Here is a 65,543-nt window from a genome sequence, read left to right as displayed (position 1 = left end):
TTCAGCAGGGAAATGGTCAGTGTTTGGAGTGATTCTGAACTTGTGAACTCAGCAGGCTCACTGGTTAGTTCTATTTAATCCCAATATAGGAGCTGTTAGAGAAGATGGGTCAGCCACAACAAGTGGTGCTGATGCTCTGCCAAGGCTGCTGACTGGTGACACTCCAAGAAATGTTAGAAACAGTTCAACAGAAGAGTCTGCCAAGGAAGCAGCCAGAGCACAGGGGCTGTGAGTAGCACCAGAGAGGTGTCATGAGATATCACCACCAAAATACAGGCCAGAGAGAATCAATTCACTGGAGTTCTAAACAAAACACAATATTGGGATGGGTTCAAGTGACAGAAAGTCAGATGAAGATCATGAGCTGGACCATAGACAGCAGCAGAATTTGGATGGGGGCTTCAGAGTTTCCTGGTACCAGGCTTCAGAGCCTTGGGAAATAGAGTATTGAGAGGAATCTGCCCTGGCAGGTAGAGACCTTTTCAGGACCAATAGCAAAGGAAATCCAAACCATGAATAGACAAGTTTAGGCCAATACAAAAATGACTTCATGGAATAGAGTGGCTTTAGAGTTGCTCTTGGCCAAAACACAAGGGGGGTGTGGGCTCCCTAAATTGGATGGGGAACATATTTTTAACCAGACTCATCTTTAGGCTCTAACATTTCAGCACCAGGAGCTGGGGGATGCTGTTGGGGCAGAACTGGATTTGGAACATTGCTGCATCCATATCCCAAACACAACTGATCATTTGCTAAAGCTCTTGGATGGGATGAGTAGCAGCAGAGAGCAAAGCCACCAGGAACAGAGCTGGCAATGATTGGTTCAATCACATTCTTCACCAAGAGAGAGGATGGTGAGGAAAGGGGTGGTGAGCCATGGTGCTCAAAGGGTTAATCCTCCTGGTTGTTGCTCTTATCCTGATTATAATCACAAACATGGGATGTATCCAGAGAGAAATCAAAGTGAGTCAATGGAAGAGCTGGAATGAATGAAGCAACAACTTCCAAAGGGGGGAAAAGACCCCAGAGCCCAGAGATGCCTCATTCACAGACCCCTCCTCAGATTCCTCTGAGTTCCAGCCCCTCCTCATTCATACACCCCCAACCTCTCTCCTCATTGACTCCTTCATGCAATGGTTTGGACTTGGAGTGAGGAGGGAGGAGACAATTGCCAGCAAGGGGTTAAAAGCATTTAACAGTGCCAGTGCAGCTTAAACAGCCCAGAGCACCAAAACAGTTGTGTTTGAGCTGTAAATCACCTGACTGAGCAGCCAAAACAACTTGCTGCCAGTTTGAGGGGGCTCAAAGTGAGGCCGTTGCTCCATTTCTCTGTCAGGTGCATCCGGAGCGTTGGGTCACTTGTCGGCTGCACGTGAGGAGCAGCGATTTTACAAGGGTCTCAAAGGTGTTTATCAAGAGGATGGGGAGACACTTTTGTTTCTGTAGTGTCCAGTGCCATGGCCATCAGCTGGAACACAAAAAGTTCCACTTAACACAAGGAGGAGCAACTCCTTTGGTGCTGAGGTGAGGGACCCCTGGCACAGGCTGCCAGGGAGGGTGTGGAGGCTCCTTCTCGGGAGGTTCTGAAACCTGCCTGGACACGTTCCTGTGTGGCATAATCAAGGGGAACCTGCTGTGGATCCACCTCTGGGAGCCCTTCCAAGCCCCATCATTCTGTGATTCTGGGAATTGGCTTTGGGCGACTGTGTGGTAACGAGTTGTGAGTGGGAGGGGTCCTTGTTCCCAGGATGAGGTGTTCCAGCAGGGTCTCAGTGTCAAGGGATGCAGCCCTGCCATCTAGGGGACAGGGAAAGGGGTCTGCATGCACCAAGTGGAGAGAGGAGAAGCAGGAGGGGAGCAGGAAGGAAGGAATGGGGCTGGGGGAGTGAGGGGATGGGAATTGGGGAGCAGGAAGGAAGGAATGGGGCTGGGGGAGTGAGGGGATGGAAACGAAGGATAGAAACCACCAACCTGAGCAGTTCTGCTGGAATTGGGGAGCAGGAAGGAAGGAATGGGGCTGGGGGAGTGAGGGGATGGGAATTGGGGAGTAGGAAGGAAGGAATGGGGCTGGGGGAGTGAGGGGATGGGAACTGGGGAGCAGGAAGGAAGGAATGGGGCTGGGGGAGTGAGGGGATGGAAACGAAGGATAGAAACCACCAACCTGAGCAGTTCTGCTGGAATTGGGGAGCAGGAAGGAAGGAATGGGGCTGGGGGAGTGAGGGGGTGGGAATTGGGGAGTAGGAAGGAAGGAATGGGGCTGGGGGAGTGAGGGGATGGGAACTGGGGAGTAGGAAGGAAGGAATGGGGCTGGGGGAGTGAGGGGATGGGAACTGGGGAGCAGGAAGGAAGGAATGGGGCTGGGGGAGTGAGGGGATGGGAATTGGGGAGCAGGAAGGAAGGAATGGGGCTGGGGGAGTGAGGGGATGAGAATTGGGGAGCAGGAAGGAAGGAATGGGGCTGGGAGAGTGAGGGGATGGGAATTGGGGAGCAGGAAGGAAGGAATGGGGCTGGGGGAGTGAGGGGATGGAAACAAAGGATAGAAACCACCAACCTGAGCAGTTCTGCTGGAATTGGGGAGCAGGAAGGAAGGAATAGGGCTGGGGGAGTGAGGGGATGGGAATTGGGGAGCAGGAAGGAAGGAATGGGGCTGGGGGAGTGAGGGGATGGGAACTGGGGAGCAGGAAGGAAGGAATGGGGCTGGGGGAGTGAGGGGATGAAGGAATGGGGCTGGGGGAGTGAGGGGATGGGAATTGGGGAGCAGGAAGGAAGGAATGGGGCTGGGGGAGTGAGGGGATGGGAATTGGGGAGCAGGAAGGAAGGAATGGGGCTGGGGGAGTGAGGGGATGGGAACTGGGGAGCAGGAAGGAAGGAATGGGGCTGGGGGAGTGAGGGGATGGGAATTGGGGAGCAGGAAGGAAGGAATGGGGCTGGGAGAGTGAGGGGATGGGAATTGGGGAGCAGGAAGGAAGGAATGGGGCTGGGGGAGTGAGGGGATGGAAACAAAGGATAGAAACCACCAACCTGAGCAGTTCTGCTGGAATTGGGGAGCAGGAAGGAAGGAATGGGGCTGGGGGAGTGAGGGGATGGGAACTGGGGAGCAGGAAGGAAGGAATGGGGCTGGGGGAGTGAGGGGATGAAGGAATGGGGCTGGGGGAGTGAGGGGATGGGAATTGGGGAGCAGGAAGGAAGGAATGGGGCTGGGGGAGTGAGGGGATGGGAACTGGGGAGCAGGAAGGAAGGAATGGGGCTGGGGGAGTGAGGGGATGGGAATTGGGGAGCAGGAAGGAAGGAATGGGGCTGGGGGAGTGAGGGGATGAGAATTGGGGAGCAGGAAGGAAGGAATGGGGCTGGGGGAGTGAGGGGATGCAAACCAAGGAGGTGTTGGACATGATCGAAGGCTGAAGGGGTTCAGGCTGAGAATGAGCACTGGGACCAGTTCAAGGTGGATACTGGGGACCATTTCAGGCCAGGATGAATAATGAGACCAGTCGGGCTCGGCCGGACCCCCCGGTTCCCTGTGGCCGCCCCCCACTGTCCCCCCGCGCTGCCGCCGGCGCCTTCGCCTCGGAGCTGCGGAGCCGCGATCTGCCCAGCGCCCGGTGACGTCACGCGCGGATCGGGCTGCCATTGGCGGGCGGGTGGCCAATGGCGGGGCCGGAGCGGAGCAGCGCGATGGGGCCGCTCCGGGCGCTGGGTCCGGGGCTGCTGCTGGGGGTCGGCGGGGATGGGCGGGCGGGGAGCTTGGGGGCACCTTTCCCGCTCTGCAGCCGACACCCTGCTGGACCCTGTCATCCCTGAAACCCGGCCCCTCTCCTCTGATCACACCTCGTTCCCCCACAGCCCCCCCAAATCCGACCCCCACTGTTACTGAAATCACCGATGCACAAAGTGAGGGGGTTGGAAGAGCCCTCCACAGCTCATCCAGAGCAGCTTCCCCTCCATCCTGTCACACAGCAACGTGTGCAGGCAGGTTTGGAAACTTCCTGAGAAGGAGCCTCCAGACCCTCCCTGGGCAGCCTGTGCCAGGGCTCCCTCACCTCAGCACCAAAGGAGATTCTCCTCCTGTGCCAGTGGAACATTCTGTGTTCCAGCTTTTGTCCATCACCCTTTGTCCTGTCACTGGGCACTACAGAAAAAAATGTTGCCCCATCCTCTTGCCAAACACCTTTTAGATACTTGTGTTCATGAGACTCTGCCTCAGTCTCCTCTTTTCCACACTAAACAGCCCCAGTTCCTGCAGCCTTTCCTCAGAAGGAAGATGCTCCAGTCCCCTGATCGTCTTGGTGGCCCTGCACTGGCCTCTGTCCAACAGTTCCCTGTCCCTCTGGAGCTGGGAAGCCCAGAATTGGGTTAGTAAACAGCAACCATGTGTTTGTCTTGACAAGAAGGCAATAGCTCAAAGTCAGGCCTATGAATCAGTAAGCAAAGCATTCACCACGCTGAGCCAAAAGATGAAGATCACTGGCACCTTTCCGAGCCTCCCAGCAAAACTGAACATGTATCGCTAGGGATGGGCTGAAGCCCTGGGCAGAGATGGGGATTCTCAGCGTGATCCCCCGCACCCCTCGCTGTGCACAAACGGCCTGAGGGAGCGGGGAGGGCCCGGGGCTGCTGGTGCTGCAGGCGGCTGCTGGCTCGGAGCGAGCGGGGTGAGAACCAGGGGAAATGGCATCAGCGTCGGCGGCTGGAACTGAAGAATTAAACACGTCTCTTGGGAAGGACACTCCTAGACCGAGCAATGTGTGTGTGATAATATCGTGGGAGGCTCGCAACCAACAAGCCCAAGCCGGTTCGGGCACAGCGAGGGCGGGAGGCGGCTGCGCTGAGCTATAAATGCGGGAGGTACCTGTCGGCCCTCGGGCTGTGGGGGCTTTGTGGAGCGCTGCGGTGAGTCGCTGAGGCTGGGGGTGCAGGGAGGGTCCTGGGTGGGGGGAGCAGGAGGGCGCGAGGCTGCACCCCAGAGCCGGGGAGAGGGTTGAGGCAGGCGGCGGGTGCTGTCCAGGCTTTTCTGTCCTTCTCCCTCCTTCATCTTCCCTGCCCGGGAGGTGCTGAGTGCCCACACCCCGTGGGAAGCAATTCCTTCATCGTTCATCCTTCCCCGTTCAGGGCTTCCCGGGCAGCCGCTGTGGGCAAAGCCATCGGGGATACTCGGGGAGTTGTATCCTTGGCTGTGACCTGGTATTTGACGACTGAGCTCCCCAGGTGCTGGGAACGGGATGCAGCATCTCAGGGAGAGCAGGGACGGAGCAGAACTGAGCTGCCATCGCCTTCCCCAGCCCAGGGCTCATCGCACAGCCCGGTCAGCTCCAGAATTCACCCTCCCCATCCACTGTGTGGGCATCATCAGCTCTCCAGCTCTCCAGCACAACGACAGCAGCTGTGGAGTAAAACTTGAATCTGAGCGTGTTTTTCTAAACAACTCGCAAGAGACATCGATGCTTTCTTGTACTTCTTCCAGCCAAAAAGACTCTGATTGTCTGGGTGAGTACGGAGCCGCCGCTGTGACCCGAGGGACGGCAGCAGCGTGTCTGTGGCGTGTGGCCCGTGGGAAGGATGCTCAGGGTGGTGCCCAGCTGGGTGTGGAAGAGTCTCCCATCATAAAGCTACAGGAGCCCTTTGTTGCCAGGTTCAGCCTCTTTGGCTGAGTTTCGGCTTTTAAACCCAACATCACTTGTTTGGGTCCCTCCCGAGTTCCCCGGGCAGCGCGTGGTGGGGGTGTGGGGGCTGTGCCTGCTCCAGAACAACCCCGTCCTCACTGTCGGGGCGTTTTACTCCTCCAGGCAAGTTGAACAAACACCATGCAGTGTGTGCCCTGGTGCTGGCTGTGCTCCTGGCTCTGGTCGTGGCTCTGTCGGTGGCTCTGGCTGTACAATCGGGTAAGGGAGCAGCAACGGCTTCGGGTCAGCCCCGTGGGAGGAGCCCGGGGCTGCGTCGTTCCCGGCCGCAGGGAGCTGCTGCCCCGCTCCGTGCCGAGGGGAATCCTCTGAGCTCCCTCCCTGCCCTCCTGTCCCTGTGCAGCAGGGAGCCGTGCAGCGGGGGCAGCTCTGCCTGGGGCCCCGGTGCCATCCTGTGCCTCTGACTGGGTCGGGTACCGGAACATGTGCTACTACGTCTCGGCGCGGGAGGGCAACTGGACCTGGAGCCAAGCACAGTGCTCAGGGCACGGGGCGTCGCTGGCCATGCTGCAGGAGGAGTGGGAAATGGTGAGGAGGGGCTGTGGGGGGGTGCTGGTGTAACTGCAGCCCTCTAGCAGAGCTCCAGTTGTGGGCTGGAAGGGAGGGATGCACAGGGGATGATGTGGAGCCCAGGGCACATCTGTGGTTGCTGAGCTGCTGCAGAAGCTCTGAAGCTCCTTGGAGCTGCTGCTGGGTGTCAGGTGCTGGGCTGGTGGCTGGTGTGCTGCTGGCAGCAGCTCCTGACTGTTTTCTCTTCTCTGTCCTCCCCAGGAGTTTCTGCAGCTCATCAAAGGTGATTTGGATTGCTGGGTAGGTGTGAGGAGACAGGGTGAGCACCTGGAGAGAGTGGATGGCAGCAACTTCACCTTCAGGTGAGTCCCATCATGGGCTGAGGCTGGGCACAGCCCCTGACCCAGCAGTACCAGCAGGATCCTTCTCATTGCAGCTCTCTGGTCCATGGCAAAGCAGACTGTGTCTATTTGATTGACAACTCTGTTGCAAGCTCAGGCTGCTCCTTGCACCGGCCCTACATCTGCAGCAAGCCCCAAGCTGTGTGACAGCAGCAATGGAAAATGAATCATAGAATCATATGAGATGATTATCTCACCCTGAATGTCATCACTAATCATCCAAAAGATGGTTATCAGGAGGAGTCAACATGGATTCACCAATGGGAAGTCCTGGGTTGGGCAGAGTTTCACATCAACCTGAGTAACCTGATGCCTCCTATGAGTACATAACCAGCTGGCTGGATGAGGGGAGAGCAGCAGATGGCATCTACCTTGGCTTCAGCAAGGCTTCTGACACTGTCTCCCACAACATCCTCATCAGAAAGCTCAGGCAGTGTGGCTGGGATGAGTGGACAGTGAGGTGGATGGAGAGCTGCTGAGTGACAGAGCCCAGAGGGGGGTGATCAGTGGCACAGAATTGAACTGGGGGCCTGTAGCCAGTGGAGTTCCACAGGGATGGGTTCTGGGGCCAGTCTGGTTCAACATCTTCATCAGTGACCTGGCTGAGGGGACAAAGGGACCCTCAGCAAGTTCCCTGCTGGCACCAAACTGGGAGCACTAGCTGATTCCCCAGAGGCTGTGCTGCCAGTCAGTGAGATCTCGACCAGCTGGAGAGTTGGGCAGAGAGGAACCTGCTGAGGTTCAACAAGGACAAGGGCAGAGTCCTGCAGCTGGGGAGGAACAACCCCCTGCACCAGCACAGGCTGGGGGTGACCTGCTGGAGAGCAGCTCTGCAGAGACAGACCTGGCAGTGCTGGCTGATAACAAACTGAACATGAGCCAGCAACGTGCCCTCGTGGGCAAGAAGCCAATGGCAGCCAGGGGGCATCAAGAAGAATGTGGGGAGCAGGTAAAGGAAGGTTCTGCTGCCCCTTTGCTATGCCCTGATGAGGCCTCATCTGGAGTCCTCTGTCCACTTCTGGGCTCCCTACCTCCAGAGGGACAGGGAACTGCTGGAGAGAGGCCAGTGCAGGGCCACCAAGATGATCAGGGCACTGGAGCATCTTCCTTCTGAGGAAAGGCTGCGGAAACTGGGGCTGTTCAGTCTGGAGGAGCCTGAGGGGGGAGCTCATTCATAGTTACTGTTATAAATGAGCACAATGGGCCATTTAAGCCAATTAAAACCAATTTATTAACACAGAAAAGAAAAAGCAAAGCACAGCGCTGGGCGACAGGGGGAGTCACCGCTCCACCAACTGCGCAACGAGAGTCGTTCTGTTCCTCCTTTTATACTCTCCTCCACGTCACCCCTCTAGCGTCCTTCCGCGCATGTCCACCCAGTTGCTAGGGGTCGTTTTCTGCCTCCGGCTGATCGTTGATGAAGGCCCCAGTAGTCTTCCTTGGTGTCCTCTGCTTAAGTCTGAAACTCGGAACAACTTGTAGTTGATTAGTTCAGTAATGTTTATCTTTTGCGGTTTCTCAACTTCGTAAACTATCACAAGGTTGCTAGCCCTTGGTTAACTATTTACAATATATTCTTTCCTGTTTCTAGTGAACAAAAAGTCATGTTCCCATCACAATCCCCCCTTTTTCTATTTCACTCTTTTTGTTCACTGAACCTGGTGAGCTCCTTTCTGCTGAGCTCCAAGTAGTCCTCTGCGTTTTCACTGTTTAGTGGTTCATATCTTGCTCTAACTAGCATAAGGTGAGCAGCCTCCAATCTTCCCTTCACTATGTTTATCAATTTGTTCAATATACAAGGCCCAAAGATTAATATCAAGATAAATAATATTAGAGGTCCTGCTATAGTGGACAAAAGCGTTGTGAGCCAAGGAGAGTGGTTGAACCATGATTCATACCAACCCTGTTGTGCTTCCCTTTCCTTTTTACGTTTTTCCAATTGCTTCCTGAGCTCAGCCATGGTATCTATCACTATTCCAGTGTGATCTGCATATGTGCAACATTCCTCTCGTAAGGCTACACACAACCCTCCTTGTTGTAAAAACAATAAATCTAAACCCCTCCTATTCTGGAGCACTACTTCTGATAAGGACCTTACTGATTTGACTAGCCCATCTATCGCCTTTTCGATTCTACTCGAATCTTCATCTACTGAGGCTCTTAAGTTTATCATACCTTTTTGTTGGTTTATTAAGGCAGCTGCTCCTGTTCCTATTCCCAATATTCACAAAAAAAATTCCCCAGGGTAGTTGCAATATGCCTTCCCTGGATTTGATGCTGGGCACATATAGAACCCTACCTTATTCTTACAGGGCTGAGTCTGGATAATGTCACACAGCTGACATCTAAAAGAGGGGGCCCCCGAAGTTGTAGTTTTTGCAATGACCCGTTGATCTTCCCATCTGATAAGTGACCATTTAAAGGGTTCATGGCTTGGTACATTGTCTCCTAGTGCTGTCCTGATCAATGACCATATCATCCACATCCACATTAAAGTTAAGTAAAATCCACTGCCAGTGTGGGTATGGTTAATTAGTCTGCCCAATTTTCCCATCCTTCTAACCCGAATCCTCTCGCCCCTTTGGTCATTGCCTGTAAGCTCCATGGGGTTCCGTCCTTTCACCAAGTATCCCTCTGCCTCGCTCGTCAACTAGTTTGCTGCTAGTTACGAGGGTTATTATCTTCTTGGCAGCAAGGATCCTTTTGGGGATGGAACTTACATTCCTCTCGCTCTTTGAGAGAGTTCACAGGGAGTTGCACCTGCAGCTGTTGGTTCGCCCACGGCTTGACCCTCGCGGGGGCCGAGAGGCTGGTTAGAACAGTATTGCCAAATTCAAATAAGAGGCCCCAATCCCGGCTTTGAGGCCTCGGATTGAGGTTATGCCCAAACTATCCCTCCCAGTACGGTTGGTAAGTATGGGCCCTCCCTTTTTCTGACAGTGGATTTATCACAACTTCTTACAAGTTTTAACTTGTACCAATTTTATAACAAAAGTTCAGCAAGCTAAATAATTAACAAAAATGCAAAAGTTAGCTGTTAAAAATTCAAGCTCGGTAAATAGGGACACAAAGTCAATAATAGCTTTCGCTGGATTCTTTCCTGGTTTGCTGGTGACAGTCTTTCCCACTACTTAAGGGGCAGGGATTTATAATCGTACCGTCTTTCCTTCCTCCAAGTCTATGAGCTTTGTCCGGACGTCCCTGGTGTAACCTTAGTTAATACCAGCTTTAGGTCGTCTGTTGGTGTCTTTACTTTCCACTGAGGAGCCGGACACTCTGGGAAGTTGGAAGGGTCTACTGGCCCCTTTATTCGGCTTGCATGAGTCCACCCTTTCTCGGCTGTTCTTATGGCGGTGTCTGTGGTGAGCAGTGTTAAATAGGGCCCTTCCCACTTCGGTACTAGTGGGTTTTCCTTCCAACTTCTGACTAACACCCAATCTCCGGGCTGCACCTGATGTAATACAAGATCCAAAGGAGGTCTTTGGGTCCACATTCCTTTTTCCCATAAACTTCTCCTATACTTTGCCAAAATAATTAAATAACGATTCAAATTTTCGTCATTAATATTGGGGTTTGTTTGTACCTTTTCTAAATTATAAGGCATTCCATATAACATCTCAAAGGGAGATAACCCCGTATCTGCTCGTGGTTGTGTTCTAATGTTCAATAGGGCCAGTGGTATACATTTTACCCATGATAATTTAGTTTCTAACATCAGTTTAGTTAATTGTTTCTTTATTTCTCCATTCATCCTTTCTACCCGCCCTGAGCTCTGAGGATGATATGGGGTATGTCTTTCCCACTTTATTCCCAACGCATTAGCTAAATCCTGAGTTATTTTCGAGGTAAAGTGCGGGCCTTGATCTGAGTCTATGGTTTCGGGTACCCCATATCTCGGTATTACTTCTTCAAGCAAAATTTTTACTACAGTTTGGGCAGTCTCTCTCGTAGTTGGGAATGCTTCCACATAGTGTGTGAGATGATCCACCATCACCAAAAGGTATCTTATTCGCCCCACTTTAGGTAGTTCTGTAAAGTCAATTTGTAGGCTTGAAAATGGTCTTTTAGCTAAGGGTCGACCTCCGGGAGGTAATTTCCTCAAGTTACTCCGATTAACTCGTAAACAGGTAGGACAACTTTTGGTGATGTGTTTGGCAATGTCGTGCAACCCAATAGTCATATATTTGGTTGCAAAATGATCTGCTAGTCCTTGAGCTCCCCAGTGTGTACCTTGGTGTAGTTTATACATAATTCTTTGGGCTACTGCTTTGGGCAATATTTCCCGCCCATCCTGGGTTATCCATTTTCCATTGTCCTTAGACAATTCCAATTTCTTTAACTTGTCCTCTTCTTCGGAGGTGAAGACTAATTCCGTGTCCTCCGTTAATCTATCCTGCCTCTTCGGGTTTTCCCTTAAAAGCATTTCTCTAGCTGCTGCTCGCTTAGCTTCCCGATCTGCTGCATTATTCCCCCTAGTTTTGAGGTCCGTTCCTGTTTGATGGCCTTTTAGGTGTACTACTGCTATTCTTTTGGGTCCCCTCAGGGCTTGCAATACTTCAATTATCAATTGCTGGTGAACTAACCCCTTCCCTTGTGAGTTAATTAATCCTCGTTCTTCCCATAATTTTCCAAAGGTGTGTACTACCCCAAACCCATATTTGGAATCAGTATATATCGTTCCCTCCTTCCCCTTCAAAAGTTTTAAAGCTCGAAGGATGGCATACAGTTCACAGGCTTGTGCTGACCAGGACTTATCCAAAGCCCCTGATTCCACTACTTGTAAGTTTGTGCCCCTTATGATAGCGTAACCTGATTGACGTTTTCCTTCTACCACCCGGGAGGATCCATCTACAAATAACTTTTCTCCTTCATCTAATTCTTCTTCTTCTAAGTCAGGCCTAATTTTAGTTTGTTCTTCAATAGTTATCAAACAATTATGTGTCAAAGGTGTTTCTTCTACATTCCCAAACAAAAAGGTAGCTGGATTTTGAATAGCAGTTGTTTCTAAGGTAAAATTTGGTGCTTCTAATAAAATTCCCTCATATTTTAGGAGCCTAGTGTCTGATATCCATTTGTCTGCCTTTTGCTGCATAACGCTCCTGATATTATGGGGAGAATAAACCTTGAGATTGCTATTAAAGGTAATTTTCCTAGCCTCTTCGACTAATAACGCGCACCCAGCTAACATTTGCAGACACGCAGGCCATCCTCTGCTTACGGGGTCCAAAAGTTTCGATAGATACGCTACAGGTTTCCTCTTATCTGCCCATTCTTGGGCTAGTACTCCAAAAACTATTCCTTCCTCTATATTAACAAATAAGTAAAAAGGTCTTTTTAAATCAGGGAGGCTTAAAACTGGGGCATGCATCAGACTCTCCGTTAGTTCCCTCAGTTTTTCTGTGTCCTCCTGAGTCCATTTCATCCACCCATCCTGAGTCAGCTTTTGGTATAAGAACCTGGCCTTACTACTATAATTCTCAATCCATTGTCTACAATATCCTGTTAAACCCAAAATTTGTCTAATTTGTCTCTTGTTTTTAGGTATTGGCAATGATAGAATAGCCTGCACTCTTTCTGGGTCTATTCTTTTCTCACCTCGTTTTAAATAGTGCCCTAAATATTTTACTTCTTCTTCCACAAACTGTAGTTTGGCTCTTGAAACCTTTAATCCTTTAAGTCCCAAAAAATTTAAAAGTTTTATACTTTCTTTTCTTACTGCTTCTTCATCTTTTCCTGCTATTAATAAGTCATCTACATATTGTATCAAGGTTATCCCAGGTTCAGTTTGGTAATCCTCCAATATTTGTTCCAAAGCCTGCCCAAATAAATTAGGGGATTCTGTAAAACCTTGGGGTAACACCGTCCATCTAAGTTGTTGTTTCCTCCCTGTCTCTGGGTCTTCCCATTCAAAGGCAAAGTAATCTCTACTCACTTCATCTAAAGGACAAGCCCAAAAGGCATCCTTTAAGTCGATTACACTGTACCAGTGATTGTCCGGGCTCAGTTTACTCAATAACGTATAGGGATTAGCCACTACTGGGAACCTGGCTATTGTTCTCTTGTTTATTTCTCTTAAGTCATGTACTAAACGATAAGACCCGTTTGGTTTCTTTACCGGTAAAATTGGAGTATTATAAGGGGACATACAGGGTTCCAGTAGTCCCTGTTTGATTAGCCGGTCGATTTCTGGTTTCAGCCCTTTTCTCCCTTCCAAAGACATTGGGTATTGTTTTATTCTTACTGGCATCTCTGGATTTCTAATAGTGACCTTGAAGGGAGTAATTTCTAATCTTCCAGCGTTGTCAGGATTATACCATACTTCAGGGTTGATCCTTTCCTCATCTTCCAATCTCAAGGGGCACAACTTAATTTGGATTTCCTGTTCCACCACTGTGATTTGAATACCTAATTCTACAATCATATCCCTTCCTAATAGGTTATAATCTGATTCGGGTACTAATAAAAAGTCCCCAGTGCCCATTTTGGAGTCTGATTCTACCATTACCTCTTTTATTATCTTAACTTCAAAAGGTTCTCCTTTTGCTCCCACTACTGTGGCAGTTTCTCTAGATAATTTACACCCTTTAGGTAATGACTGGAGTGTAGACCTTTCAGCTCCAGTGTCAACCAGGAAAGTAATATCCTGGCCCTGGGGACCCACCTTCAATTTTATCAAGGGCTCTCTTCGATGTTTCTGGGTCCCCAAAAGGTAGAGCCCCTGACCCCCCTAATCCTCCTTAAACTCCTTCTCATCCCTGATCCGCATCCGACATTCCTTCTTAAAGTGTCCCTTTTTCCCGCAATAAAAACACACCTTCAAGTTTTGTTTATCTTGTCCATTCCACCTGGATTCCCTTTTGTCTTGCTTGGGTTTCCTATCCATCTCCCGGCTTTCACGCATTGCAGCCACCATTATTCGGGCTTGTTTCTTATCTCGCTCTTCCTCCCTTCTCACATATACCTTTTGGGCCTCTCTTAGCAATTCATCTAGCTCCCTATCTTGCCAATCCTCTAATTTTTGTATTTTCTTTCTAATGTCTTCCCAGGATTTGGAAACAAAGTGTACTTTCAGTACTGCCTGTCCCATTTGTCCATCCGGATCCATTCCTGAATACAACTGAAAGTTCTTTCTTAGTCTCTCCAGCCATTCAGTGGGGGTCTCATCTTTTTTTTTGTCTTTCGTTAAAAGCTTTGTTAATATTCTGTCCCCTTGGAACAGACTCCCTGATCCCTTGCACAATTATTGTTCTGAGATCTTGCATATGCACTCTATGGGCCGGATTCTGATGGTCCCAATTAGGGTTTTGTAACGGCCATTTTGTATCTGCTGCCGGCCCTTGCGCGTGCTGCGTATCCCAGATGCGCATTCCTTCCCTTCTGATCATATTTTTCTCTTCTGCTGTAAATAAGATGTTCAATATAGATTGCAGTTCTTCCCAAGTGTACATGCTGGGTCCCAAAAATTGATCTACCCGCTCGGCTACTCCAAGTGGATCTTCCAAAAGGGATCCCATTTCTTTCTTAAAATCCCTAACATCCCCCGAACTTAGAGGCACCGATATAAACCCTATGCCAGGTTGGGGTCCCCCCATAGGCATCTCTCTTAAGGGATATAAACCCTTCCTGGTCCGGCTTCGGGTTACCGGTCCTGTATATTCGGGTTCGTCTGAATCTGAATCTGTCCCTGCTGGTGCGCTCGGAGGAGCCACTGCTGCCTGTACTTGGGGTGGGGGTACATAGGGTGGAGGTGGCACTAAAGCGTCATCTGGTTTACTTCCCTTTTTCTTACTCTTATTCCCTTTTGGTATTTCGGAGAGCTTAAACAGAAATACCTCCGGTCTCTCCACCCACACCCTAGCGTAATGACTCTCTTCTTGGGTACAGGGGGGTATTTTGCTATTCACCCAAATATTTAAGGCTTGTCTTACCCAAAGTTCTGAGGAACCGAATATAGGCCAAAACACCCTTTTAGAAATTTCCTTCCCTCCCCATACTTCAACGCAATATTGAATCATTTTGGCCTTATCCTTGTCCTGCGTGCCTGGAAAATGTCGCCAGTTTTCTAACACAAACCCTAAAGGGCTTTCCCTAGGTACTGGAGGGAGTTTTACCTCGGCAGGGGGCTTACTCTTCCCCTGTCCCATTCTTCCGGAGTGCTTTCTTTCCGCGCTCCGGGATCCCACAGGGGCTTGCCCTTCCCCTGTCTTATTCTTCCGGAGTGCCTTCTTTCCGCGCTCCGGGATCCCACAGGGGCTTGCCCTTCCCCTGTCTTATTCTTCCGGAGTGCCTTCTTTCACACAATTCCTTTCGCTTCCCCTGGTTCGTGGCCCAAGCCCTCGCGGGTCTGTGGGAACCGCACTACTGAGGGTCCGCACTCACTTGGAGAGTCTGGCTGCCAGCTCTCCTCTCATGCACATCACACAGTCGCACTCCGGGATCCCAACCCCCGCCCGGACGGATCCCGTATTACTCACGCGCCCTGGACCGTAGTCCCGCGTCTTCGTCCGGACTTTGTGCACAAAACTTTTAAGGGGGTTCCCCGGGCCCTTAATTCTTCCGGAGTGCCTTAATTGCACTCCGGGATCCCCTTTGCTTTCTCTTTTCTTTTTTTTTTGGGGGTTCGTCGGTCGGGGTCGAGGGTGGATTTCAAGCACCGGGGCCACCAAATTGGTGGGGCGCCCCCCCTAGTGACTGAGAATCCTCCCCTACGGCCTCCGATCCGAGTCACAGCACCAAGCTGTTATAAATGAGCACAATGGGCCATTTAAGCCAATTAAAACCAATTTATTAACACAGAAAAGAAAAAGCAAAGCACAGCGCTGGGCGACAGGGGGAGTCACCGCTCCACCAACTGCGCAACGAGAGTCGTTCTGTTCCTCCTTTTATACTCTCCTCCACGTCACCCCTCTAGCGTCCTTCCGCGCATGTCCACCCAGTTGCTAGGGGTCGTTTTCTGCCTCCGGCTGATCGTTGATGAAGGCCCCAGTAGTCTTCCTTGGTGTCCTCTGCTTAAGTCTGAAACTCGGAACAACTTGTAGTTGATTAGTTCAGTAATGTTTATCTTTTGCGGTTTCTCAACTTCGTAAACTATCACAAGGTTGCTAGCCCTTGGTTAACTATTTACAATATATTCTTTCCTGTTTCTAGTGAACAAAAAGTCATGTTCCCATCACAGTTACCAATATCCAAATGGTGTGTGTCAGGAGGTTGGGGAGCCTGTTGTATCCAGTGACAGGACAAGGGGTGATGGGGAGAAGCTGGAACACAAAATGTTCCATTGAAACATCAAGAATAACAACTTTCTTGTGAGGTGAGGCAGCCCTGGCCCAGGCTGCCCAGGGAGGCTGTGGAGGCTCCTTCTCAAGGGGTTTCCAAACCCACCTGGACACATCCCTGTTGGACCTGATCTAGGTGGAACTGCTTTGGCAGGGGATTGGGCTGGATGATGTCTAAAGGTCCCTTCCAACCCTACCATGCTGTGATTCTGTGATTTTATGATTCTAATACCTGATTCTTAACAAATCCTTTTTATGTTTTCTGGGTTATGGAACAATTTTGCCCATTTCTTACCCAGCATTTTGTTCTTGGCACTTGTGTTTTACTTTCCAGGGTGGATCTAGTGACACAGATGGGTCTCAGTTCCATCCCCCAGCCTGTGCCAAGAGCAGGATGCTGCTGATGCTTCTCCTTTTTGCTGGGAGGCTTGGAAAGGTGCCAGTGATCTTCATCTTTTGGCTCAGCGTGGTGAATGGTTTGATCTGGAGGCTATGATTTCTGATTCATAGGCCTGACTTTTAGCTATTGCAGGAGCCTTGGGCCAGGGTTCAATCAGATTCCTCAAAAGTGAGAGAGGATGGTGAGGAAAGGGGTGGTGAGCCATGGTGCTCAAAGGGTTAATCCTCCTGGTTGTTGCTCTTATCCTGATTATAATCACAAACATGGGATGTATCCAGAGAGAAATCGAAAAGAGTCAGTAGAAGTGGCTGGAATGAATGAAGCAACAACTTCCAAAGGGGAGAAATGACCCCAGAGCCCAGAGATGCCTCATTCACAGACCCCTCCTCAGATTCCTCTGAGTTCCAGCCCCTCCTCATTCATACACCCCCAACCTCTCTCCTCATTGACTCTTTCATACAATGGTTTGGACTTGGAGTGAGGAGGGAGGAGACAATTGCCAGCAAGGGGTTAAAGCATTTAACAGTGGAGCTTAAACATCCCAGAGCACCAAAACAGTTGTGTTTGAGACATAAATCACCTGACTGAGCAGACAAAACAACTTGCTGCCAGTTTGAGGGGGCTCAAAGTGAGGCCGTTGCTCCATTTCTCTGTCAGGTGCATCCGGAGCGTTGGGTCACTTGTCGGCTGCACGTGAGGAGCAGCGATTTTACAAGGGTCTCAGAGGTGTTTATCAAGAGGATGGGAGACAATTTTTCTCCTTTGGTGCTGAGGTGAGGGAGCCCTGGCACAGGCTGCCCAGGGAGGGTGTGGAGGCTCCTCCTTGGGAGGTTCCCACAACCTCCTGGACACGTTCCTGTGTGACTTGAGCTAGGGGAAGCTGCTCTGGATGAAGGGAGGAGCTCTAAGAGGCCCTTCCAACCCCCACCATTCTGGAGTCAATGATTTGGCTTTGAGGGGGACTGTGAGGGAACGAGGTGTCAGCAGGAGCAGATCCTGGTCCTGGGATCTCAAGTGGGTCTTGAGACCCACTGGGTCTGGTCTCAAGTGTCAAGGGATGCAGGTCTGGTGCCAGGGGTGCTGCAAAGTGGGTGCAAGGGAAGGGTGTGCAGGGATCCTACAGAGGCATTTCGGGCTGTTTGGAAAGGGAGATGTGTGATGTGCCCATGCCCAGGCCATGGGGCATCGCTGCCTGGCAAAGGGGCTCCCGGCTGCCCCCGTGCTCTGGCCTGAGCAAGTGTTTGCCCCACACAAGGGACACCCAGGGGAACTTCACAGGCCTTTATTAAAAGGGCAAAAAAGGAAAATTGTAAACAAGTGTAACAGAAAAGGGACAAGGCTCCATCCACAGTGCAGCAGCCAACAGTCAGAGGCTTCTCACGGTGTCAGGAGCTGCATCAGTGCAAAAACAGTGAAATCAGCATCCTGGGCTCATGGGGAAGAATCCTCCTCCAGGCCTGAGCTCCCATTCAGGCACTTGTCAGCTTCCACATCAGCTCCCCTTCCCACCAGCTCATCTCCCCCAGACCTGGCAGTGGGAGGTGGCCAAGAGCAAGAGTAGTGGGTAAGACATCTCTACACTGCTCTGAGCTGGGCAAGGGCTGAAGCTCTGGGTGCCCAGCCTGGAGGTCTTCTCTTCTGTTCAGTGGTTCCTCTCATAGCTTGGGGTTTGCTGCAAATGTACTGGTATTTCTGTAAGCAACTGGAACCCCTGAGGTGCCCATTGATCAGAATCAGACAGTGTTCTTCTCCCTGAACTGAGACCCTGCAGGGAGAAGGAAGGAGCTGGCTCAGGGGCTGTCCCCAGCCCCCGCCCATCCCACCACAGGACAGGCTCTGTGCAGCCTCAGCCCATGATGGGACTCACCTGAAGGTGAAGTTGCTGCCATCCACTCTCTCCAGGTGCTTATCCCATCTCCTCACACCCACCCAGCAATCCAAATCACCTTTGAGGCGCTGCAGAAACTCCTGGGGCGGAGAGAGAGGAGCCAACAGTCAGGAGCTGCTGCCAGCACCACACCAGCCACCAGCCCAGCACCTGACACCCAGCAGCAGCTCCAACGAGCTTCAGAGCTGCAGCAGCTCAGTAACCAGAGATGTGCCCTGGGCTCCACACCACCCCCTGTGCATCCCTCCCTTCCAGGACACAACATGCCTCTACAAGCACCTCAGGGGCTGCACTCACCCCCACAGCCCCCTCCTCACCATTTCCCACTCCTCCTGCAGCATGGCCAGCCAGGCCCTGCGCTTCCAGCACTGTAGCTGACTCCACTCCCAGTTGCCCTTCTCCACCGAGACGTAGTAGCACATGTTCCGGTACCCGACCCAGTCATAGGCACAGCCCAGCCCCGGGGCCGCAGGCAGAGCTGCCCCCGCTGCACGGCTCCCTGCTGCACAGGGACAGGAGGGCAGGGAGGGAGCTCAGAGGATTCCCCTCGGCACGGAGCGGGGCAGCAGCTCCCTGCGGCCGGGAACGACGCAGCCCCGGGCTCCTCCCACGGGGCTGACCCGAAGCCGTTGCTGCTCCCTTACCCGATTGTACAGCCAGAGCCACCGACAGAGCCAGGATCAGAGCCAGGAGCACAGCCAGCACCAGGGCACACACTGCATGGAGCTCCCAGAACTTATCTGGAGGAGGAAAACGCCCTAGCAGAGATGCCGGTGTTATTCTGGAGCAGACACAGCCCTCACATCCAGTCACCCCCACCACGCGCTGCCCGGGGAACTCGGGAGGGACACGGAGGGACCTGTAGCCAGAGCAACAGCGGCTCCTGCGGGTTTATGAAGGAAGATTCTTCCACACCCAGCTAAACATTGCCCTGAGCATCCTGCCCACGGGCCACATGGCCACAGACACGCTGCTCCCGGCCCCGCGGGCCACAGCGGCCGCTCCGTACTCACCCAGGGAGGTGGAATCTCCGGGTGCATCCTGGGGACACAGGGCTTGTTCACAGTCTTCTTGTAGGGAAGGAGGACAAGAAGGCAACGCTGTGCCTTGCGAGTTGTTGAAAAAAAACGGCTCAGATTCAGCTTTTCCATCACAGCTACTGTCGTTGTGCTGAAGAGATCGAGAGAGACTGATGGCCATACAGTGGATGGGGAGGGTGAATTCTGCAGCTGAGCGGGCTGTGCGATGAGCCCCGGGCTGGGGAAGGCGATGGCAGCTCAGTCCTGCCCCATCCCTGCTCTCCCTGCAACGCTGCAGCCCGTTCCCAGCACCTGGGGAGACAAATACCAGTTCAGGGAGCTCAGCAACCAGGCTCCTACTTACAGCTCGGCCCGGGAAGCGTCTGACTGAGACCTGGAGAGAGTTTCCTGCCTGGAACCGGCTCCGCCCCCCCCCGCCTGGCACCCGGAGCCCCCACCGGGCCTCTCCGCACGCCCTCGACCAAGCCACCCGGCCCCCGACTTCAGCGCCCCGACCGGCCCCAGGATATCGGCGCCCCGACCGGCCCCCGGCCCACCGACCAAGACTCCCCCGCCCCGACCGGGCCACCCCGCGCGCCCCCAGGACCTGGGCTGCCCCCCCGAGCCGAGGCTCCGCGACCAGTCCCCGGCGCCCCTCGTGGACCTCCCGCACCCCCGACCCTGCAACCCCGCGTGCGCCCGACCGATCCCCGGACCCGACTCCCCGACCGCACCCCAATCTCCCGCGCCCTGAACAAGTCTCCTGACCCGCCCCCCCCGCCCGAGCCTCGGCGCCCCGACCAAGCTCCCGCACCCCGCCCGGGCCACCCCGTGCACCCACACCCGGCCCCGGGATCTCGGCTCCCCGACCGACCCCCGAACCCCCGAACCCCCGATCGGGCCGCCATGCGCGTCCCCGACTGCCGCCCGGCCCTCGGCTCCCCGATGGACCCCGGGGTCTGCACCGAGCGCCCGCGAACGGCCCCGCGCTCCGCCGCCGCACCTACCGGCTCCACACGCCCCTCATCCAAACACAAAGAGCGGCCGCGGATCCGCGGGCTGAGCGGGCTGTGCGATGAGCCCCGGGCTGGGGAAGGCGATGGCAGCTCAGTCCTGTCCCGTCCCTGCTCTCCCTGAGACGCTGCAGCCCGTTCCCAGCACCTGGGGAGACAAATATCGGCTCCGGGAGCTCAGTGACCGAATGTCAGGACCCCCCTCCTCCCGAGATACAACACCCCCGAGTATCCCCGATGGCTTTGCCCACAGCGGCTGCCGGGGAAGCCCTGAACAGGGAAGGATCCGGATGATGAAGGAATTGCTTCCCATGGGATGTGAGCACTCAGCAGCTCCCGGGCAGGGAAGATGAAGGAGGGAGAAGGACAGAAAAGCCTGGACAGCATCCGCCGCCCGCCTCAACCCTCTCCCCGGCTCTGGGGCGCAGCCTCGCGCCCTCCAGCTCCCCCTACCCAGGACCCTCCCTGCACCCCCAGCCTCAGCGACTCACCCCAGCGCTCCACAAAGCCCCCACAGCCCGAGGGCCGACCGGTACCTCCCGCATTTATAGCTCAGCGCAGCCGCCTCCCGCCCTCCCTGTGCCAGAACCGGCTTGGTCGGTTCGAGCCTCCCACGATATCATCACACACGCGTTGCTCGGTCTAGGAGTGTCCTTGCCCGGAGGCCTTTTTAACCCTTCAGTTCCAGCCGCCGACGCTGATGCCATTTCCCCTGGTTCTCACCCCGCTCGCTCCGAGCCAGCAGCCGCCTGCAGCACCAGCAGCCCCGGGCCCTCCCCGCTCCCTCAGGCCGTTTGTGCACCGCGAGGGGTGCGGGGGATCACGCTGAGAATCCCCATCTCTGCCCAGGGCTTCAGCCCATCCTTAGCGATACATGTTCAGTAACCTCATTAAGGTGCGTTATTTGACACCATGTGCTGCAGGGAGGGGAGTTTTCCTGCAGATTGGGGTAGGAAACAAAGCAAATGAAAGAGCAGCTGGGTGCTGGGCAGAAGGACTTTGCTCCTCAGGAGTCTGATGCTGCCCATAGAGGATAAAGGATTCCCCTGGGCAGCACTGAGGCTGCCAACACCGGCAGCTTCCCAGCTCAGTTATAATCACACTCACACGATGGAGATTGGTATTAACAGAAAAGAACGAAAACCAGCTCTACTGTGCAATTGCTTTGTCAGATTTCATAGTGGGCCTAAACCACTACAGTTTCATAGAACCATAAAGTCATTATGGTGGGTAAAGACCTTTCAGATCGAGTCCAACCCCTCACCTCACACGGCTGACGATCCGCAATCCGAAAAACTTCTCTACACAGGAATGCAGATCAGCGGGCACTTCTTTATTATGCAGCACTGGAAAACACGGGGGGCAGCTCCTCCAAACGTGCTGCGTTGTTAGTTACGTTTTTCAAGGTTTTCATATGGCTCAAACAAGAGAATCACATTTGCCAACACAAGCATGCATAAAATGTCCATCTATCAATTTAGTCCTTCACCTTGATTGGCTCCCAACAAACACAACATTTCCAAAATCACAGGGATTGGTCAAAAAAGATATCAGTCCCTTTGTTTTAGTAACAACTAAGGTAACAGCTAAGGTAACCTAACAAATACATTTACCAGGGTCTTGTAGCTAAGGTAACAGGTCCCCATCACGTGTGGTATGTAACTCTTACAGTTTGATCCTTATGTGATTCATATGAACACTTAATTAATCCATAGGTGCTTGATTGTGCTTCCAAGTGCTTATCTATTTGATTGAAGCATTAGTAGGTGGTTAACAAGTGCTTGACTACGTATTGTGATGCTAAGTTGCTAACTAAAATAATTGTGTATCTGCAACAACACTACCAAGCCCCTCACTAACCCAACCCATTTATACATAATGATGTGTTATCGTTAGCATTGGTGCTCATCATAACTCACACTGTGGTGGCCGAAGGGTTGGAGGCTACAAAAATGCTCTTAACCCACATTCTGGTCCCCAATTTCACTGGGATGGTCTCATGGAGCCATAGAATCATAGAATGGTAGGGGTTGGAAGGGACGTTTAGAGATCATCCAGTCCAACCCCCCTGCAGAAGCAGGGTCACCTAGATCAGGTCGCATAGGAACATGTCCAGGAGGGTCATGAAGACCTCTAAGAAAGGAGACTCCACAACCCCTCTGGGCAGCCTGTGCCAGGGCTCCCTCACCTGAACAGTGACATAGTTTGTTCTTATGTTTAAGTGGAACTTTGTGTGTTCCAACTTCATCCTGTAATGGAAGAGGTCACGTTCGTTAATCAAATCATGAAAGAACAGTTGTGCAAGGAACCGTTCAAAGTCATTGTAAAAGTCTTGTAAAACTTGAACCGTAAAGTTTCTACAATGTGCACAGCTGCAGTTGGCTGAGATACTTATAGCAGGTACAATAGGTTGTACATGAGCTGATAAGAGCCAAGAGAAGAGTTCACGAGCGGACCACTAGAGGAAGACTCTTCATCCCAGCGACCACCCTACGACCACCAGGAGGCAGAAGAAGACCCGCTAGTAACAAGACGGGCACATGCGCACAGTGCACCAGGGAGCGATGCACCCGACCGATAAGGACTGTATCAAAGGACTCTGATTCGGGGGGCGGGGGGTTGCGAGTCGTTGGTGGAGCAGAGTCTCATGGCCGCCCAGCGCTGTTTTGCTTATTTGCCGCTTGCTTAATAAATTTGACCTATTAGACACAGCAGTCTATAACAATCTTTCTCAAACTTCTGCAGAATCAGTGTTTCCCACGCCTACAGCAGCTGGCAGCAATGCAAGAACTGGCTCAGGAGTTCCACGTTCCTCCGGAAGGTCTGTTAATAACAGCTGAGCCGATGAGTGTTTGCAATGCACATCGCTTTGCTTTTAACATTGTCCATGGTGGTATCACCCGGCAAAGAAGAGTTACAAGGAGTTATGCCTTCATCAAGAGGATCTGCTGCCCCGGTACCAGAGAGACGGGGGCAGGGAGGAGATCGCTGAGGCAGCGGCAGCAGCTGCAGAGCGATCACTTCTAAGCTGCGCTATCGAGTCTTTTACAAGCCGCCAAGTAGTTCACGACTCTGTAGCGATTTTGTCTCCTTGAAGCGTGTTCAAAAAGCAGTTTGCCCAACTCTTCCCAAGTATTAACCTGAAATGCTGTGGTAGCTTCAGCAAGAACCCCCTGTTTCAGTGCTTTAGCATCAGACTGAACCCCTCGTTTTCTAACCTAGACATTGTTATCTTTAGGATAGATTGCTTTTCTGAAGACATTTGCGTGCCCATTTTGTTCCCAGCTGTTCATCTACTCCTCAGGTGCCTTCAGTTGCTGCCTGGCCGGACTTTCGGCTCTCCTCAGCGCTTCACATTGTTCAGCTGGGCTCCGCTGCCACCGCGCTCCTGGGGAGAAAAGTTCTGGCTCGCCGAGATCACGTCGGGGGCACCAGATGTCGTAGCGGCCAAGCATCACTCCCAGAGACAGGTTCAGCTCATGGTGCAGCTTCCCCTTAACGTACCCTGATCCTCTGCTCACGCACAGTTCATTCTAAGTTCATCGGGTAACGGTCTCACAGCACTCGCCTGGGCCAACATCACGATTGGCTGAGCTGTATTGATCACACGCCGCTCTTGCTGCCTCTTTGCTGTGCTCGCAGCCTGGTTTCATGCTTTAGGTCTTCTGCCTTTTCACTTCTTTCTCAAGGCTCTCCCCTTGTGCTTCAAGGGGAGAGCTGTGCCTCAAGGCTAAAGCTGCCCGCAGCAAAATCTTCTCCCACAGAGAGGAAACTCCTGAGGGTCACCAAGGGCAAGGGCTGAGTCCTGCAGCTGGCGAGGAACAACCCCGGCACCAGCACAGGCTGGGGGTGACCTGCTGGAGAGCAGCTCCAGGAGAGGGACCTGGGAGTCCTGGTTGATGACAACCTAAACGTGGGCCCAGCTCAAGAGGGACAGAGAAGTGCTGGAGAACTTCTGGAGAGAGGCCAGCACAGGGCTCCCAAGATGCTGAGGGGCATCTTCCTTATGAGGAAAGGCTGTTCAGCCGAGGGCTATTCAGCCTGGAGAAGAGAAGGCTGAGAGGGGATCTCATTAACACTTACAAGCATTTAGAGTTGTATATTAAGAAGATGGGGCAGCACTTTTTATTCTGTAGTGTGCAGTGACTGGAGAAGGGGTGACAGATACCAGCTGGAACACAAAAAGTTCCATTGACACATAAAAAAACCCAACTTTCTTGTGAGGGTGAGGCAGCCCTGGCCCAGGCTGCCCAGGGAGGCTGTGGATGCTCCTTCTCAGGAGGTTTCCAAACCCACCTGGACACGTTCCTGTGAGACCTGATCTAGGTGGAGCTGATTTAGCAGAGGGGTTGGACTGGATGATGTCTAAAGATCCCTTCCAGCCCCCAACATTCTGTGAGTTTATGGTTCTAATGCCTGAAATGTAGAATACTGTGATCTATGCTGGGAAAAAAATCCGTTTTATGCTTTGTGGAACAATTTTGCCCATTTTTTACCCAGCATTTTGTTCTTGGCACTTGTGTTTTGCACTTCCCAGGGTGGATCTAGAGAAACAGATGGGGCTCGGTTCCATCACCCAGAGAGAAGGACGCTGCTGATCCTTCTCCTTTTTGGCTGGAGGGTTGGCAGGGTGCCACCGGTCACACCTTCATCTTCTGCCTCAGGGCTGTATCTGGAGATATTGCTTGTGATTTCTCAAAGCCAGGATTAGCTTTGACCTATTTGTTACCTTCTTGACACGACAAACACTTGACTAATATTTACTAACCCAGTTCTTGGATCGAACAGAAAATGTTTCACTGGCACAGAAGGAGAATCTCCTTTGGTACTGAGGTGAGGGAGCCCTGGCACAGGCTGCCCAGGGAGGGTTGAGCAGGCATCTGCAACACACAAGGGACACCCAGGGGAAGCTCAAAGGCTTTTATTAAAAAAGTAGAAAAGGAAAGTTCTAAACAAGTGAGAGGGAAAGGAAAAAGGGCCCATCCACAGCCCAGGAACCAATAGCCAGAGGCCTCCCACAACCTCAGGAGCTGCATCAGTGTAAAATCAATGGAATCTGCTAACAGAAGCAATTAAAAAACCCAACAAACCTCCAGACCTGAGCTCCCATTGAGGCACTTGTCAGCTTCCATATCAGCTCAGTGGGAGGTTGCCAAGAGCAGGAGCAGTGGGTTGGACATCCCTATGCTGCTCTGAGCTGGGCAAGGGCTGAAGCTGTGGGTGCCCAGCCTGCACAAGGTCATTTCTCCACCACTGCAGTCACAGCTTGGGGCTTGCTGCAGATGTAGGGCCGGTGCAAGGAACAGTCTGAACTTCCAACCAAGGTCTCAATCAAATAGACACAGGCTGCTTTGCCATGGACCAGAGAGCTGCAATGAGAAGGATCCTGCTGGTACTGCTGGGTGAGGGGCTGTCCCCAGCCCTCAGGCCCTGCCCATCCCACCACGGGACAGGCTCTGTGCAGCCTCAGCCCATGATGGGACTCGTGCAGCCTCAGCCCATGATGGGACTCACCTGAAGGTGAAGTTGCTGCCATCCACTTGCTCCAGGTGCTCACCCTGTCTCCTCACACCCACCCAGCAATCCAAATCACCTTTGAGGCGCTGCAGAAACTCCTGGGGAGGAGAGAGAGGAGCCAAGAGTCAGGAGCTGCTGCCAGCACCACACCAGCCACCAGCCCAGCACCTGACACACAGCAGCAGCTCCAACGAGCTTCAGAGCTTCTGCAGCAGCTCAGTAACCAGAGATGTGCCCTGGGCTCCACACCACCCCCTGTGCATCCCCCCCTTCCAGCACACAACATGCCTCTACAAGCACCTCAGGGGCTGCACTCACCCCCACAGCCTCCTCACCATTTCCCACTCCTCCTGCAGCATGGCCAGCGATGCCCCGTGCCGTGAGCACTGTGCTTGGCTCCAGCTCCAGCTGCCCTCCTCCGCCGAGACGTAGTAGCACATGTTCCGGTACCCGACCCAGTCATAGGCACAGCCCAGCCCCGGGGCCGCAGGCAGAGCTGCCCCCGCTGCACGGCTCCCTGCTGCACAGGGACAGGAGGGCAGGGAGGGAGCTCAGAGGATTCCCCTCGGCACGGAGCGGGGCAGCAGCTCCCTGCGGCCGGGAACGACGCAGCCCCGGGCTCCTCCCACGGGGCTGACCCGAAGCCGTTGCTGCTCCCTTACCCGATTGTACAGCCAGAGCCACCGACAGAGCCAGGATCAGAGCCAGGAGCACAGCCAGCACCAGGGCACAGACTGAATGGTGTTTGTTCAACTTGCCTGGAGAAGGAAAATGACCCAGCAGAGATGCCGGGGTTATTCTGGAGCGGGCTCAGCCCCCACACCCCCACCACGCGCTGCCCGGGGAACTCGGGAGGGACCCAAACAAGTGACATTTGTTTAAAAAGCCGAAACTCAGCCAAAGAGGCTGAACCTGGCAACAAAGGGCTCCTGCAGGTTTATGAAGGAAGGGTCTTCCACACCCAGCTGGGCACCACCCTGAGCATCCTTCCCACGGGCCACACGCCACAGACACGCTGCTGCCGTCCCTCGGGTCACAGCGGCGGCTCCGTACTCACCCAGATGTTCACAGGCTTCTTGTCGGGAAGAAGTACAAGAAGGCATCGATTTGTCTTGAGAATTGTTTAGAAAAACACGCTCAGATTCAGGTTTTTCACCACAGCTGCTGTCGTTGTGCTGGAGAGCTGGAGAGTCCATGATGTCCAGACACTGGATGAGGAAGGTGAATTCTGCAGCTGACCGGGCTGTGCGATGAGCCGCGGGCTGGGGAAGGCGATGGCAGCTCAGTCCTGCCCCGTCCCTCCTCTCCCTGAGACGCTGCAGCCCGTTCCCAGCACCTGGGGAGACAAACACAGGCTCGGGGAGCTCAGAGACCGAATTCCATGGCGCCCCGGAGATACAAACCCACCGAATATCCCCGATGGCTTTGCAAACACCGGCTTTCCTACCCAGGACCCTCCCTGCACCCCCAGCCTCAGCGACTCACCCCCAGCGCTCCACAGAGCCCCCGCAGCCCGAGCGCCGATCGGTACCCGCCACGTTCTGGCTGTGCCAAACCTCCGGCATTTATAGCTCAGGGCAGCCGCGTCCCGCCCTCGCTGTGCCCGAAACGGCTTGGGCTTGTCGATAGAACCAACATCCCGTTACACCAACGGGATCGCGGTCTGTGAGTGTCGTTCCGAAGAGACGTGTTTAACCCTTCAGTTCCAGCCGCCGACGCTGATGCCATTTCCCCTGGCTCTCACCCCGCTCGTTCCCAGCCAGCAGCCGCCTGCAGCACCAGCAGCCCCGGGCCCTCCCCGCTCCCTCAGGCCGTTTCCCTTCTTTTGTACACAGCGAGGGTTGCCGGGGGGGGGGGGGGGGGGGTCACGCTGAGAATCCCCATCTCTGCCCAGGGCTTCAGCCCATCCTTAGCGATACATGTTCAGTTTTGCCGGGAGGCTTGGAAAGGTGACAGTGATCTTCATCTTTTGGCTCAGGGTGGTGAATACTTTGATTACTGATTCATAGGCCTGACTTTGAGCTATTGCCTTCTTGTCAAGACAAACACTTGGTTGCTGTTTACTAACCCAATTCTGGGCTTCCCAGCTCCAGAGGGACAGGGAACTGCTGGACAGAGGCCAGTGCAGGGCCACCAAGATGATCAGGGCACTGGAGCATCTTCCTTCTGAGGAAAGGCTGTGGGACCTGGGGCTGTTTAGTCTGGAGAAGAGGAGACTGAGGCAGAGTCTCATGAACACAAGTATCTAAAAGGTGTTTGGCAAGAGGATGGGGCAACATTTTTTTCTGTAGTGCCCAGTGACAGGAGAAAGGGTGATGGACAAAAGCTGGAACACAGAATGTTCCACTGACACAGGAGGAGAATCTCCTTTGGTGCTGAGGTGAGGGAGCCCTGGCACAGGCTGCCCAGGGAGGGTCTGGAGGCTCCTTCTCAGGAAGTTTCCAAACCTGCCTGCACACGTTGCTGTGTGACAGGATGGAGGGGAAGCTGCTCTGGATGAGCTGTGGAGGGCTCTTCCAACCCCCTCACTTTGTGCATCGGTGATTTCAGTAACAGTGGGGGTCGGATTTGGGGGGGCTGTGGGGGAACGAGGTGTGATGAGAGGAGAGGGGCCGGGTTCAGGGATGACGGGGTCCAGCAGGGTGTCGGTGTCAAGGGCTGCAGAGCGGGAAAGGTGCCCCCGCGCTCCCCGCCCGCCCATCCCCGCCGACCCCCAGCAGCAGCCCCCAGCGCCCGGCCCCGCCCCGCCATTGGCCACCCGCCCGCCAATGGCAGCCCGATCCGCGCGTGACGTCACCGGGCGCTGGGCAGATCGCGGCTCCGCAGCTCCGAGGCGAAGGCGCCGGCGGCAGCGCGGGGGGACAGTGGGGGGCGGCCACAGGGAACCGGGGGGTCCGGCCGAGCCAGACTGGTCTCATTATTCATCCTGGCCTGAAGTGGTCCCCAGTATCCACCTTGAACTGGTCCCAGTGCTCATTGTCAGCCTGAACCCTGGCAGCCTTCGATCATGTCCAACACCTCCTTGGTTTGCATCCCCTCACTCCCCCAGCCCCATTCCTTCCTTCCTGCTCCCCAATTCCCATCCCCTCACTCCCCCAGCCCCATTCCTTCCTTCCTGCTCCCCAGTTCCCATCCCCTCACTCCCCCAGCCCCATTCCTTCCTTCCTGCTCCCCAATTCCCATCCCCTCACTCCCCCAGCCCCATTCCTTCCTTCCTGCTCCCCAATTCCCATCCCCTCACTCCCCCAGCCCCATTCCTTCCTTCCTGCTCCCCAATTCCCATCCCCTCACTCCCCCAGCCCCATTCCTTCCTTCCTGCTCCCCAATTCCCATCCCCTCACTCCCCCAGCCCCATTCCTTCCTTCCTGCTCCCCAATTCCCATCCCCTCACTCCCCCAGCCCCATTCCTTCATCCCCTCACTCCCCCAGCCCCATTCCTTCCTTCCTGCTCCCCAATTCCCATCCCCTCACTCCCCCAGCCCCATTCCTTCCTTCCTGCTCCCCAATTCCCATCCCCTCACTCCCCCAGCCCCATTCCTTCCTTCCTGCTCCCCAGTTCCCATCCCCTCACTCCCCCAGCCCCATTCCTTCATCCCCTCACTCCCCCAGCCCCATTCCTTCCTTCCTGCTCCCCAATTCCCATCCCCTCACTCCCCCAGCCCCATTCCTTCCTTCCTGCTCCCCAGTTCCCATCCCCTCACTCCCCCAGCCCCATTCCTTCCTTCCTGCTCCCCAATTCCCATCCCCTCACTCCCCCAGCCCCATTCCTTCCTTCCTACTCCCCAATTCCCATCCCCTCACTCCCCCAGCCCCATTCCTTCCTTCCTGCTCCCCAATTCCCATCCCCTCACTCCCCCAGCCCCATTCCTTCCTTCCTGCTCCCCAATTCCCATCCCCTCACTCCCCCAGCCCCATTCCTTCCTTCCTGCTCCCCAATTCCAGCAGAACTGCCCAGGTTGGTGGGATTCAATCAGGTCCATGCTCCCGCTTCTCCTCTCTCCACTTGCTGCATGCAGACCCCTTTCCCTGTCCCCTAGATGGCAGGGCTGCATCCCTTGACACCGACACCCTGCTGGAACACCTCAGAGACAAAACAATTGTGTGGTTCAATAATAGCGGGGAATGGCTTTGGGGGCGTTGTGGGGATCACGTTGTGAGTGGGAAGGTGTCCTCGTTCCTCATATGAGATTGGGGGAGTCCAGTGGGGTCTCGATGTCAAGGGATGGGGACCCGGTAGAGGGTCTAGGGGGGTGGGAAGGGGGTCGGGTGTGCTCTGTGAATTTGTCCCGGGAAGGGGGTTCGGGGTGTTGGGAAAGGGAGATGTGTGAGGTGCCGGTGCCCAGGCCACGGGGCATCGCTGCCCGGCCAAGGGGCTCCCCCCGCGCTCCCCGCCCGCCCATCCCCAACGACCCCCAGCAGCAGCCCCAGACCCAGCGCCCGGCCCCGCCCCGCCATTGGCCACCCGCCCACCAATGGCAGCCCGATCCGGGCGTGACGTCACCGGGCGCTGGGCAGATCGCGGCTCCGCAGCTCCGAGGCTTGGGAAGAAGGATGCGGGGCGGGGGTTACTGGTCCCAGCAGCCCCCAGACTGGTCTCATTATTCCCTCTGGCCTGAAATGTTCCCCAGTATCCATCTTGAACTGGTCCAGTGCCCATTCTCAGCCTGAACCCTTGCAGCAGTCTGACACCAACTTGGTTTCCAGCCCCTCAATCCCCCGGCTCCATTCCCTCCCTCTTGCTCCTCCATTCCAGCAGAAACTTCCCAGGTGATGCACGTCAATCAGGGCCACCGTCCCACTTCTCCTTTCTCCTCATCTCCCCCTGGACCCCCACCTTTATCCCCACGTACTCCCTCCCCCATGACCCTTGCCTGGGCATCTGTGTCTGGATAACTGGTTCCCCAAGAAACTTTAGAGGGGAGAGGGAAATACGGGATGGGGATGAGCAGTGTGACTGGAGAAGGGGTGATGCCACCCATCTGATACCCAGAAGCTTCTCAAGCTGGGGAAACTGAGGCATGGCTGAAGGCAAAAGGGCTGTGGGTGCTCTTCTGGGGCTGGGAGTTCTCAGACCACCATCCTGCTCCTGTGTCTGCCATGATGTGGCCCCAAAAGGAGGATGCTGAGTGATCTTGAGGAACATCATTCTATTGCTTGGTGAGGAAGGAGGGTACCAGACATTATCAAGTCTCCCTTTTCTTTCCTACCTCTCCCCTTTTGCATGGGCAGGGGACAGGGAGCTCAAGCTCACCTACTGGGAACTCCTGTTGTGAAGGGGGAGAGATCCTGGGCAGCAGACAAACCCTCCTCCACGTGTCCCCTGAGGGGAAGGGCTGGGGCTGCCCTGAGCAGGCATCTGCCCCACACAATGGACACCCAGGGGAAGCTCAAAGGCTTTTATTAAAAAAGTAGAAAAGGAAAGTTCTAAACAAGTGAGAGGGAAAGGAAAAAGGGCCCATCCACAGCCCAGGAACCAACAGCCAGAGGCCTCCCACAACCTCAGGAGCTGCATCAGTGTAAAATCAATGGAATCTGCTAACAGAAGCAATTAAAAAACCCAACAAACCTCCAGACCTGAGCTCCCATTGAGGCACTTGTCAGCTTCCACATCAGCTCAGTGGGAGGTTGCCAAGAGCAGGAGCAGTGGGTAGGACATCCCTGTGCTGCTCTGAGCTGGGCAAGGGCTGAAGCTGTGGGTGCCCAGCCTGCAGAAGGTCATTTCTCCACCACTGCAGTCACAGCTTGGGGTTTGCTGCAGATGTAGGGCCGGTGCAAGGAGCAGCCTGAGCTTGCAACAGAGTTGTCAATCAAATAGACACAGTCTGCTTTGCCATGGACCAGAGAGCTGCAACGAGAAGGATCCTGCTGGTACTGCTGGGTGAGGGGCTGTCCCCAGCCCTCAGGCCCTGCCCATCCCACCATGGGACAGGCTCTGTGCAGCCTCAGCCCGTGATGGGACTCACCTGAAGGTGAAGTTGCTGCCATCCACTCTCTCCAGGTGCTCACCCTGTCTCCTCACACCCACCCAGCAATCCAAATCACCTTGGAGGCGCTGCAGAAATTCCTGGGGAGGACAGAGAAGAGAAAACAGTCAGGAGCTGCTGCCAGCACCACACCAGCCACCACCCCAGCACCTGACACCCAGCAGCAGCTCCAACGAGCTTCAGAGCTTCTGCAGCAGCTCAGCAACCACAGATGTGCCCTGGGCTCCACACCACCCTCTGTGCATCCCTCCCTTCCAGCCCACAACTGCAGCTCTGCCCATAACAGCGCCCCAGGGGCTGCACTCACCCCAGGTCCCCCCCACAGCCCCCTCCTCACCATTTCCCACTCCTCCTGCAGCATGGCCAGCGACGCCCCGTGCCGTGAGCACTGTGCTTGGCTCCCGTTCCAGCTGCTGATGTTCACCGAGACGTAGTAGCACATGTTCCGGTACCCGACCCAGTCAGAGGCACAGCCCAGCCCCGGGGCCGCAGGCAGAGCTGCCCCCGCTGCACGGCTCCCTGCTGCACAGGGACAGGAGGGCAGGGAGGGAGCTCAGAGGATTCCCCTCGGCACGGAGCGGGGCAGCAGCTCCCTGCGGCCGGGAACGACGCAGCCCCGGGCTCCTCCCACGGGGCTGACCCGAAGCCGCTGCTGCTCCCTTACCCGATTGCACAGCCAGAGCCACCGACAGAGCCAGGATCAGAGCCAGGAGCACAGCCAGCGCCAGGGCACAGCCTGGATGGAGCTCACAGAACTTTCCTGCAGGAGGAAAGCCACCCACCAGTGAGGACAAAGTTGCCCCAGAAGACACAGTCCTACAGCCCTCACACCCCATCACGAACTGCCCGGGGAACTCAGGAGGGACCCCTCAGCCCATTCTGCACACACACACAGATCTGGCAGCAAGAAAGCCCAGGGACAGTCACACAGAGCAGGGACAAGGCTCTCACACTGTAAATGGGGGGGACAACCAGCAGCAGGAGAGCTGACAAAGGATTGGGGAAGGAGGAGGGAGAATTGCTACAGATCCTCCAATAAAGACCAAGCAGATGACAAAGCCCTTTGCAGGCAGCTGGAAGAAGCCTCACCCCCACCAGCCCCAGCTCCCCCTGGGGTGACACTGCCACGGAGACACTGTCCCCTCCCCACAGCCCACACGGCTGCCCCTGCACTCACCCACGACTCCTCTGCAGCTCCTTTGCCAGGTGTCCCCTGGCACCTCAGGCTGGGGGGATGCCCCTTTGTCCTGGGCATTCAGGGCATCCTCCACATTGCCATCCTTGGAGCAGATGAACTTCTCCTCCCCGTGTCCCATGGCAGACTGACAAGCCAAATCTCTTTCCTTGTGCCCAGCAGTGCCTTGTGCCCAAGGAACTAACACTGCTGGGAAAGCCTTTATCCAGCCAGGCTTGGCAGCACTTTTACCACCACTGTTACCAGCACACTGGGGGATTGCAGAGAACGTGAGAACACAACAGGGATGGCAAGCTCTGTTGCTGAGAGCTCTCACACTTAATTGCCAGTATCAGCAGTGACACCGGGGCTGGGCAAGGTGATGGCAGCTCAGTCCTGCCCTGTCCCTGCTCCCCTGCGGCTGGTTCCCAGCACCTGAGGAGACAAGCACAGCCTCAGTCAGCTCAGCAACCAGCCCCCAGATGAGCCAGCGCCCTCCCACCACCCTTCTTGCACCGTCCCCAGGCAGATCACAAAGCACCAGCCACCTGGGACCAGCCCCCACTCAGCCCTCCCTGTTCCACCCCCAGCATTTAAATGGGAGGTCAGGGCGTCCCAGCACCCCTCTGCTGAGTGGGGGAAGGGAAACCGATTAAAAATGGTTTCTGTTTCTATTTTGCTGTGCAGTGAATTGTCAAAAGCTCGTCTGTGCTGACCTCACCAGGCAAAACAGACAACACCACGCACTGAGCAGAAACGTTGTTACTTGTATCTGCAAATTCCCATCGTGCTGGGACGGGACATTTCGGTTTCAGCTTGCACAAGAAAGGAGAGTTAAGCCAGAGCTTTGATGCAGAAGAAACAACCTGACACACGATCTTGCCTGGGTCTGAGAAAGGAAAAACCCCTTTTATTCCGACTTCCTTCGTAAAAAGTGATCATGGAAGCCCCTAATTGGCTCAGCCCCAGCAGTGGGTCTGGCTCAGAGCTGGGGAGAGTGTCGAGCAGCTTCTTACAGGAGCCGTCTTTACAGCTCCTTCCCCCTTAGCACAAATGGTGTTGTGTGACTGTGACAGCTCCCTACAACACAGAATGGAAGGAACACAAGCAGCTTGAGCCCAACAAGGTCCCCAGGGAGAAACAAGCAGCAGCTTCACAGCGAGATGGGGAGACAGAAGAGAAACCCCCGAGCAGCCAGAGCTGCCGGGAACAGGCTCCGTCCGTCCCGCGCACCCCGACGGCTGTTTCTCAGTTAAACAGAGGGGGAATTAGGGATAGAAACGAGAGGCAGAGCCCGCCGGGCTGCCGTCCCCACAGCCCCCAGCGCAGCCCCCAGCGCAGCCCCAGCAGAACCCACGGCCCGTCCCGACCTGCGCTGCCACCGGCGCCGCGCTCCGCCGCCGCCTCCAGGTCCCGACGCTGCCTCGGACGGACCGACGGACGGACGGACGGACGGACACGTCTCCGCTCTCACACAGCCGTGAATTGGCGGGACCGGGCAGCCAATGCGAGGGCGGAGCCGGCGAGCGCTGTGGGTTTGAATTTCCCCGGCCCCTGTGACTTCATAGTGTCACTATTAATTCTGGTCGCTGAAGCACTTTGAGTTTATCGAGGCCGCTCGCTCCCCTCACCCTGCCCAGCCCAGCACTGACCCCTGGCCCCCTCAGCATCTCACCCCACGGCTTTGGGGTCCCTGCAGGGCTGGGCACTGCCCCAGCTCCCTGGGCAGCCTGGCACAGGGGTGACACCCCTCTCAGGGAAACGGTTCTGCCTCAGCTCCAGCCTCAACCTCCCCTGGGGCAACTTGAGGCTGTTTCCTCTTGTTCTCCTGGAGAGACCAACCCCAACCTCCCCACATCTCCTGTCAGGGAGCGTCAGAGAGGGCTCCTGTGTCCTCTCAGCCTCCCCTTCTCCAGGCTCAGCACCCCCATTCCCTCAGCCCCTGCCCAGCACCCTTGTGCTCCAGCCCCTTCCCCAGCTCTGTGCCTGGCTCTGGCCACGCTGCAGCCCCTCAGTGTCCCTGTGGCAGCGAGTGAGGAGTCCAATCCTGCCTCCAGTCCTGGAGCTGCAGCCCCTCAGTGTCCCTGTGGCAGTGAGTGAGGGGCTCAGCACTGACACAGCCCTGGAGCTGCAGCCCCTCAGTGTCCCTGTGGCAGTGAGTGAGGGGTCCAATCCTGCCTCCAGTCCTGGAGCTGCAGCCCCTCAGTGTCCCTGTGGCAGTGAGTGAGGGGTCCAATCCTGCCTCCAGCCCTGGAGCTGCAGCACCTCAGTGTCCCTGTGCAGTGAGTGAGGGGCCCAATCCTGCCTCCAGTCCTGGAGCTGCAGCCCCTCAGTGTCCCTGTGGCAGTGAGTGAGGGGCTCAGCACTGACACAGCCCTGGAGCTGCAGCCCCTCAGTGTCCCTGTGGCAGTGAGTGAGGGGTCCAATCCTGCCTCCAGCCCTGGAGCTGCAGCACCTCAGTGTCCCTGTGCAGTGAGTGAGGGGCCCAATCCTGCCTCCAGTCCTGGAGCTGCAGCCCCTCAGTGTCCCTGTGGCAGTGAGTGAGGGGCTCAGCACTGACACAGCCCTGGAGCTGCAGCCCCTCAGTGTCCCTGTGGCAGTGACTGAGGGGCCCAATCCTGCCTCCAGTCCTGGAGCTGCAGCCCCTCAGTGTCCCTGTGGCAGGGAGTGAGGGGCCCAGCACTGAGCACAGCCCTGGAGCTGCAGCCTCCCCAGGGCCCAGCACAGGGGACAATCCCAGTCCTGCTCCTGCTGCCACCCCAGTGCTGCCACCAGCCAGGATGCCACTGGCCTCTTGCCCACCTGGGCACGCTGCTGGCTCCTGTTCAGCCACTGGCACCGACTCCCCCAGGCCCTTTCCAGCCCCTCTGCCCCAGCCTGCATTTGCCCTTGGGCAACCTCAGCCCATTGCCCCAGCCTGGCCTGGGCTCTCTGAAGAGTCTCCCTGCCCTCAGGCAGATCAACACTCCTGCCCAGCTCGGTGCCATCTGCACACTGACTGAGGATGCACATGGTCCTCTCACCCAGATCACTGACAAAGGTGTTAAACAGCCCAGACCCCAGCACTGAGCCCTGGGGAACACACTGGCATGACCAGGCTCTCTGGGCTCTGTCATTCAGCAGCTCTCCATCCACCTCGCTGTCCTCTCATCCCAGCCACACTGCCTGAGCTTTCTGATGAGGGTGTTGTGGGAGACACTGTCAAAAGGTAAACATCAGATAGACAACAGATAAACATGAACCTGGCTGCATATTCAACTGTAGAGTGCAGCATAAGGATGAAAGAGCAGGAGAGGAGTTTGGGTGGAACAGGATAAAATTGACCAGAGAATGAACACTCAGAGCTCCTTTAGGGCCACACTCCTGAACGAGCACCAGAGACCACCAAAGACCCTCCCAGAGCACGTGCAGCAGCGATTCACAGTGAGACAGTAGATATGAGAACCAGTGACACTGGGGACCAGGATGTGGTTTTAGAGGGCTTTTGTACCCTCCAAGCCTTCAGCCACCACAGGGTGAGTTATGATGAGCACCACAGCCAAGGATAACACATCATTATGGATAGATGGGTTGGCTTAGTGAGGGGCTTGGCAGTGTGAGGTGAGGGGTTGGACTCATCTGAAAGGTCTCTTCCCACCAGAATGATTTTGTGCTTTTATGAAACTGTGGTGGTTTAGGCCCATCAGGGAACAAAAGACCACGATTAGCCTCAAGTACCAAAGACTTGAGAACTGCCAAAGGGCAGGGAGGGCTCAATGGGCACTGATGGTCCAGGACACAACAGAGCAGCCTCCTGGGCTTGGGGAAGAAGACAGGAAAGAATTGAATGCAACACTGCAGGCTTTCTTTTTCTCTGTGCAGGGCTTCTTCTTCTTTGTTGTGTGAGAGGGGAGTGACCAGACACCAATCTGATGTGTTTGGGCTTTGCTGGTGGCTGCAGGGCACAGATCCAGCCTGAACCTCCCCTGGGACAACATGAGGCCGTTTCCTGTCATTGTGTTGCTTGAGAGAACACAACAACCCTTTCCTTGCAGGAACCTGTCCTTTGTTAGCCCTTTCTACAGCATAAACAGTCCCAGTTTACTCAGCACAGATCTCACAACTCCCAGACCCTGAAGACCCCTGACAGCCCTTTCCCACTCACCCGTGCCTCAGTTTCCCCAGCTCAAGCAGCTCTTGGGGATCTGATGGCCACAATCACCCCTTCTCCAGTCACACTGGTCATCTGACCCCTGACAGCCCTTTCCCACTCACCCGTGCCTCAGTTTCCCCAGCTCAAGCAGCTCTTGGGGATCTGATGGGCACAGTCCTCCAGTCACACAGGTCATCTGACCCCGTGTTCCCCCCACACCCCGGGTTTATGGGGAAACCAGCAACCCTGGCACCCTCCCCAATTACCTGCATCTTGAAGGTGACTCACCTCACCCTGCTCTAAGATCATTTACACATCTGTCGTGGTTTTGCCCAGCCGGAGCAAAGGGGAAGAAAATCGCGACTCCTCCCCCTCCCCCTCTCGACGGAACGCGGAGGGGATCGGAGAGGGAGGAAAAAAGTAAAAGAGTCCGTGTAAGTTGAAATAAGAACAGTTTACTGGGGAAATTAAAGAGTAACAACTATAACAAAGTCAAGGGGATATTACAAAGAAAACTGGTGAGTGATGCAGTTGCTCACCACCCGAGACCCGACGTAAGCGACCGCTCCCGACCGGCAACCGAGAGCCCGCACCCCCCCCCCGAAGAGCTTATTCCGGGGCAAGAGCTTATTCCGGGACAAGAGCTTATTCCAGGGAAGAGCTTATTCCGGCCAGCCCCCACCTGTACCCTGGGCATGACGTTAGGATGCTATCGAACCCTGCTGGCCAGCCTGGGTCAGCTGTTCAGACTGTGCCCTTTCCTGGTTCCTCACGGGAATTAACTCTATCCTGGCTCAAACCAGGACAGAAAGGCATCTCCACGCTGCTCAGCCCACCCGAAAACATTTCCTTCTCCCTCTCCAGCTCCGTGCAGCGCTTTGGCTGGTGCTGCCAAACTCACGGTGCAGGGGCGGCACCACCCGGCCATGGCCGGGAACGCTGCGAAGGGCTTTTGGGGCCGCCTCGTCCCTTTGGCACATCTCTGCCTTCCTCTCGCTTCCCAACCTGAGCTCATGGGCTCTTGCTTTCCTCTTCTCAGCCCTCTGGCTACACGTTTCAGTTCTTAAGAGCTTCTTGAATCATCTTTATTGGTTGTGTCCCGGCTCAGAGCTCGATGGCTCCTCTCTGGCAGATCCACTGATACCTCGAGCCGCAGCCTGCCGAGCCGATCCTGTCCCAGCTCAGCACCCCGCAGGCGCTGCCCTCGGCCCCGGGGCTCGGCCGGAACCTGCGGGCGCAGGATGGAGCCCACGTCACGGCCCGAGGGGCCCCGCGCCTGCCGCTGCCCCCCCCGACAGCCAGCCCCTCGCTGCCTCCTGCCCCCAAAGCGCTGCCCAGTCCTGCAGGGATCCCAAAGCCGTGGGGCGAGATGCTGAGGGGTCAGCGCTGGGCTGGGCAGGGTGAGGGGAGCGAGCGGCCTCGATAAACTCAAAGTGCTTCAGCGACCAGAATTAATAGTGACACTATGAAGTCATCGGGGATGGAGAAATTCAAACCCACAGCGCTCGCCGGCTCCGCCCTCGCATTGGCTGCCCGGCCCCGGCACACCCGCGGCTGTGTCACAGTGGATTGGGGCCGCTTTCTGCCCATCACACGGAGCGCGGGAGCGGTGGCAGCGCAGGTCGGGAGGGGCCGTGGGCTCTGCTGGGGCTGCGCTGGGAGCTGCGGGGCGCGGGGCTGTGGGGACGGCAGCCCGGGGGGCTCTGCCTCCCCTTTGGACCCTCACTTCTCCCCCTTTAACCGGGTAAGCGGCCGATGGGTCAGCATGGGGAGGGGGTAAGAAGGGTGGTGGGAGGCTTCTGGCTCATCGGGGGCTGGTTGCTGAGCTGGCTGAGGCTGCGTTTGTCTCCCCAGGTGCTGGGAACGGGCTGCAGCGTTGCAGGGGCAGCAGGGACGGGGCAGGACTGAGCTGCCATCGCCTTCCCCAGCCCAGGGCTCATGGCACAGCCGGGTCAGCTGCAGAATTCACCCTCCCCATCCACTGTGTGGGCATCATGAGCTCTCTAGCCCTCCAGCAGTGTGGAGTAAAAACCGGATCCGAAGCCGTTTTTTTAAACAAGTCGCAAGACAAACCGATGCCTTCTTGTACTTCTTCCCAACAAGGAGCCTGTGAACAGCCCCTGGGTCCCCAGGATGCCCCCGGAGCGTCCCCGGGCGGGAGGGGGCTGAGGCTCCCGGGCAGGAGCGTGCGCAGGCGTCTGGGTGAGTACGGAGCCGCCGCTGTGACCCGAGGGATGGCAGCAGCGTGTCTCCAGCTGCTTCTCCCTCCTCATCTCTCCAAGAACCACTCCCCTTCCCCCAGATCAATGGCTACAGCTTTCACTTGGCCTTGCTGGTTTGGTTTCCTGTCCTGTCCCCTCCTGCCATCCTCTACCCTTCCACACCACGGAGGATGGGGACATGTAAATGATCTCAGAGCAGGGTGAGGTGAGTCACCTTCAAGATGCAGGTAATTGGGGAGGGTGCCAGGGTTGCTGGTTTCCCCATAAACCCGGGGTGTGGGGGGAACACGGGGTCAGATGACCAGTGTGACTGGAGGACTGTGGCCATCAGATCCCCAAGAGCTGCTTGAGCTGGGGAAACTGAGGCACGGGTGAGTGGGAAAGGGCTGTCAGGGGTCTTCAGGGTCTGGGAGTTGTGAGATCTGTGCTGAGTAAACTGGGACTGTTTATGCTGTAGAAAGGGTTAACAGAGGACAGGTTCCTGCAAGGAAGGGGTTGTTGTGTTCTCTCAAGCAACACAATGACAGGAAACGGCCTCATGTTGTCCCAGGGGAGGTTCAGGCTGGATCTGTGCCCTGCAGCCACCAGCAAAGCCCAAACACATCAGATTGGTGTCTGGTCACTCCCCTCTCACATAACAAAGAAGAAGCCCTTCACAGAGAAAAAGAAAGCCTGCAGTGTTGCATTCAATTCTTTCCTGTCTTCTTCCCCAAGCCCAGGAGGCTACTCTGTTGTGTCCTGGACCATCAGTGCCCATTGAGCCCTCCCTGCCCTTTGGCAGTTCTCAAGTCTTTGGTACTTGAGGCTAATCGTGGTCTTTTGTTCCCTGATGGGCCTAAACCACCACAGTTTCATAAAAGCACAAAATCATTCTGGTGGGAAGAGACCTTTCAGATGAGTCCAACCCCTCACCTCACACTGCCAAGCCCCTCACTAAGCCAACCCATCTATCCATAATGATGTGTTATCCTTGGCTGTGGTGCTCATCATAACTCACCCTGTGGTGGCTGAAGGCTTGGAGGGTACAAAAACCCTCTAAAACCACATCCTGGTCCCCAGTGTCACTGGTTCTCATATCTACTGTCTCACTGTGAATCGCTGCTGCACGTGCTCTGGGAGGGTCTTTGGTGGTCTCTGGTGCTCGTTCAGGAGTGTGGCCCTAAAGGAGCTCTGAGTGTTCATTCTCTGGTCAATTTTATCCTGTTCCACCCAAACTCCTCTCCTGCTCTTTCATCCTTATGCTGCACTCTACAGTTGAATATGCAGCCAGGTTCATGTTTATCTGTTGTCTATCTGATGTTTACCTTTTGACAGTGTCTCCCACAACACCCTCATCAGAAAGCTCAGGCAGTGTGGCTGGGATGAGAGGACAGCGAGGTGGATGGAGAGCTGCTGAATGACAGCCCAGAGAGCCTGGTCATACCAGTGTGTTCCCCAGGGCTCAGTGCTGGGGTCTGGGCTGTTTAACACCTTTATCAGTGATCTGGGTGAGAGGACCATGTGCATCCTCAGTCAGTGTGCAGATGGCACGGAGCTGGGCAGGAGTGTTGATCTGCCTGAGGGCAGGGAGACTCTTCAGAGAGCCCAGGCCAGGCTGGGGCAATGGGCTGAGGTTGCCCAAGGGCAAATGCAGGCTGGGGCAGAGGGGCTGGAAAGGGCCTGGGGGAGTCGGTGCCATTGGCTGAACAGGAGCCAGCAGCATGCCCAGGTGGGCAAGAGGCCAGTGGCATCCTGGCTGGTGGCAGCACTGGGGTGGCAGCAGGAGCAGGACTGGGATTGTCCCCTGTGCTGGGCCCCTCACTCCCTGCCACAGGGACACTGAGGGGCTGCAGCTCCAGGACTGGAGGCAGGATTGGGCCCCTCAGTCACTGCCACAGGGACACTGAGGGGCTGCAGCTCCAGGACTGGAGACAGGATTGGGCCCCTCACTCGCTGCCACAGGGACACTGAGGGGCTGCAGCTCCAGGGCTGGAGGCAGGATTGGGCCCCTCACTCGCTGCCACAGGGACACTGAGGGGCTGCAGCTCCAGGGCTGGAGGCAGGATTGGGCCCCTCACTCACTGCCACAGGGACACTGAGGGGCTGCAGCGTGGCCAGAGCCGGGCACAGAGCTGGGGAAGGGGCTGGAGCACAAGGGTGCTGGGCAGGGGCTGAGGGAATGGGGGTGCTGAGCCTGGAGAAGGGGAGGCTGAGAGGACACAGGAGCCCTCTCTGACACTCCCTGACAGGAGATGTGGGGACGTTGGGGTTGGTCTCTCCAGGAGAACAAGAGGAAACAGCCTCATGTTGCCCCAGGGGAGGTTGAGGCTGGAGCTGAGGCAGAGCTGTTTCCCTCAGAGGGGTGTCACCCCTGTGCCAGGCTGCCCAGGGAGCTGGGGCAGTGCCCAGCCCTGCAGGGACCCCAAAGCCGTGGGGTGAGATGCTGAGGGCCAGGGGTCAGCGCTGGGCTGGGCAGGGTGAGGGGAGCGAGCGACCTCGATAAACTCAAAGTGCTTCAGCGACCAGAATTAATAGTGACACTATGAAGTCACAGGGGCCGGGGAAATTCAAACCCACAGCGCTCGCCGGCTCCGCCCTCGCATTGGCTGCCCGGCCCCGGCAATTCACGGCTGTGTGAGAGCGGAGACGTGTCCGTCCGTCCGTCCGTCCGTCCGTCCGCCCGTCTGGGACACGGAGCGCGGCGCCGGTGGCAGCGCAGGTCGGGACGGGCCGTGGGCTCTGCTGGGGCTCTGCTGGGGCTGCGGGGCGCGGGGCTGTGGGGACGGCAGCCCGGCGGGCTCTGCCTCTCGTTCCTATCCCTAATTCCCCCTCTGTTTAACTGAGAGACAGCCGTCGGGGTGCGCGGGACGGACGGAGCCTGTTCCCGGCAGCTCTGGCTGCTCGGGGGTTTCTCCTCTGTCTCCCCATCTCGCTGTGAAGCTGCTGCTTGTTTCTCCCTGGGGACCTTGTTGGGCTCAAGCTGCTTGTGTTCCTTCCATTCTGTGTTGTAGGGAGCTGTCACAGTCACACAACACCATTTGTGCTAAGGGGGAAGGAGCTGTAAAGACGGCTCCTGTAAGAAGCTGCTCGACACTCTCCCCAGCTCTGAGCCAGACCCACTGCTGGGGCTGAGCCAATTAGGGGCTTCCATGATCACTTTTTACGAAGGAAGTCGGAATAAAAGGGGTTTTTCCTTTCTCAGACCCAGGCAAGATCGTGTGTCAGGTTTCTTCTGCATCAAAGCTCTGGCTTAACTCTCCTTTCTTGCGGAAGCTGGAACCGGAACGTCCCGTCCCAGCACGATGGGAATTTGCAGATACAAGTAACAACGTTTCTGCTCAGTGGGTTGTGTTGTCTGTTTTGCCTGGTGAGGTCAGCACAGACGAGCTTTGACAATTCACTGCACAGCAAAATAGAAACAGAAACCATTTTTAATCGGTTTCCCTTCCCCCACTCAGCAGAGGGGTGCTGGGACGCCCTGACCTCCCATTTAAATGCTGGGGGTGGAACAGGGAGGGCTGAGTGGGGGCTGGTCCCAGGTGGCTGGTGCTTTGTGATCTGCCTGGGGACGGTGCAAGAAGGGTTGTGGGAGGGCGCTGGCTCATCTGGGGGCTGGTTGCTGAGCTGACTGAGGCTGTGCTTGTCTCCTCAGGTGCTGGGAACCAGCCGCAGGGGAGCAGGGACAGGGCAGGACTGAGCTGCCATCACCTTGCCCAGCCCCGGTGTCACTGCTGATACTGGCAATCAAGTGTGAGAGCTCTCAGCAACAGAGCTTGCCATCTCTGTTGTGTTGTCACGTTCTCTGCAATCCCCCAGTGTGCTGGTAACAGTGGTGGTAAAAGTGCTGCCAAGCCTGGCTGGATAAAGGCTTTCCCAGCAGTGTTAGTTCCTTGGGCACAAGGCACTGCTGGGCACAAGGAAAGAGATTTGGCTTGTCAGTGTGCCATGGGACACGGGGAGGAGAAGATCATCTGCTCCAAGGATGGCAATGTGGAGGATGCCCTGAATGCCCAGGACAAAGGGGCATCTCCCCAGCCTGAGGTGCCAGAGGACACCCCAAAAAGGAGCTGCAGAGGAGTCGTGGGTGAGTGCAGGGGCAGCCGTGTGGGCTGTGGGGAGGGGACAGTGTCTCCGTGGCAGTCTCACCCCAGGAGGAGCTGGGGCTGCTGAGGGTGAGGCTTCTTCCAGCTGCCTGCAAAGGGCTTTGTCATCTGCTTGGTCTTTATTGGAGGATCTGTAGCAATTCTCCCTCCTCCTTCCCCAATCCTTTGTCAACTCTCCTGCTGCTGGTTGTCCCCCCCATTTAGAGTGAGAGCGTTGTCCCTGCTCTGTGTGACTGTCCCTGGGCTTTCTTGCTGCCACATCTGTGTGTGTGTGCAGAATGGGCTGAGGGGTCCCTCCTGAGTTCCCCGGGCAGCTCGTGTTGGGGGTGATGGGGTCTGAGGGCTGTAGGACTGTGTCTTCTGGGGCAACTTTGTCCTCACTGATGGGTGGCTTTCCTCCTGCAGGCAAGTTCTGTGAGCTCCATCCAGTCTATGCCCGGGCGCTGGCTGTGCTCCTGGCTCTGATCCTGGCTCTGTCGGTGGCTCTGGCTGTACAATCGGGTAAGGGAGCAGCAACGGCTTCGGGTCAGCCCCGTGGGAGGAGCCCGGGGCTGCGTCGTTCCCGGCCGCAGGGAGCTGCTGCCCCGCTCCGTGCCGAGGGGAATCCTCTGAGCTCCCTCCCTGCCCTCCTGTCCCTGTGCAGCAGGGAGCCGTGCAGCGGGGGCAGCTCTGCCTGCGGCCCCGGGGCTGGGCTGTGCCTATGGCTGGGTCGGGTACCGGGACATGTGCTACTACGTCTCGGTGGAGAAGGGCAACTGGGAGTGGAGTCAGCTACAGTGCTGGAAGCGCAGGGCCTGGCTGGCCATGCTGCAGGAGGAGTGGGAAATGGTGAGGAGGGGGCTGTGGGGGTGAGTGCAGCCCCTGAGGTGCTTGTAGAGGCATGTTGTGTGCTGGAAGGGAGGGATGCACAGGGGGTGGTGTGGAGCCCAGGGCACATCTCTGGTTACTGAGCTGCTGCAGCTCTGAAGCTCATTGGAGCTGCTGCTGGGTGTCAGGTGCTGGGCTGGTGGCTGGTGTGGTGCTGGCAGCAGCTCCTGACTGTTGGCTCCTCTCTGTCTTCCCCAGGAGTTTCTGCAGCGCCTCAAAGGTGATCTGGATTGCTGGGTGGGTGTGATAAGATGGGGTGAGCACCTGGAGAGAGTGGATGGCAGCAACTTCACCTTCAAGTGAGTCCCATCATGGGCTGAGGCTGCACAGAGCCTGTCCCGTGGTGAGATGGGCAGGGCCTGGGGGCTGGGGACAGCCCCTGAGCCAGCTCCTTCCTTCTCCCTGCAGGGTCTCACTTCAGGGAGAAGAACACTGTCTGCTTCTGATCAATGGGCACCTCAGGGGTTCCAGTTGCTTACAGAAATACCAGTACATTTGCAGCAAACTCCAAGCTATGAGAGGAACCACTGAACAGAAGAGAAGACCTCCAGGCTGGGCACCCAGAGCTTCAGCCCTTGCCCAGCTCAGAGCAGTGTAGAGATGTCTTACCCACTACTCTTGCTCTTGGCCACCTCCCACTGCCAGGTCTGGGGGAGATGAGCTGGTGGGAAGGGGAGTTGATGTGGAAGCTGACAAGTGCCTGAATGGGAGCTCAGGCCTGGAGGAGGATTCTTCCCCATGAGCCCAGGATGCTGATTTCACTGTTTTTGCACTGATGCAGCTCCTGACACCGTGAGAAGCCTCTGACTGTTGGCTGCTGCACTGTGGATGGAGCCTTGTCCCTTTTCTGTTACACTTGTTTACAATTTTCCTTTTTTGCCCTTTTAATAAGGCCTGTGAAGTTCCCCTGGGTGTCCCTTGTGTGGGGCAAACACTTGCTCAGGCCAGAGCACGGGGGCAGCCAGGAGCCCCTTTGCCAGGCAGCGATGTCCCATGGCCTGGGCACGGGCACATCACACATCTCCCTTTCCAAACACCCCGAAATGCCTCTGTAGGATCCCTGCACACCCTTCCCTTGCACCCACTTTGCAGCACCCCTGGCACCAGACCTGCATCCCTTGACACTTGAGACCCAGCAGCATCCCAGGACCAGGACCCGCTCCCGCTGACACCTCGTTCCCTCACAGTCCCCCTCAAAGCCAAATCATTGACTCCAGAATGGTGGGGGTTGGAAGGGCCTCTTAGAGCTCCTCCTTTCATCCAGAGCAGCTTCCCCTAGCTCAAGTCACACAGGAACGTGTCTAGGCGGGTTTCAGAACCTCCCGAGAAGGAGCCTCCACACCCTCCCTGGCAGCCTGTGCCAGGGCTCCCTCACCTCAGCACCAAAGGACTTGCTCCTCCTTGTGTTAAGTGGAACTTTTTGTGTTCCAGCTGCTGGCCATGGCACTGGACACTACAGAAACAGAAGTGTCTCCCCATCCTCTTGATAAACACCTCTGAGACCCTTGTAAAATCGCTGCTCCTCACGTGCAGCCGACAAGTGACCCAACGCTCCGGATGCACCTGACAGAGAAATGGAGCAACGGCCTCACTTTGAGCCCCCTCAAACTGGCAGCAAGTTGTTTTGGCTGCTCAGTCAGGTGATTTACAGCTCAAACACAACTGTTTTGGTGCTCTGGGCTGTTTAAGCTGCACTGGCACTGTTAAATGCTTTTAACCCCTTGCTGGCAATTGTCTCCTCACTCCAGATCCAAACCACTGTATGAAAGAGTCAATGAGGAGAGAGGTTGGGGGTGTATGAATGAGGAGGGGCTGGAACTCAGAGGAATCTGAGGAGGGGTCTGTGAATGAGGCATCTCTGGGCTCTGGGGTCTTTTCCCCCCTTTGGAAGTTGTTGCTTCATTCATTCCAGCTCTTCCATTGACTCACTTTGATTTCTCTCTGGATGCATCCCATGTTTGTGATTATAATCAGGATAAGAGCAACAACCAGGAGGATTAACCCTTTGAGCACCATGGCTCACCACCCCTTTCCTCACCATCCTCTCTCTTTGTGAAGAATGTGATTGAACCAATCATTGCCAGCTCTGTTCCTGGTGGCTTTGCTCTCTGCTGCTACTCATCCCATCCAAGAGCTTTAGCAAATGATCAGTTGTGTTTGGGATGTGGATGCAGCAATGTTCCAAATCCAGTTCTGCCCCAACAGCTCCTGCAGCTGAAATGTTAGAGCCTAAAGATGAGTCTGCTTAAAAATATGTTCCCCATCCAATTTAGGGAGCCCACACCCCCCTTGTGTGTTGGCCAAGAGCAAATCTAAAGCCAGTCTATTCCATGAAGTCATTTTTGTATTGGCCTAAACTTGTCTATTCATAGTTTGGATTTCCTTTGCTATTGGTCCTGAAAAGGTCTCTACCTGCCAGGGCAGATTCCTCTCAATACTCTATTTCCCAAGGCTCTGAAGCCTGGTACCAAGAAACTCTGAAGTCCCCATCCAAATTCTGCTGCTGTCTATGGTCCAGCTCATGATCTTCATCTGACTTTCTGTCACTTTAACCCATCCCAATATTGTGTTTTGTTTAGAACTCCAGTGAATTGATTCTCTCTGGCCTGTATTTTGGTGGTGATATCTCATGGCACCTCTCTGGTGCTATTCACAGCCCCTGTGCTCTGGCTGCTTCCTTGGCAGACTCTTCTGTTGAACTGTTTCTAACATTTCTTGGAGTGTCACCAGTCAGCAGGCCTGGCAGAGCATCAGCACCACTTGTTGTGGCTGACTCATCTTCTCTAACAGCTCCTGTATTGGGATTAAATATAACTAACCAGTGAGCCTGCTGAGTTCACAAGTTCAGAATCACTCCAAACACTGACCATTTCCCTGCAGAAAGCTCCCAAGCCCTCCCTGAGGCCATTAACTCTGCCCTTTGTGCTCATCTATGTGCAGGTAGGGCTGCAGCTTCTCCAGCCTCACTTGGTGGCACCACAGCACATCCAGCTGCCCGTGCTCCTCCTTCCACACAGCTGCTGCCACCAAGGAATTGGTCCCATTCAGCCTTTGCTCATGGAACATCCTTCAGCTGCACTTGGCTGCAGGAAAGCTGCTCTGGAGGCTGCAAACAGCCATGCACCAGCTGCCCTTCCTCTGCCCCTGCTGGCAGGAGAGAAGTGGGATTCCATAGCCTTGGTACTTTCAATCCAACGTCCCCCTGCTCCAGGAAAACAGCTCTGAGCCTTCAGCATGGGACTGGGGGACAACCCATGAGCACCCTTCTGTTCCAGTCCTCTGGGAGCTGCAGGAGCTCCAAACACAGCCCAGTGTTGCCTGAACTGTCCCTTTGTGGGCTTCTCGAAGCAGGAGCAGCACAAGGGCTGTGAGGCAGACTGCCCATCCCTTCCTGACACTGCCCCAGGCTTTGCCAAAGGATGCTCCTGCTCTGGCTCCTGCTCCTGAGGGAGCACTCCCAGGGCAATCCGGAGCCTTTCCCATCCGAACCCTTCCCACGCTGCTGCCACATTGGGCAGCGCTACCGCTGGGGCTCTCATCAAAGCCTGTGGCTGCTTTGGAAAGGCATCTCCACGCTGCTCAGCCCACCCGAAAACATTTCCTTCTCCCTCTCCAGCTTCGTGCAGCGCTTTGGCTGGTGCTGCCAAACTCATGGTGCAGGGGCGGCACCACCCGGCCATGGCCGGGAACGCTGCGAAGGGCTTTTGGGGCCGCCTCGTCCCTTTGGCACATCTCTGCCTTCCTCTCCCTTCCCAACCTGCGCTCATGGGCTCTTGCTTTCCTCTTCTCAGCCCTCTGGCGCCGGGTTTCAGTTGGATCGGTGCTGCTTGTGCTGCTCATGAGCAGCCAGGAGTTCCCACAGCCCACACAGGGGAGTTGCTGCCTTTGCCCCTTCCTCTGGCAGCCCGGGGGATTCTTCCTCATCCTGCAACACTTGGCCCTCCAGGTCTTTATCTTCAGGTGGATGCCACCGAATTTCCCTCTCTGGAGGCAATTTGCACACTGAGCTGACTCATCTCTCCCTCACAAGGGCCCAGGGCAACCAGGTGCCCAGAGACAACCCTCAGTGAGCTGGTAGAAAGCTGCTTTCCTTTATTACAGAGCATGTGGGATCCCTCCCCCAACACCTGAGACACAAAACAACACACCTTACACACACTCCAGAAACTCAACTCCCCGCCTATTAGCACCTCATTAATATGCAAATGAGGCCGACTTTTAGCCTGTGGGTGCAGAGTTGAGCCACAGATACTCAGCATGTTCTGCTTTTAGCTCAGCATCACCATTAAGGTGTTAACTGTGACATTGATTTCTCTGTTAAGCAAAAGTCTCACTCTGGACGCTGTGGCCTTGCTGAAGTTGTTGATCTGTTTTGGTTCACTATTTATAGCCAAAACATCAGTGTGTGGTGCCCTAAGGCTCCTCCCTCAGCTGCTTCTCATCTTGCAGCCCCCACTGCAGCTCTCTGCACAACTCAGCAGCAGCACTGGCACTTGGGACACTCTTGAAGCCTCTGCTCACAATCTTCTCACCATTCATCAAAGCCCAAATCACGCTGGTAAAGGAGGGGGCTCTACAGGACTCGGAACTCTTTCAAGCCCGGTCTCAGCTCAGCAAAGCAGAAGCAAAGCCACATTGTCTCTACCCCACTGCCGTGGTTTTGCCCAGCCAGCAACAAAGCACCACGACAGTCTCTTGCTCACTGACCCCCATCCACCCCCATCCTCCTTAGGAGAGGAGAAAAACAGAACCAAGGGTGTTGTGGATGGGGACAAGGGCAGGGAGGGCTCAGTGCCAGTTACAGCTCTGGCCGTTAGAGAGGAGAGTCAGAGGAGTTTATTCTGCCGAATAGAAACAGAAGAGACAGCAAAACCAGAGCAGGGTGATGAAAGAAAATACAAGCAGCACTTGAAGATCTCCTTCCCTCATCCCTCAGCTCTTCCCGGGCTCCAGCTGCTGCTCACAAACTGCTCCAAGTGCCCACAGCTCTCAGCTTCCACACTCCTCTCCACAGCACGCAGCGGGGGCTCTGCTCCAGCACCCTCCTCCTCTCTTCCCTCGCTCACCTTGGGCTCCGCACAGGCGCTTCTCTCTCCTCCAACTCCTTCCACCCCCAGCAGACGGTGAAGAAGCAGCAACAGCAAGAAGGAAGAGGAGGAACCCTCCTCTGCCGGCTGCTTCTGCTGAAGAAAGTGACCATGGAGGCGCCTCGTTGGCTCAGCCCCAGAAGTGGCTCTGACTCAGAGCCGGGGAAAGTTTGGAGTAACTTCTTCCAGGAGCCACCGTTGCAGCCCCTTCCCCATGAGCTGAAACTTCCCCATGAGCAGAAACGGCTCCACACAAACCCGTGGCACTGGCTCGTGTTTATTCGCTGCCACGAGGCGACTGCTGCTCCCTTACCTGTGTACAACAAGGGTTGGGGAAGGAGGGGGGGAACTGATACAGACCCCCCCAATAAAGACCGAGCAGATGACAAAGCCCTTTGCAGGCAGCTGGAAGAAGCCTCAGCCTCAGCAGCCCCAGCTCCTCCTGGGGTGACACTGCCACGGGGACACTGTCCCCTCCCCACAGCCACACGGCTGCCCCTGCACTCACCCACGACTCCTCTGCGGCTCCTTTGCCTCAACATTCCCCGGCCCCGTTCCCGCCGCCGCAGCTTCAAGCGGCTCCTTCAGCGGGGAAGGGAAAAAGCGACGGGAAGAGAAGCAGCGAGACCAAAACCCGCTGCCGCGTTTGCAGCGGCTCCCGCTGCCCGGCTCGGCACTGCCGCCGGCCGCCGAAGCTCCTCCGCTGCCCGGGGTGATGGGTTTGGGGTCCGGGGGGTGCAGGGGGTGAGGCGGGGGCTGGCGCGGGGCATCAGGGAAAGTCCGGCGTGAAGGGAACGATGGGGCTTGTTGGGGGCTCTTGGGGGTCCCCTCGGTGTGTGTCCCCTCCCCGCACCCCCATGAGAAGAGCGGGAAAGGCAGAACGGGGGGAAAATGGGCTGTTTAAGAGCTTCTTGAATCATCTTTATTGGTTGTGTTCGGGCTCAGAGCTCGATGGCTCCTCTCTGGCAGATCCACTGATACCTCGAGCCGCAGCCGGCCGAGCCGATCCTGTCCCAGCTCAGCACCCCGCAGGCGCTGCCCTCGGCGCCGGGGCTCGGCCGGAACCTGCGGGCGCAGGATGGAGCCCACGTCACGGCCCGAGGGGCCCCGCGCCTGCCGCTGCCCCCCCCGACAGCCAGCCCCTCGCTGCCTGCTGCCCCCAAAGCGCTCACCGGCTCTGCTCCAGGCGGGAGCCGTTCAGCCACGTCCAGCCCTGCCCGGCCGACGGCAGCAGCAGCCCGAGCCAGAAGGCGCGGCTGGGGTTCTGCAGCATTTCATTCACGAAATCCTGCAGCGGGGACGGACCCCGAGGGACACATTGGCACCCCAAAACAAGCTCCAGCCCGCCCCGAGCCCCAGCGCTGCCACAGACACCGCAGAGCCTCGGGCACCCATTGCCGGGCGAGCCCTGAGCCCTTCCCCGGCTGCGCCCGGCCCCGTTCCCACGCTGTCCCAGTGCCCCCAGTCCCTTTACCAGCTCGTCCTGGTCCCTCCAGCATCAGCAGCTCGGCCCCCCGAGCCACGCAGTCCTGCCGGCTGCCGCTCCAAGGGCTCAGCCCCTCGGACACCCGATAGCACTTGCTCCGGCGCTGCGTCCAGCCCGCGGGGCAGAGGCTGCAGCGCCCCCCCTCTGCGGACACACGCACGGACACGCGAGGGCTCGCACGGAGGGGCTCGGGGGGAGCCGGGCCATCCCTTGCAGGGGGGCGTGTTACCTTGCAGGGGGCACAGGCTTCGCCTCAGCTCCGGGCAGCCGCAGCTCACGCCGCCACAAGCGCCCGGCAGCGACGCGTTGCCGCTGCCCGCGGTCCCCTCGGCTTGTCCCCTCGGCGTCAGCAAGCGGGACACTGAGACAGACGTGAGCCCGGGCACGGAGGGGGCGCACGGTCCCCTCCCACGGCCCCAAACAACAAACTCACGGCAGAGCACGAGGCCGAGGGCCAGGGCGGCCGTCAGGGCCCCGAGGAGGCGGCAGCACCGGGGGGAGATTCCTGCGGGGACACTCGGCTGCCGCGGGGCAAAAGCCCCCTGGGGGTCTCGCCGGCTGCATCCTGCGCTCAGGGGAAGGGCTGCGGCAAAGGAAAAGGGGGCTCGACAGCATCTGTCACACCACAAGCCTGGTGAGACCCCAAAGCCCCCCCCTGCACCGAGTGACCCCCGTAAGGGACCAGCAACAGGATGAGGTTCACCCACATCTCTCTGCTCCCTCTTTTTCGGGTCACAATGAGGGGAGGCAGCACAGAGTGTGCATCTGACCATCCCCATCCACCCCAAGAGCCCCTCCAAGCCCTTCCTCGCTGCACCCGTGCCTCAGTTTCCCCACCTCGAGCAGCTCCTGGGGCCCCGATGGCTGGCATCACCCTTCTCCGCTCACACCGGCCATCACCACCCCGTGTTCTCCTCTCCTTCCCACATTGGCAGGGGGGAAACAGCAATTTGACCCCCCAAATACCTGCATCCTGGAGGGGACCTGCCTCACCCTGCCTGTGCTGTGGCTCTAAGATGATGTACCCAGCCTCATCCTCCATGGCGTGGAAGGGCAGAGGGGGCAGGAGGGGGCAGGACAGGAAACCAAAGCAGTGGTGGCCGAGTGACACCGATGCCATCGAGGTGCTCAGTGGCTTCCTGCCCCTGCTGCAGGGGAACAACCCCCTCAGCAGCCCTGACACCCAGCTGAGTGACACTGGGGAGGAAAGAGAGGTGTGTGGAGTGGGTGAGGCAGGGGGTTCTCACTGCAGAGAAGGGAAGCCTCTCTACACGAGGAGAAACTCCTTTGGTGCTGAGGTGAGGGAGCCCTGGCCCAGGCTGCCCAGGGAGGGTGTGGAGGCTCCTTCTCAGGAGGTTCCCAAACCCAACTGGACACGTTCCTGTGCCCCCTGAGCGAGGGGAACCTGCTTGAGCAGGGGCTTGGGCTGGATGAATGCTGCAGGACGCTTCCAATCTCAATCATGTTGTGATTATCGATGCAGAATTATTACTGAGGTGATATTAAGGCAGTAATTAACACAATAATTAACACAGTGCAATTACTGATGCTTCCTCCCTGCACCCGTGCCTCAGTTTCCCCTCTGAAGCAGCTCTTGGGGACCTGTCAGGCAGCATCACCCCTTCTCTGCTCACACCAGTCACCACCAACCCCTATTTTCCTCTCTCACCCACAAAGTTTGTTGGGGAAACAGCAATTTTGACCCCCCAAATAGCTGCCCCAGCAGAGTGAAGGAACCCAACTCACCCTGCCTGTGCTGTGCTCTAAGATGATGTACCCAGCCTCATCCTCCATGGTGTGGAAGGGCAGAGGGGGCAGGAGGGGGGCAGGACAGGAAACCAAAGCAGCGATGGCCGAGTGACACCGATGCCATCGAGGTGCTCAGTGGCTTCCTGCCCCTGCTGCAGGGGAACAACCCCTCAGCAGCCCTGACACCCAGCTGAGTGACACTGGGGAGGAAAGAGAGGTGTGTGGAGTGGATGAGGCAGGGGGTTCTCACTGCAGAGAAGGGGAAGCCTCTCTACAAGAGGAGAAACTGCTTTGGTGCTGAGGTGAGGGAGCCCTGGCCCAGGCTGCCCAGGGAGGGTGTGGAGGCTCCTTCTCAGGAGGTTCCCAAACCCAACTGGACACGTTCCTGTGCTGAAGGTGCCTGTTCCTGAGGCTGAGAGGTGCCCCCCAACCAAGGAGGGACCTTCTGGGGTGTGTGGTGTGGTAGCCAGTGGTGAGAAGGGACAGGAGGGGTTGGGGGGGAGCTGCTGGGGCAGCGGTGTCCCTGTGGGGGTGGCTGAGCTCTGGGGCTGAGGACAAGGTCTGATCAAAGCTGTGCCAATGGGCACCAGTCAGACCCAGGGGACCCCAGGACTGGCGATCAAGGGGGGCACAGATACATGGTGAGAGAGGAGCCAGGGTCTGCTGGGAGAGGGGGCTGAGGGACATGGGGACCAGATCTGATCAGAGCTGTGCAGATGGGCACTGAAGAAGGTCTCCTGCCCTGAGGCCAGAGGGATGGGTGCTGAGGAGAAGGTCTCCTGCCCTGAGGCCATGACAATGGGCACTGGGGTGATGGTTTCTCTCTCTGAAGCCACAGCAGTGGCACTGAGGGGAGGTCTCCTGCTCTGAGCTGTGCAGAGGGTCACTGGAAGGTGCTGTGGGAGCTGTGTGGAGCCGTTTTCAGGGAGCAGATTCCTGTAAGAACTTGCTCAAATCTCCCAGCTCTGAGTCACAGCCGTCTCAGGCTGAACCAATTGCCTCCCTCCATGATCACTTCTGAAGAAGCAACAGCCAGCAGAGGTCTCTTCCTTCTTTTCTGGGGGGTGGTGGAAGGGGTGGGATGAGAGAGAGAAGCAGAGCCCAAGGTGGGTGAGGGGAGAGAGGAGGAGGTGTGCTGGAGCAGAGACCCCCCTGCTCCCTGTGGGGAGATGACAGCCTGTTCCCAGCAAGCTCTGCAGAGCAGTGGTGAAGCTGAGATTCGTTGGCAGCTCGTGGCCTCGTTTCCAGCTCCTCATGTTCCTCATCCTCCCTGTTCCCCCAGGGCCCCATCCCCTCTCCCACCCTCCCCATCCCAATCCACGTATCACCCCCCCCCTGTGGGGGGTTGGGGCAGAGGGTTCTCACGGGAGGGAGAATAAAACAGGGCCATCAGGCTGCTGCCCATGGAGGAAAGTTGAAGGAGCTGTGGCACAAGGGAAAGTAGAAAACTTAGGGGGGAAAAAACCCCACAGACATTTACACCTAAACCAATGTTGGAGGAAGAAATCCTGCTAAGGGTGACCCTCAGGAATCCCTGTTCCTGGAAGACACAGAAAGTGTCTGGAGAAAGAAGGAACAAGCCCTTGACTGAGGAGGATTGGGTTGGAGATCTGCTGTGCAGGCTGAACACCCCCAAATCCTTGGCTCCTGCTGGGCTGCAACCAGCAGGGTTGAAGTTGCTGATGATGTGATGGAGAAGCTGCTCTCCCTCATTTTGCCACAGTGCTGGAGCACAGATGAGGTGCCTCAGGGCTGCAGGAAGGCCAGGATCACTCCAGGCTTCAAAACAGGTAAGAAGGAGGCAGGGGATGACAGGGCAGTCAGCCTCAGCTCCAGCCCTGGAAAGGTGATGGATGTCATCTCTGAGCACATGAAGGAACAGATGGTGATCTGGAGTGACTCAACATGCATTCACCATTCATCCTGCTTGCCCAATGTGGCAGCCTTGTCTGATGGCATGGCTGGCTGGGAGATGAGGGGAGAGCAGCAGCAGCACCCATCTGGGTAGGGACCAGTGGGACCAGCACAACTGGGATGCTGAGACCAGCTGAAGCCAAGAACTGGGAGCAGTTCAAGACCAGGATGGGAGCTGGGCCAAGCCTGGCAGATGCTGGGATCACTTTGAGGATGCTGGAATAATTACTTCTGGCCCTGGATCTGCTTCTGGCAGAGAATAGGAGTCAGGCACAGACACCAACCCCCCAGCATGGGCACAGGCTCCTGGCACGGTGTCACTGACACCTGCCACGATGCCATTGGCCTCCTTGGCCTCCTGACAGCGCTGTGGGCTCATGCAGGTTGTACACAAGTCTCTTTTAATGAAGAACAGAAAAGGAGTTACAAGGAGGCAGAATGGTGTGTGTGAAGATACAGAATGGCCTGTCCATTAGCTTCAGGCACACCCTACACTGCTCTGATGTGTGCAAGGGCTGAAGTCTGCAGGTCAACTCTTCTCTTCAGTGGTTCCCATCAGAGCTTGGGGTTTGCTGCAGATGTAGGGGTAGAGGTCGGAGCAACTGGCCCCCCTGAGGTGCCCATGGATCAGAATCAGACAAGGATCCACCCCCTGAAGTGAGACCCTGCAGGGAGAAGGAAGGAGCTGGCTCAGGGGCTGTCCCCAGCCCCCAGGCCCTGCCCATCCCACCAGGGGACAGGCTCTGTGCAGCCTCAGCCCATGATGGGACTCACCTGAAGGTGAAGTTGCTGCCATCCACTCTCTCCAGGTGCTCACCCTGTCTCCTCACACCCACCCAGTAATCCCAACGGCCTTTGAGGCGCTGCAGAAACTCCTGGGGAGGAGAGAGAGGAGCCAACAGTCAGGAGCTGCTGCCAGCACCACACCAGCCACCAGCCCAGCATCTGACACCCAGCAGCAGCTCCAACGAGCTTCAGAGCTTCTGCAGCAGCTCAGCATCCAGAAACATGCTCTGTCCACACATCCTCCCATTGACCCCCCCACATCATCCTCACATCCTCCCCTTGTCCTCACATCCTGACATTGTCCCTCACATCCTCCCCTTGTCCTCACATCCTGACATTGTCCCTCACATCCTCCCATTGTCCCCACATCCCCCATTGTCCTCCCATCCTGACATTGTCCCCACATTGTCCTCCACATCCTCCCATTGTCCCCCACATCCTGACATTGTCCCTCACATCCTGACATTGTCCCTCACATCGTCCTCCACATCCCCCATTGTCCCCCACATTGTCCTCCACATCCTCCCATTGTCCCCCATATCCCCCCATTGTCCCTCACATCCTGACATTGTCCCTCACATCCTGACATTGTCCCTCACATCGTCCTCCACATCCTCCCATTGTCCCCCACATTGTCCTCCACATCCTCCCATTGTCCCCCACATCCCCCCATTGTCCTCACATCCTGACACTGTCCATCACATCCTCCCATTGTCCCCCACATCCTAACATTGTCCCCCACATCCCCCCATTGTCCTCACATCCTAACATTGTCCCTCACATCCTGACATTGTCCCTCACATCCCCCCATTGTCCTCACATCGTAACATTGTCCCTCACATCCCCCCATTGTCCTCACATCGTAACATTGTCCCTCACATCCCCCCATTGTCCTCACATCGTAACATTGTCCCTCACATCCCCCCATTGCCCTCCCATCCTGACATTGTCCTCCACATCCTCCAATTCACTGCCACATCCCCTCATTGTCCTCCACATCACCCCATTGTCCCTATTCCTCCCATTGACCCTGACATCCCCCCATTGTCCCCATTCCTCCCATTGACCCCGACATCACCCCATTGTCCCCATTCCTCCCATTGTCCCCCACATCCCCTCATTGTCCTCACATCCTGACATTGTCCCTCACATCCTGACATTGTCCCTCACATCCCCCCATTGCCCTCCCATCCTAACATTGTCCTCCACATCCTCCCATTGTTCCCCACGTCCCCCCATTGTCCTCCCATCCTGACATTATCCCCACATTGTCCTCCACATCCCCCCATTGTCCCCACATTGTCCTCCACATCCTCCCATTGTCCCCCACATCCCCCCATTGTCCTCACATCCTGACATTGTCCCTTATATCCTCCCATTGTCCCCACATTGTCCTCCACATCCCCCCATTGTCCTCACATCATGACATTGTCCCTCACATCCTCCAATTGACTGCCACATCCCCTCATTGTCTCCCACATCCCCCCATTGTCCCTATTCCTCCCATTGTCCCCCACATCCCCCCATTGACCTCACATCCTGACATTGTCCCTTATATCCTCCCATTGTCCCCACATTGTCCCCCACATCCCCCCATTGTCCTCACATCATGACATTGTCCCTCACATCCTCCAATTGACTGCCACATCCCCTCATTGTCTCCCACATCCCCCCATTGTCCCCACATTGTCCTCCACATCCTCCCATTGTCCCCCACATCCCCCCATTGTCCTCACATCATGACATTGTCCCTCACATCCTCCAATTGACTGCCACATCCCCTCATTGTCTCCCACATCCCCCCATTGTCCCCACATTGTCCCTCACATCCCCCCATTGTCCTCACATCGTAACATTGTCCCTCACATCCCCCCATTGTCCTCACATCGTAACATTGTCCCTCACATCCCCCCATTGCCCTCCCATCCTGACATTGTCCTCCACATCCTCCAATTCACTGCCACATCCCCTCATTGTCCTCCACATCACCCCATTGTCCCTATTCCTCCCATTGACCCTGACATCCCCCCATTGTCCCCATTCCTCCCATTGACCCCGACATCACCCCATTGTCCCCATTCCTCCCATTGTCCCCCACATCCCCTCATTGTCCTCACATCCTGACATTGTCCCTCACATCCTGACATTGTCCCTCACATCCCCCCATTGCCCTCCCATCCTAACATTGTCCTCCACATCCTCCCATTGTTCCCCACGTCCCCCCATTGTCCTCCCATCCTGACATTATCCCCACATTGTCCTCCACATCCCCCCATTGTCCCCACATTGTCCTCCACATCCTCCCATTGTCCCCCACATCCCCCCATTGTCCTCACATCCTGACATTGTCCCTTATATCCTCCCATTGTCCCCACATTGTCCTCCACATCCCCCCATTGTCCTCACATCATGACATTGTCCCTCACATCCTCCAATTGACTGCCACATCCCCTCATTGTCTCCCACATCCCCCCATTGTCCCTATTCCTCCCATTGTCCCCCACATCCCCCCATTGACCTCACATCCTGACATTGTCCCTTATATCCTCCCATTGTCCCCACATTGTCCCCCACATCCCCCCATTGTCCTCACATCATGACATTGTCCCTCACATCCTCCAATTGACTGCCACATCCCCTCATTGTCTCCCACATCCCCCCATTGTCCCCACATTGTCCTCCACATCCTCCCATTGTCCCCCACATCCCCCCATTGTCCTCACATCATGACATTGTCCCTCACATCCTCCAATTGACTGCCACATCCCCTCATTGTCTCCCACATCCCCCCATTGTCCCCACATTGTCCTCCACATCCTCCCATTGTCCCCCACATCCCCCCATTGTCCTCACATCCTGACATTGTCCCTTATATCCTCCCATTGTCCCCCACATCCCCCCACTGTCCTCACATCATGACACTGTCCCTCACATCCTCCAATTGACTGCCACATCCCCTCATTGTCTCCCACATCCCCCCATTGTCCCCATTCCTCCCATTGTCCCCCACATCCCCCCATTGACCTCACATCCTGACATTGTCCCTTATATCCTCCCATTGTCCCCACATTGTCCCCCACATCCCCCCATTGTCCTCACATCATGACATTGTCCCTCACATCCTCCAATTGACTGCCACATCCCCTCATTGTCTCCCACATCCCCCCATTGTCCCCATTCCTCCCATTGTCCCCCACATCCCCCCATTGACCTCACATCCTGACATTGTCCCTTATATCCTCCCATTGTCCCCACATTGTCCCCCACATCCCCCCATTGTCCTCACATCATGACATTGTCCCTCACATCCTCCAATTGACTGCCACATCCCCTCATTGTCTCCCACATCCCCCCATTGTCCCCACATTGTCCTCCACATCCTCCCATTGTCCCCCACATCCCCCCATTGTCCTCACATCCTGACATTGTCCCTTATATCCTCCCATTGTCCCCCACATCCCCCCACTGTCCTCACATCATGACATTGTCCCTCACATCCTCCAATTGACTGCCACATCCCCTCATTGTCCTCCACATCCCCCCATTGTCCCTATTCCTCCCATTGTCCCCCACATCCCCCCATTGACCTCCCCATCCCATGCCTCCCTCCTTTCCAAGCCAGAACTGCAGCTCTGCCTCTACAAACACCTCAGGGGCTGCACTCACCCCCACAGCCCCCTCCTCACCATTTCCCACTCCTCCTGCAGCATGACCAGCGATGCCCCGTGCCGTGAGCACTGTGCTTGGCTCCCGTTCCAGCTGCTGATGTTCAGCGAGACGTAGTAGCACATGTCCCGATACCCGACCCAGCCATAGGCACAGCCCAGCCCCGGGGCCGCAGGCAGAGCTGCCCCCGCTGCACGGCTCCCTGCTGCACAGGGACAGGAGGGCAGGGAGGGAGCTCAGAGGATTCCCCTCGGCACGGAGCGGGGCAGCAGCTCCCTGCGGCCGGGAACGACGCAGCCCCGGGCTCCTCCCACGGGGCTGACCCGAAGCCGTTGCTGCTCCCTTACCCGATTGCACAGCCAGAGCCACCGACAGAGCCAGGCTGAGAGCCAGGAGCACAGCCAGCACCAGGGCACACACTGGGTGGAGCTCACAGAACTTTCCTAGAGGAGGAAAAGCCATCCATGAGTGAGGACAATGTTGCCCCAGAAGACACAGTCCTACAGCCCTCACACCCCAACACGAGCTGCCCGGGGAACTCAGGAGGGACCCCTCAGCCCATTCTGCACACACACACAGATCTGGCAGCAAGAAAGCCCAGGGACAGTCACACAGAGCAGGGACAAGGCTCTCACACTCTAAATGGGGGGGACAACCAGCAGCAGGAGAGCTGACAAAGGATTGGGGAAGGAGGAAAGACGTGCTACAGACCCCCCAATAAAGACCAAGCAGATGGCAAAGCCCTTTGCAGGCAGCTGGAAGAAGCCTCACCCTCACCAGTCCCAGCTCCTCCTGGGGTGACACTGCCACGGGGACACTGTCCCCTCCCCACAGCCCACACGGCTGCCCCTGCACTCACCCACGACTCCTCTGCAGCTCCTTTTTGGGGTGTCCCCTGACACCTCAGGCTGGGGGGATGCCCCTTTGTCCTGGGCATTCAGGGCATCCTCCACATTGCCATCCTTGGAGCAGATGAACTTCTCCTCCCCATGTCCCACGGCACACTGAAAAGCCCAATCTCTTACTCTCTGCCAAGCAGTGCCTTGTGCCTTTTTCAAACCAGGCTTGGCAGCACTTTTACCACCACTGCCATCTTCACACTGGGAGATTGCTGTGAACATGCCAACTTAGTATAAGATGTAACGATCTGTGTATTGCCGGGCACTGTCACACTGGGCTTTTGGTATCAGCAGCGACACCGGGGCTGGGGAAGGTGATGGCACCTCAGTCCTGCCCCTTTCCTGCTCACCCGGCAACACTGCTGCCAGCTGCCAACACCTGGAGAGACAAACACAGCCCCAGTCAGCTCAGCACCACAGGATCCAGCACCCTCCCATCACCCTTCTCGCATCATCCCCACGAGCGAGGGACCAACGAAGACAAGCAGCTTCACCCCAACACGGTGTCACGGCGGGGAAAGACACACCCCCCCCCCAAAAAAAGTGATGCAGACCCCCACAACCACCACGGCATCGCACCGCCGGTCCTCACCTGCGCTGCAACCGGCCCCGCTGCTCTTGCTGCAGCCGCTTCCTCCAACCCCGCGCTTGTGATGACAAACCTCCGACTCACCCCCCAAAAAACCCGGCTCATCCAATCAGCATCACAGCACCACCCCTGACGGGCGAAGGAGGCAACTTTCGGTGTTTGTTTAGCTGACGGCGGGTCAAAATGGAACTTGTTTTCAATCAGCTTCCTTCCCCACAAGAAGCACAGACGTTGTGAGCCCCCTTGAGCGTCTCTTTCAACGTGGAGGTGGAACAGAGAGGGCTGAGTGGTGGAAGGGGGATGCTCCCAGGTGGCTGCTGCTCTGTGATCTGCATAGGGATTGTGCAAGAAGGGTGTTGGCTCATGTGGGAGCTGCTTGTTGAGCTGACTGAGGCTGTGTGAGGAGCTGGGGCTGGTGAGGGTGAGGTTCCTTCCAGCTGCTTGCAAAAGGCTTTGTCATCTGCTTGGTCTTTATTGGGGGGTCTATAGTAGGTACTCCTTCCCTAATCCCTTTGCAGCTCTCCTGCTGTTGCCTTGTCCCTGCTGTGTGACTGCACCTTGGCTTTCTTGCTGCCAGATCTTTCTGTGGGGGGACAATGGGCTGTGAGGGGTCTCTCCTGAGTTCCCTGGGGCAGCTCATGCTGGAAGTGATGGAGGGCTGTAGGACTGTGTCTTCTAGGCCAACATTGTCCTCACTGATGGGGAGTTTTCCTCCTGCAGGTTTTCCTCCTGCAGGCACGTTCTGAGAGCTCCATCCAGTCTGTGTCCTGGTGCTGGCTGTGCTCCTGGCTCTCATCCATGGGTCAGGTACCAGAACATGTGCTACTACCTCTTGGCAGAGATGGGCACCTGGAATGGGAGCCAAGCACAGTGTTCATAGCACAGGGCCTCGCTGGCCATGCTGCAGGAGGAGTGGGAAATGGTGAGAGGGTGCACAGGGGGGGTCTGGGTTAGGTGCAGCCCCGGGGTTGGCACTGAGGGGGTAAGAGGTGCTTGTAGGGGCAGAGGGGCCTGGGGTGGTGGGAGACACAGAGGGATGAGGTGGAGCCCAAAGTAAATCCCTGTGGGGCTGAGCTGTGACAGTGCAGGGTCTGGCAGAGCATGAGCAGTGCAGGTGTCCAGGCTGCTGAGCTCCCTCAGAAGCTCTGGAGCTCTTTGGGGCTGCTGTTGAATGGAGTTGTTGGAGGCTGTGGCTGTGTGCAGGGCTGTAGGTCCCAGCTGGAGCTGTGACAGTGCCTCATGGTGCTGTGCAGGTGGCTGTAGCAGCAGCTCCTGACTTTTGGCTCCTCTTTGTCTTCCCCAGGAGTTTCTGCAGCGCCTCCAAGGCGATTTGGATTGCTGGGTGGGTGTGAGGAGACAGGGTGAGCACCTGGAGAGAGTGGATGGCAGCAACTTCACCTTCAGGTGAGTCCCATCATGGGCTGAGGCTGCACAGAGCCCGTCCTGTGGTGAGAGCCAGAACTATTTGTGGCTCACAGGCTCACTCTGAATACTTCTGCTGATCTCTACACGTTGTTTCATGAAGTACATTCTATTCCACCTAGACATGATGCCACCTGGCAGATGAACACCTCTCCTCTGCCCCATGGTGAAGCAAAAACTGCCCCATGGTGAAGCAAGAACTGCCCCATGGTGAAGCAAAAACTGCCCCATGGTGAAGCAAGAACTGATCCCACGAGGCTCCCATTGGTAACTGTGCTTCTTCCCTATCCCACGAGGCTCCCATTGGTAACTGTGCTTCTTCCCTACTTGCAGCATGGAAAGAGTCCTTGTTGAAAGCAGCAGGATGCACGTGGGGCTCTCAAATCCTTTTCACAGACACACCAGGGTCATGTTGCAGCAGAAGGATCTTGCACAGAGCTGACTGAGAGCTTTGCAGTGCACAAGATGGACTTTTGGCATTTCTTCAGATACAAATGTAGGAGTGGGAGCACTGGCTGGTTCACCAGAGGCTGTGCTGCCAGTTAAGTGAGATCTCCACTGGTTTGAGAGTTGGGCAGACTCCTGAGGGTCACCAAGGGCAAGAGCAGAGTCCTGGAGCTGGGAAGGAGCAACCTGATGCAGCAGGACAGGCTGGGGGTGACCTGTTGGAGAGCAGCTCCTGGAGAGGGACCTGGCAGTGCTGGGTGATAATAAACTGACCATGAGCCACGCAAAGGCTCAAAGGCTCAAACCTTTGCAGGATGCTGAGCTCCATGTGAGGGGTGCTGAGAGCTCTGTCTGAGGGTACTGAGCTCTGTGTGGGGGGGGTAGCTGAGGCCCTGTGTGAGGGTGCTGAGGTCTCTGCAAGGTGATGAGCCCTCTTTGCAGGGGTGCTAAGCTCTCTCTGGGGGGTGCAGAGCTCTTTGCAGGGGTGCTGAGCTCCATGTGAGGTCTCTGAGCCCTTTGCAGGGGTGGCTGAGAGCCCTGTGTGAGGGTGCTGAGCTCTGTGTGAGAGTGCTGAGCTCTTTGCAGGGTGCTGAGCTCTGTGTGAGGATGCTGAGCTCTCTCTGGGGGTGCTGAGCCCTGTGTGGGGGTGCTGAGCCCTTTGCAGGGTGCTGAGCTCCATGTGAGGGTGCTGAGCCCTTTGCAGGGTGCTGAGCTCCATCTGAGGTCTCTGAGCCCTTTGCAGGGTGCTGAGCCCTGTGTGAGGGTGCTGAGCCCGTTGCATGGTGCTGAGCCCCGTATGAGAGTGCTGAGCCCGTTGCATGGTGCTGAGCTCTGTGTGAGGGGTGCTGAGCTCTTTGCAGGGTGCTGAGCTCCATGTGAGGGTTGCTGAGCTCTGTCTGAGGGTGCTGAGCTCTGTGTGGGGGTGCTGAGCCCTGTGTGAGGGTGCTGAGGTCTCTGCAAGGTGATGAGCCCTCTTTGCAGGTGTGCTAAGCTCTCTCTGGGGGTGCAGAGCTCTTTGCAGGGTGCTGAGCTCATGTGAGGTCTCTGAGCCCTTTGCAGGGTGCTGAGCCCTGTGTGAGGGTGCTGAGCTCTGCGTGAGAGTGCTGAGCTCTTTGCAGGGTGCTGAGCTCTGTGTGAGGATGCTGAGCTCTCTCTGGGGGGTGCTGAGCCCTGTGTGGGGGTGTGCTGAGCCCTTTGCAGGGTGCTGAGCTCCATGTGAGGGTGCTGAGCCCTTTGCAGGGTTGCTGAGCTCCATCTGAGGTCTCTGAGCCCTTTGCAGGGTGCTGAGCCCTGTGTGAGGGTGCTGAGCCCGTTGCATGGTGCTGAGCCCGTTGCATGGTGCTGAGCTCTGTGTGAGGGTGCTGAGCTCTTTGCAGGGTGCTGAGCTCCATGTGAGGGTGCTGAGCTCTGTGTGGGGGGTGCTGAGCTCTGTGTGAGGGGGTGCTGAGGTCTCTGCAGGGTGATGAGCCCTCTTTGCAGGGTGCTGAGCTCTCTCTGGGGGTGCTGAGCTCCATGTGAGGGTGCTGAGCCCCTGTGTGAGGGTGCTGAGCTCTGTGTGAGGGTGCTGAGCTCTGTGTGGGGGTGCTGAGCCCTGTGTGAGGGTGCTGAGGTCTCTGCAAGGTGATGAGCCCTCTTTGCAGGGTGCCAAGCTCTCTCTGGGGGGTGCTGAGTCCTTTGCAGGGTGCTGAGCTCTCTCTGTATGAGGGTGCCTGAGCTCTCTGCAGGGTGCTGAGCTCCATCTGAGGTCTCTGAGCCCTTTGCAGGGTGCTGAGCCCTGTGTGAGGGTGCTGAGCTCTGTGTGGGGGTGCTGAGCTCTGTGTGAGGGTGCTGAGGTCTCTGCAGGGTGATGAGCCCTCTTTGCAGGGTGCTGAGCTCTCTCTGGGGGTGCTGAGCTCCATGTGAGGGTGCTGAGCCCTGTGTGGAGGGGTGCTGAGCTCTGTGTGAGGGTGCTGAGCTCTGTGTGGGGGTGCTGAGCCCTGTGTGAGGGTGCTGAGGTCTCTGCAGGGTGATGAGCCCTCTTTGCAGGGGTGCCAAGCTCTCTCTGGGGGTGCTGAGTCCTTTGCAGGGTGCTGAGCTCCATCTGAGGTCTCTGAGCCCTTTGCAGGGTGCTGAGCCCCGTATGAGGGTGCTGAGCCCGTTGCATGGTGCTGAGCCCGTTGCATGGTGCTGAGCTCTTTGCAGGGGTGCCTGAGCTCTGTGTGAGGGTGCTGAGCTCTGTGTGAGGGTGCTGAGCCCGGTGCATGGTGCTGAGCCGGTGGCATGTTGCTGAGCTCTGTGCGAGGGTGCTGAGCTCTGTGTGAGGGTGCTGAGCCCGGTGCATGGTGCTGAACCCCGGTGCATGGTGCTGAGCCCGTTGCATGGTGCTGAGCCGGTGCATGGTGCTGAGCCCGGTGCATGGTGCTGAGCCCCGTGTGAGGGTGCTGAGCCCGGTGCATGGTGCTGAGCTGTGTGTGAGGGTGCTGAGCCCGTTGCATGGTGCTGAGCCGGTGCATGGTGCTGAGCCGGTGCATGGTGCTGAGCCCGTTGCATGGTGCTGAGCCGGTGCATGGTGCTGAGCCCGGTGCATGGTGCTGAGCTCTGTGTGAGGGTGCTGAGCTCTGTGTTAGGGTGCTGAGCCCGGTGCATGGTGCTGAGCTGTGTGTGAGGGGTGCTGAGCCCGTTGCATGGTGCTGAGCCGGTGCATGGTGCTGAGCCGGTGCATGGTGGCTGAGCCCGTTTGCATGGTGCTGAGCCGGTGCATGGTGCTGAGCCCGGTGCATGGTGCTGAGCCCCGTGTGAGGGTGCTGAGCTCTGTGTTAGGGTGCTGAGCCCGGTGCATGGTGCTGATCTGTGTGTGAGGGTGCTGAGCCCGTTGCATGGTGCTGAGCCGGTGCATGGTGCTGAGCCCGGTGCATGGTGCTGAGCCCCGTGTGAGGGTGCTGAGCTCTGTGTTAGGGTGCTGAGCCGGTGCATGGTGCTGAGCCGGTGCATGGTGCAGAGCCGGTGCATGGTGCTGAGCTCCCTGTCGCTCTCACTTCCTGGATCAGGCCCCGCCCCGTGTTTGCGCCCCCCAGCGGCTGCGCGCGGCGCTGCGGGACCCCCGCGGGAGCGAGCGAAGGAGCTGCAGGTGGGGGGGGGGGGGGGTTGGGGGGTGAACTGGGAGCACTGGGAGGCACTGGGAGCAGGGAAAGGGGCACTGGGAGCACTGGGAGCGCTGGGAGAACGGGGCCAGGGAGGGTGTTTACTGGGGAAGCGTAGAGCAGGAAGTGGCGGCGCGGGGAGGGGGAACTGGGAGGGACTCGGGAGCACTGGGAGGGACTGGGGGGGTACTGGGAGCACTGGGAGGGGGGACTGGGGCAA

At 56.5% G+C, this 65,543-nt stretch overlaps 6 protein-coding genes across 11 annotated transcripts; 2 read left to right on the top strand and 4 right to left on the bottom strand.

Annotated features, from left to right (window-relative positions):
* Positions 1-5,435: 5,435 nt before the first annotated feature.
* On the top strand, positions 5,436-6,733 carry LOC133629245 (C-type lectin domain family 2 member B-like). Its single transcript, XM_062019900.1, has 5 exons — positions 5,436-5,481; positions 5,781-5,876; positions 6,019-6,203; positions 6,447-6,547; positions 6,622-6,733. The coding sequence occupies exons 1-5, from the start codon at positions 5,436-5,438 to the stop codon at positions 6,731-6,733; spliced, it is 540 nt and encodes a 179-aa protein (XP_061875884.1).
* Positions 6,734-17,558: 10,825 nt separating this feature from the next.
* On the bottom strand, positions 17,559-20,714 carry LOC133629241 (C-type lectin domain family 2 member B-like). Of its 2 annotated transcripts, XM_062019894.1 has the most exons (7): positions 20,673-20,714; positions 20,176-20,329; positions 19,163-19,480; positions 18,794-18,907; positions 18,467-18,651; positions 18,129-18,229; positions 17,559-18,026 (listed from the first exon to the last, which is right to left on the bottom strand). In XM_062019894.1, the coding sequence occupies exons 3-7, from the start codon at positions 19,347-19,349 to the stop codon at positions 17,837-17,839; spliced, it is 777 nt and encodes a 258-aa protein (XP_061875878.1). In that variant the 5' UTR covers positions 19,350-19,480; positions 20,176-20,329; positions 20,673-20,714; the 3' UTR covers positions 17,559-17,836. The 2 variants fall into 2 exon arrangements, with proteins under 2 accessions (XP_061875878.1, XP_061875879.1); XM_062019895.1 differs by lacking the exons at positions 20,176-20,329; positions 20,673-20,714 and having other exon boundaries at positions 19,163-19,497.
* Positions 20,715-25,086: 4,372 nt separating this feature from the next.
* On the bottom strand, positions 25,087-26,992 carry LOC133629244 (C-type lectin domain family 2 member B-like). Its single transcript, XM_062019899.1, has 5 exons — positions 26,756-26,992; positions 26,361-26,456; positions 26,034-26,218; positions 25,696-25,796; positions 25,087-25,550 (listed from the first exon to the last, which is right to left on the bottom strand). Exons 1-5 carry the CDS (start codon positions 26,892-26,894, stop codon positions 25,421-25,423), a joined length of 651 nt encoding a protein of 216 aa, XP_061875883.1. The 5' UTR covers positions 26,895-26,992; the 3' UTR covers positions 25,087-25,420.
* Positions 26,993-31,080: 4,088 nt separating this feature from the next.
* LOC133629242 (C-type lectin domain family 2 member B-like) lies at positions 31,081-34,442 on the bottom strand. Its single transcript, XM_062019896.1, has 6 exons — positions 34,227-34,442; positions 32,860-33,291; positions 32,347-32,442; positions 32,020-32,204; positions 31,662-31,762; positions 31,081-31,543 (listed from the first exon to the last, which is right to left on the bottom strand). The coding sequence occupies exons 2-6, from the start codon at positions 32,996-32,998 to the stop codon at positions 31,414-31,416; spliced, it is 651 nt and encodes a 216-aa protein (XP_061875880.1). The 5' UTR covers positions 32,999-33,291; positions 34,227-34,442; the 3' UTR covers positions 31,081-31,413.
* Positions 34,443-38,594: 4,152 nt separating this feature from the next.
* On the top strand, positions 38,595-45,065 carry LOC133629277 (C-type lectin domain family 2 member D-like). Of its 5 annotated transcripts, none has more exons than XM_062019932.1 (8): positions 38,595-38,732; positions 38,843-39,190; positions 39,291-41,908; positions 42,842-43,273; positions 43,698-43,793; positions 43,936-44,120; positions 44,358-44,458; positions 44,568-45,065. In XM_062019932.1, exons 4-8 carry the CDS (start codon positions 43,135-43,137, stop codon positions 44,755-44,757), a joined length of 711 nt encoding a protein of 236 aa, XP_061875916.1. In that variant the 5' UTR covers positions 38,595-38,732; positions 38,843-39,190; positions 39,291-41,908; positions 42,842-43,134; the 3' UTR covers positions 44,758-45,065. The 5 variants fall into 5 exon arrangements, with proteins under 5 accessions (XP_061875916.1, XP_061875918.1, XP_061875919.1 ...); XM_062019934.1 differs by having other exon boundaries at positions 38,843-39,415; positions 40,525-41,908; XM_062019935.1 differs by lacking the exon at positions 39,291-41,908.
* A 9,710-nt stretch (positions 45,066-54,775) lies between these two features.
* On the bottom strand, positions 54,776-60,432 carry LOC133629276 (early activation antigen CD69-like). Its single transcript, XM_062019929.1, has 6 exons — positions 60,339-60,432; positions 59,707-60,125; positions 59,195-59,290; positions 58,868-59,052; positions 55,170-55,270; positions 54,776-55,060 (listed from the first exon to the last, which is right to left on the bottom strand). Exons 2-6 carry the CDS (start codon positions 59,966-59,968, stop codon positions 54,925-54,927), a joined length of 780 nt encoding a protein of 259 aa, XP_061875913.1. The 5' UTR covers positions 59,969-60,125; positions 60,339-60,432; the 3' UTR covers positions 54,776-54,924.
* Between the last annotated feature and the right edge of the window lie 5,111 nt (positions 60,433-65,543).

Source organism: Colius striatus, unplaced genomic scaffold (assembly GCF_028858725.1).
Source record: "Colius striatus isolate bColStr4 unplaced genomic scaffold, bColStr4.1.hap1 scaffold_35, whole genome shotgun sequence".
Classification (NCBI taxonomy): domain Eukaryota; kingdom Metazoa; phylum Chordata; class Aves; order Coliiformes; family Coliidae; genus Colius; species Colius striatus.
The sequence above is the reverse complement of the archived record's forward strand: the minus strand, read 5'-3'. Positions and strand labels throughout refer to the sequence as shown.

Coding starts and splice junctions, on each gene's coding strand:
- LOC133629245 (XM_062019900.1), top strand. CDS start 5,436: ATGCTTTCTTGTACTTCTTCCAGCCAAAAAGACTCTGATTGTCTGG. Junction 6,204..6,446: donor TGCAGGAGGAGTGGGAAATG/GTGAGGAGGGGC, acceptor TGTCCTCCCCAG/GAGTTTCTGCAGCTCATCAA. Junction 6,548..6,621: donor GGCAGCAACTTCACCTTCAG/GTGAGTCCCATC, acceptor TTCTCATTGCAG/CTCTCTGGTCCATGGCAAAG.
- LOC133629241 (XM_062019894.1), bottom strand. CDS start 19,349: ATGGCCATCAGTCTCTCTCGATCTCTTCAGCACAACGACAGTAGCTGT. Junction 18,652..18,793: donor GGCTCTGGCTGTACAATCGG/GTAAGGGAGCAG, acceptor GTCCCTGTGCAG/CAGGGAGCCGTGCAGCGGGG. Junction 18,230..18,466: donor TGCAGGAGGAGTGGGAAATG/GTGAGGAGGGGG, acceptor TCTCCGCCCCAG/GAGTTTCTGCAGCGCCTCAA.
- LOC133629244 (XM_062019899.1), bottom strand. CDS start 26,894: ATGGACTCTCCAGCTCTCCAGCACAACGACAGCAGCTGTGGTGAAAAA. Junction 26,457..26,755: donor AGAAGCCTGTGAACATCTGG/GTGAGTACGGAG, acceptor TTCCTTCTCCAG/GCAAGTTGAACAAACACCAT. Junction 25,797..26,033: donor TGCAGGAGGAGTGGGAAATG/GTGAGGAGGCTG, acceptor TCTCCTCCCCAG/GAGTTTCTGCAGCGCCTCAA.
- LOC133629242 (XM_062019896.1), bottom strand. CDS start 32,998: ATGGGACACGGGGAGGAGAAGTTCATCTGCTCCAAGGATGGCAATGTG. Junction 32,443..32,859: donor GAGCTGCAGAGGAGTCGTGG/GTGAGTGCAGGG, acceptor TTCCTCCTGCAG/GAAAGTTCTGTGAGCTCCAT. Junction 31,763..32,019: donor TGCAGGAGGAGTGGGAAATG/GTGAGGAGGGGG, acceptor TGTCCTCCCCAG/GAATTTCTGCAGCGCCTCCA.
- LOC133629277 (XM_062019935.1), top strand. CDS start 43,135: ATGGGACACGGGGAGGAGAAGATCATCTGCTCCAAGGATGGCAATGTG. Junction 44,121..44,357: donor TGCAGGAGGAGTGGGAAATG/GTGAGGAGGGGG, acceptor TGTCTTCCCCAG/GAGTTTCTGCAGCGCCTCAA. Junction 44,459..44,567: donor GGCAGCAACTTCACCTTCAA/GTGAGTCCCATC, acceptor TTCTCCCTGCAG/GGTCTCACTTCAGGGAGAAG.
- LOC133629276 (XM_062019929.1), bottom strand. CDS start 59,968: ATGTTCACAGCAATCTCCCAGTGTGAAGATGGCAGTGGTGGTAAAAGT. Junction 59,291..59,706: donor GAGCTGCAGAGGAGTCGTGG/GTGAGTGCAGGG, acceptor TTCCTCCTCTAG/GAAAGTTCTGTGAGCTCCAC. Junction 55,271..58,867: donor TGCAGGAGGAGTGGGAAATG/GTGAGGAGGGGG, acceptor TCTCCTCCCCAG/GAGTTTCTGCAGCGCCTCAA.